Genomic DNA, 67,988 nt, shown 5'->3' with positions numbered 1-67,988 from the left:
CCATTGGAGTCTGGGCGGCAGGGATGATGGGGTGTGGGTCTTTGACCTGGGCACCTCTGAGTTCTTGTTGTTGTCATTGTTTCTATAGAAAACTGTGTGCCCGAGAACGACTAGGGTGAGTGACACTCTGTGGGTGGATTTTGAAGATGCCCAGAGCCCTGAATCCTGAGCTTCTCCAATTCCAGCATCCATCTCTTTCAGCCCCACTCCTTCCCTGACCAGGACAGAGAGACCCCACCGGGCCAGGCAGGATCAGTCACCTCAGGACTTGGCCTTGGGTATCCTCGAGCCACTTGGGGAGTCCCCTTTACCAACATCACCTGAGCCCCACGTTCTCCCCACTCCCTGGTCTCCACTTGGTCTGGTCCCACCCCTCACACCCACCAAGGATTCTCAGAGGCCAGGCCATTCATGGAGGGGACAGGATCACTCCTGGGGCCATAACCGCCCAGCATGGTGGTCTGGGAGAAGGTCTTTGATCTGGCACAGCCCCAGCGCCTCCTGCCTCGCTTCTGTTCCTGTGGGAGTGGGCCCCAACCTCTGTTCCCCTTTCTGTCACTGTAGCCAGCTGGGTCTGCGCCTCCTGAGTCCACCATCCTGCCTGCTGCCCCAGCCTCCTGAGCAACCCCTCCCTCCACCACCTCCTGCAACACCCTGACCCCGCCTGGTTCGAAATAAACAACTTCAGCAGCCTTTCTGGGTTTGGCCTGTGTGTGAAGGGACCTTGGGTCAGCTCACTAAGAGCTCTGCTAGGAGGGGGAACCACCGGGGTTGTTGGGGAGACCTTAGACCCAGCAGGGTTAAATGAAAAAGGCAAAGAAGAAGGAAGTCACCTTTGGATGCATGTTCAGTTCCTTCAGGCTTGCAGCGTAGACGGGAAATACCAACAACATTCTTCACAGAACTAGAAAAAAAAAATCCTGGATTATATTTGAAATTAGAAAAGACCTAGAATAGCCAAAGCAATCCTGAGCTTAAAAAGTAACATGGAGGCGCCACTACACTGGACTTCAAACTATAAAGCCATAGCAACGAAAACAGCATGGTATAGACTTCTAGACCATTGCCGTAAAATAGAAGACATAGAACCAGATTCAAACATCTACACCCATGTGAGTTTTGACAAAGTGGACAAAACCATATGCTGAAGAAGAGACTGTATCCTTCAGAAACAGTGGGGGCACTGGACAGCCATATGCAGAAAACTGAAACTAGAGCCCCATCTCTCACCCTGTGCTAAAGCCAAATCTAAACGGATCAAAGGCCTAGATATAAAACCAGAAACATGGACACTGCTGGAGATAACATGGGAGAAAAACTTGAAGCCACAGACAGACTAAGACTTCCCGAACAGGACTTCAAAAGACAGGAAATAATATCAAGAATCAGCAATTAAGACCACAGCAAATGAAAAACCTTGTGCATGGGAAAGGAGACAAAGTAGCAAAGAGACAGGACAGTGAATGGGGGTCTTTGCTAACTACTCTTCTGACAGAAGACTAATATCTAGGGTGTATAAATAGCTTTAAAAATGAACCTCTGGAAAACAATGAATCTAATTTTTTTAAATGGGCAAGTGAATTGAATAGCTATTCCTCAAAATACAAATGGCCAGAGGTACATAAAAACTGTTCAACATCTCTAGCCATTAGAAAAATGCAAATTAAAAGTTTATTGAGTTGGGGCCGGGGATTTAGCTCAGTGGTTTCACCACCTGCCCCACAACCACAAGGTCCTGAGTTCTATCTCTGGTACCAAAAAGAAAGAAACAAACAAACAAAAAAAGTTTCTTGAGTTGCCACCCATTATTATCAGTCAGAGTGGCTATTATCAAGAACATGAAAAACAGGAATGCTGACAGGAGGAGTCTTCCTACATTTTTGGTAAGCATGTAAACTAGTACAACTATAGAAATAAATATGGAGATCCCTCAGAGGACTAAACATAAAAATCCCACTTGACCCAGCTATACCACTATCGGGCATATTTACAAAAGAATTAAGGACTGAAGCCTACAGTGATACACGTATACTGTGCTGGTCCTACAGCTAGGCTGTGGAAACAGTCTAGACTGTGAACAGGTAAATGGATACAGAAAATGTGGTATAGACACACGAAGGAATATTACTCTGCCATAAAGAAAAATGAAATTGTGCCACTCTCTGGAAAATGGGTGAAATTAAGTTAAGTGAAATTAGCCAGTACCAGAGAGTTAAATATTGCATTTTCTCATATATTAGAAACCTAAAGAATACATAAATAGTGATGAAAATGAGGGAGAAAGAAGGAGGTAGACTTCTGGAGATTGCAAAGAGGACTGCAATGGAGCATTCTGGGATCAAAATTGATTAAAATAGATTAAAAGTGGGCCAGGGATGTGGCTCAGCGGCACCACACCTGCCAGGCAAGCACGAGTTCCTGAGTTCAATTCCTGTACCGAAAACATAAATAGATTAAAAGCACGTGCCAACTTCCCAAATAAACCCCAGCAGTAATATTAGCATGCACTACCAAAGTATGATTTTAAAATGCATGCAATTATTTTTTGCTCATGATATTGTTGCAATTACATATACAACATCACTACCACTAGAAAAATGTTTGCTTATTTGTTATTTTTTATTCCAGCATGGATTCAATGTTGCCCCAAAAGAAAACAGAACCCCCAAAAGAAAAACCATGGGTGCAGGACGTATAATCAGTGAAAATGGGCAGATGATTACTTTTTGGGGATTGATCAAAAAGCCCTGTGTTTAATTTACAAGGAAATCATGTGAGTTTTCAAAGATTACAATTTGGAGAGACAATATACGAAAAATATGCTGCCAAATTCAGTGTACACAAAGAACTATTTCACAAAAACTAAAAGCACAACGGAAAGAAATTCTGTCATCTCAACAACAAAAAAAATTCAAGCTGCACCTCAAATACACTGTAATATAAAAGCTAGTTATGCGGTAGGAAATTTAACTGCAAAAAAATCAACACCATTTACTGATGTCGCGATAACTAAGCAATGTGTGGAAAGCATAGCAGATATAATTTGTCCCAATAAAAAGCGGATTCTTTTAGAATCAACTTGCCTTATCAGATAACACCCAGGTGACGTGCACAAACAGAAAAATATATCAAAAGAGATCTGAAGAGTAGAGCTGCTGGTTTCTAACTGCATGCTTTGGTGATGGATGAAAGTAGATACTACAGGTAGAGTCGGACTTGCCATTTTTCTTTGAGATACTGGTGATGACTATAAATGTCTATGAAGACACGGCGCTTCTTTGCTGCCACTAAGTGTCCTGATGTCCATGGCGCAGTATAAATTACATGAAAGCACCTTCCTTTAAACGTTGTCAATATATCTGGAGTAGTTACTGATGGCGCCCTGGTGGTAAAAAATAAAGAGGGACTTAACAACAGGAGGAGAAGACGGCGCACTTGCTCCAGAAACCCATGTTTGGTGGAACATCACTGCTTTGTACAGTAAGAAAGTTCAAACGTATCAGTTTTAAAAATGGACAGTGTCAAGCCAATCATTATCAAACTGTGAATTTCATAAAGCCCAGGGAACTAAATCACTGCCAATGCCAGGAGTCCCTTAGAAATATGAATGATGATTATGGGGACACTGTTTACTTTTGTAAAAGGAGGTAGCTAAGTTGGAGGAAAATGTTGAAAGATCTTCTGATCTGAAAAATGAAAAAAAAATCATGTATAGGATCAAAAGGAAAGCTTGTGCCTACATCTGAAGATGAAAAATGACTCACAGATTTAGCGATTTCGGTGGATTTGACTGCTCATTAAAACAAGCGAAGTATGTGTCTTCTAGGTGAAAACCAGCTTATCTGTGAAATGTTCCAAACCACAACAGTGTTTGCAATGAAATTTAATTATGGCAAGTTCAGGTTACAGCAAATAACTTTATGCACTGCTACATTGCTAAATGCAGTTCTGTGTGCGGTGGACGTATGCAGCCTGCTTTCCACTTTGACACAGGAACCTGAGAATAGAGTTCAACGTTTCCAAAAATATCATCAGTCTTTTGTGGACTTGTGACTCCTCATCCCCTGACCCTGACCGTCTTCCGTTCACAGGGACCCAAGGGCAGTGACAGGAGGGACAGCAGCTGAGCAGTGAGTCCTGGTGACCACACTGTGCTCTGTCCAGCGGCAGCGTCTGGAACTCACACTCACTGACGCAGTCTTCCACTTCAGCCAAGAGCTTTCACATCCACGGTCCTCTGTTATTTTCTCAAGGTCCTGCAGGAAATATGACCTGCATATTATGGGTGGGAAAATGGAAGTTTGGAGGAGGGAATGGAATTTGGTAACAGCCTCACAATTACAGAGGACCCTCAAGTTACGATTGGCCTGACACGTGAACAACTTGGGCTACAACCAGAATTAGTTTTCATTTACAAAGTCTTGAGTTACGACCCGAAAGCCAGCTGCTTGTGCTTCCAAATGATCTCATGTACAGATCTAACCCTTAAAGAGTTCTGGAAAGAACATGACAACATCCTTTCCTGTGTGGGGTTAACTGAGACATCCTGGCCAGTGTCTCTCTAAGGACACTGAGATCTGCCTGTATACAGGAAGAGACTTTGATGGCTGTGCAGAGGAGCCTGAGCCTTCAGTCGATCACCTTGAGTTACAACCAACCCTCGAGAACGAACTGAGTTTGCAAGTCAAGGGTCCAGTGTAGTAAGCAAAAAGCATGGACTAGACTCAGAGCATCTAAGTTTTACCTCTGGGCTTGGGAGCGTCAGGCAAGGAGTCACTGAGGAAAGGACAGCATGGGACTGGGCCTGTGGACATGAAGAGGACCAGGGTCTGGATGGCTCTTTGGTGGCAGCAGTAGGGCAAAGACCAGAGGAGCCCCACACAGCCCACCTTGCTGCCAGGACTCAGGGCCCCCACATCCCCCAAACACCAAAAAGGTTCTTGCTTTATCCACAGAAGAGAGGCCCTACATACACACCAACACAGACACTGGATCTACACACACCAGAGAACACCCCATCCTGATCTGTAGGTCCTTCTGCTCCCCAACCTACCTCAATGCTGAGCCCCAGCAGAGAACCACAAGCTAAAGATAGCCTGTCAGAGTAGCCCAAGGGGAGCTGCCTTCTGGAAGGGCCGTAGTCAGGCCAGCCTTCTGGGAGGTTGTGTCCCCTGCTTGGAAACCTAGTTCCAGTCCAGCTCACTATAGTTGAGGCTCTCAATTCACTAGCAGAGGGATGAGCTGGAAAGCAGGGCAACCCTCCCTCACTGAGGCCTGTGGGTGACCCCCGGGAACCACTTCAGATTCAGACTCCTTCCTGAAGCTGGCTGCTCCCCTGGATTTGGGGCACAATGTCTCTGGAGTTGGTGGCTGTTCAAGCTCTCTGTATCTCAAGTGTGGAGGCGTTGCCAGGTGATTGGTTCCTATGGTCTAAAAGAAAGGGAACGACCCAAAGACCCTCAGTGCTAACAGTGAGGTCCAGACTTCCCACCAGGAGACACTGTACAACAGTCAGCTGCTAGGTAAGAAGTTACAGGTTCAGTCCCTGTTGCTTATTGCTGGAGGGGTAGAGACCTGCTGACTACCAACACACCTTCAAGCTGCTTCACTGTTTCACATAAGGCTGTCCGAGAAGTTCCGATCACCCAGAGTCACCTAATCCTCTTTTAGATGAGGCCCTGTAGAGTCAGCACTGCTTGGCACAAGCTCCTCATATTGCTAAATTCTCCGCCCCAGAGGCAGCCACCTGCCACGTGTAAACCTGGACTGTCTGAAGAAGCTTCCAGATGCACTCGAGACTGCCTGTGAGGCCGAGCCTCCCCAGTTCGATCCCCTCACCGCTTGTGTTTTACACCTCTGTGTACTTGCTGCAGATAACATAACTTCCCCTGGTTGTGCTTTCCGTCTTTGCACTCACCAAAGAGCGACCCCACTCTGTTCCCTCACAAAGTTTCTCCACAAAGTCAGAAAACTAACAAAGGGCTCCAGAGGCCAGGTGAGCTAAGGAGGTTTGATGGGGTTGTCCAGCCCCTGCCATCACTGATACTCTTGAACAGGTGCAGAAAGTGAGCTTGGAGCAGGGCTCCTGGACCTGAGCCAGAGGTGGCTCGGCTTCTGGCTTACTCAGCTGTCAACCGGGCTGGCTGAGCTGCCTGCCTGCCCCACCCATCAGGCCTTGTCGGTGTCTGTCCACAGTGGAGGGGTCCCCTTTAACATCCACCTGGGCAAACTTCTCTGCCCCACCAGGGAAACCAGCAGTGCCGGACAGAGAGGCACACGGCCTCTCCCCGCAGGTGCTCCATGGGTCACCCATCAACTGTGATTTTCTGTGTGGACAGAAATCCCAAACTGGCAAAGCACAGCTTGCTTAGTGGTGGCGGCTCCAGGGTTTGAGCGCAGCAGCTCTGAGCCCTCGGTGTTAGAGTTCTGAGCTCTGAACATCAGGGCCTCTTCACGTTTAGTGTTAACAGCGTTTGGTGCTTCAGGTTTGGGGGTCAAAAGAGGGCGCGTTGCCCTTGGGTGACGGGCGGGGTTATGAGTCAGGGCTTGAGTGCGGTCTGGGTGTGCACACGTCCTTGGTGACATGAGAGGGCGCAGGACCAAGAGGCCTAGGTAGTCTCTCGGGAGTGACAGGCAGGCCCCTTCGCACATGCCTGGCCCTGGGGGCGCCCTGACCCTCCGCCAGGCATCTGATGTTGTTGAAAAGCTACTGGGGTGATTCTCGCTGGTGGCCAGGGGCCCAGAGCCCTGGTCTGCCCTTCCAGAGCCCTCCAGTGTGAAGTCCCCTCTGTCCCCTCCCCACTTCCCCCTCAGCGCCCGTGGGGGGAACCAGCCAGTCCTCCCCTGCGGGCTGGAGCCCCTCCAGTCCTGACCTGTCTTCCTCACAACCCTCTCCACTCACAGCCTCCACCCAGACCCAGGCTCGGAGGTCGCGCACCTGCAAAGCACCACAGGACCCAGGCAGAGCTGCCAGCCACCACCCCAGCGCTGGGCCCCGTTCGCCCTGGCCAGCAGCACCCGCAGGAGACCGGGACGCGCTGGACCCTCGGGTCCTTTCCGCCCACTTCCCCGTCCGCTCCCCTCTCAGAAGTCCCCCTGGGGCGCCCCGGACCCCACAGACAGGAAGGAAGAGTCCGGGAGCGGCTGAAGCTGTTTATTCCGGAACGGGAGAGGGGCGCGGGGAGGCAGGCGGCGGGGCTGGCCGGTGTGTGTCGCGGGGGGGCTCCGGTGGGGCCGCCACGGCCGCTTCAGAGCCCGGCTCTCCGGCCTGGAAAGGAGGGGAGGTCAGCGAGGCCAGGAGGGAGGCCAGGGAGCTGCGGGGGTGACGCCGGGAGGCCAGGGCCGCCCCGGCCTGTCCCGGGGAGCGGGGCAGAGGGAAGAGGGGGCTCGGCCCGCAGAGCTCCACACTCGCGGGGAAGAGGGGAAGGTGACTTCCGCCAGTCACCTGGGGACAAGGGAAGGACCGGGCGCCTTGGCGTCTGCTCTGCCGCGCCTGCGCAGTGAGCGTGGGCAGGCTCGGAGCCTCCACTCTCCCAGCACCAGGCGGCTTGAGGGCCCCGGAGCTCCAAGGCCGCAGCCGTGGCTGCCGCGTGACTTTAAGGCAACTCGGGGTCAACAGAGTCACGGGGACCACTGAGGACCAGGGGTCTGAGGAGGAACTTTCCACCTGGCCACCGGAGGGCATAAGGATGCTGGGGACAAGGGCCAGGGACTGTCAGCAGCCCGGCCACCGGAGCGGCATCCCGGGAGGAAGCGGAAGCCATGCCGAGGGCCGCGGGCCAGGAGCAGGTCCGCCCTTCCGGCCAGGAGGGGCCTCTCCTGCCAGACAGGACCTGGAGGTGAGGTGGCCCACGAGGGACGTCGCAGCCACGCCGGAGGGACTCGGGAGTGTCCCTGAGACTCACCCTAGGCGCTTCCTGGAGAGCAGGCTTCTGCTGAAGAGAGAAAACCAGGGTTGGGGCCCCGGGAATTCCACAGGACCCCGGGAGCCTCTGTCAGCCAGCATCTCCCGGGCCCCAGCGAGGAGACCCAGAGCCAGCTGCGCCTGGCCCTTCCTCAGTGACCCCGGGGCGGGCAGCGCGGTGCCCTTCCTACCCCTCTGCTTGGGGATGGAGATGCTGTCTGTCTTGAGGCCTCTGGCCTCCACCACCTTCTCAAACTCCTCCAGGGCTTCCTGGTTGACTTCCGGGTCTCTGCCTGCGGGTGAGGCCAGGGCAAGACAGCACTGTGAGCCGCAGAGTGGGGCCTGCGGGCACCTCCGCCCCAGCCTGGAGGATGGCAGCTCTGGCTGGGGAGGGACCTGGTCAACCCCTGGGGGCTTGAGCTGGAGGCTGGGGCGGAGAGCCTGGGTAGGATGGGAACACGAGGCGCTGCAGGGCCTGCCAGGCACGGACCAGGACCAGTGCGCCCTGGAGGGGACCCAGGCCCCCTGCTGCTCCACACTCACACACCTGCTGGGGAGGAGCTCAAGACTCAAGCCTTGCCTTTGGGTAGGAACCACACTGAGCCCGGTGTCTGCTCGGGTCACTTTCAGCACAGGCTCTTCTTCCCAAACCTGTCCCACCCGCTGCTGGAACGGAGCTCCTGGATGACACTGCAGTTTCCACCCATTGGTCCTTGGCTCATCCTGTGACATCTGTGACATCTGTCTCCCTGTGCCCATAGCAGCTTGTCTTTCCTGCCTTCCTATAGCAGAGACCCAGACGGGACCCCAAATCCTTGGCTGTGGGTGGGAGTAGAGCCTATCCTAGGGACACTGCATGTGGGCCCTGGACCCCAGTGGCTTCTAGGGGAGAGGAGGGAGGAGGAAAGGGAGGAAGGGGAGAGCTGCAGCTGGAGGCTGCCAGGTGCCAGGTGACAGGTGAGGTGACTCACCCAGGAGTTTGGCCATTCGGATCTGATGCCTGACCCAGTTGTTCTCACTGTAGAGGACGTAGTGGTCCTGCACAGACAAAGGAATGACGTACACCACATGCCTGCCCTCATCTGTGGAAACAGTGGCAAGTCCTGGGTAAACTTTTTGATCCTTCAGCAGGGATCTGAGATGGCCTGGCACACAGCCTGGCAAAACCCTTGACTGCCCACCCACCCCACTACCCAAGAATCCCTGATCCAGGCCCCCCCAGATCTAACCCCAGGCCATGGAGTCCCCAACACCACCCTGGAGAGATGGTCATATCCCAAATCAGTGAGCAACAGGGAGGCTTGCAGAGGATGGTGCTGGGCACCTCAGTCCACTCCAGCCAAGGACAGCTGTGCGCCTGCCTCAGCCATAGCCAGTGGGGAAAACTGGACAGTTCAGTCCCTTCTGGGGACAAACTCACCACACAAGGTATAGTATATGGGCCCAGGTGTTTGGACTTTAAGGCAAACTGGCCAGTGAGAGGGGAGGTTGGGCGCATAATAGGATCAGAGGAGAGAAAAGATCTGAGCCCAAAGGCCACCCGGGAGGTGCCAGCTGCCCCACTGCTCCTGTGCATGGTTGACACAGCTGTAGGAGGCCCTGGGACTCACAGGCTGTGTATTTGCCCGGCTCGTCTGTTTTCTCCAGGATGACACTGATCTCATGACACTGACCTCCGACCCTGGAAAACAGAAGTTGTATGGGCCACACAGGTGCCAGGTGCTACCCCCGCTCACAGCAGCCCTGTCTGTGCCCTCCAGGTGCCCTGGGTCCAGGACAAGTCCAAGGAGGAGTGGCCTTGCTGCCTCTCGAGTCCAGGCTCCAGCCGGGTCCTCCGTGTCCCCCATGGCAGCCCCTGTGTCATGCGGTGTCCACACTTCCTGCTCGCTGCCAGAAGGAACCTGGCTGTGTGGTCTGCAGATGTCATCTGTGGCCACCGGCCAGTGCCCTAACCTCCCCCTGCCCGGTCCTGTCATCTGGCCTCTGTCTCTGGAGACATTCAGGGACCGGCCTCACATCCACTGTCACCTGGACCATTGAGGGAAGCTTCATGTGGGGGATTTCGGGGACAAAGGAAGTGCAAACTCCAAGGTCATTGGCTATCTCATGGAAGGTTCCCAGGACGGGAGCACAGACAGACGTCATCCAGGTGGGAGCCTCAGAGATGTGCGACAAGACGTAAACACGTGAGCTGGGCAGATCTGAGCTGCACGGGAGGGAGCCAGAGAGAAGTGGGGGCAGCACACAGCTGTGAGATGCAGAGGCACGAGCCATGCAGATGGGAGCCATGCGGGTGGGAATAAACCGTGGGAGCCGCATGGGTGGAATTCACGCAGGTGGGAGATGCACAGGGATTTTAAGGCCTCTCTGCAGGACCTGGCCATGCAAACCCTTCCCTGCTGGTCTGCACAGCAGGAATTTCCTAGGAGGGGTTCAGGCTGGAGTCTGAGGGAGCCCCCTCACCCAGCTGTGACCCGGGGCTGGGAGTGAAACACCTGACCAGAAAGAGTCTGTGCAGCACACAGCAGCCTCTCTCAGGGGACAGATGGGCACTGCCCGTGCGGCCCACAAGGTCTGCTCCGGGTTTCCTCCTCTCCCTGGGGCTCCCCCCAGAGGCACAGTGACCCCCAAAGCCCCAGGGGCTGAGAAGGGCCCCCCACCCCGGGCAGTGCGGCCGTGTGACCTTCTGACACTCACAGCACAGTGAACTTCAACTCCACGCTACCCCCCTCCAGGCTCTTGACCATGATGGGGGTCACAGACAGAGACTCATTCTTCCCGGGAATCTTCTTGTCAGAAGCCACAGCCTTCAGATACCACGTCCCTGTCCCTGACACCTGGAGAAGGCGCCTCTGTCAGCCTCAGCTGACCCCCGGGGCCCCTGCTCCCCTCATCTGCAGCCCCCAGACCCCACCTAGCCCCCCAAGGGCAGGGGACCTGGAGCAGCCCCACCACTCCCATCAGGCCCTCGGGGTGCTGGCTCCCAGGCCCTCGCTCCCACTCTGGGGGAAGTGAAGTTGGGCCCCACCTCCCACCAGCCGTCTGCACCCCATGCCCATCCGCCCACACGCCTTCTGGCCCGTCTGACGCTCCCTCGGGCAGGGTTCAGGCCGAACCCTAAGTGAGGGGCTCCTTGGATGGGGGCGGATGGGGTCCCACCAGGCAGTCTCGCCTCTCCCTGCCCCACAGCCCCTGCCCCTCAGAGCCTCACTTCCTGGTTCTCCTCCTCCACCCCCGGGAGGTCCTGGGCCCGCAGGGCAGCGAGGAGGCCGAGGCCGAAGGTCAGGATCAAGGTCTTCATCTTCAAGGTCTGCACTCCGGGTATCCAAGAGCTCACGGAGGCCGGAGAAGCTCTGCTGGGTCCTCACTCGGCTGGTCGCCCTTTATACAGCTCCGAGGGGTCCCAGGAACTCGGCAAGCAGGACCAACAGGTCCCTTCCTGGCTGCACACTCACACACCTACACCGGGGCCAGCTCTGCAGTGGAGCAGGAAAGTGTCACACTTGCTGGAGCTGCTGAATCCAGCCAGTTACTCCCCAGAGGATGACAGGCCAGGGCCAGCGTCCAGAGGGGCAGCTTGCAGAGCCTGGCAGGAAGGGGCGCATGGGGTGCAGCCCCAGAGTGTGGAGCCCCGAGGGCATGTGTGGGGAAGCTGGCCCTGAGGCCCACTGCACAGGCCCTCGATGGCTGACTGATGTGTGCACTGCCACAGAGGGCTTGGGGGGAGTCAGAGCCCTGGGCTCTGGTCTCCGTGACCTTCCTGCGTCCCTTAAGCGCAGGTTCTCCTGGAGAAGACAGACCTGCTGTGTGGACAGGGGACGTGGGTTCACTGAGGCAGGGAGTGCCTGGGACACTTGCGCAGCAGCGGCAGCTCAGACAAAGGGAAAGCAAGATGGGGTGGGCTCACACAGACACCATGCATAGCTGAGCACACATGTGAGCACACACACGAACAAGAGATCGCAGTGGGCCAGGAGCACAGACTGGTGAAGGGGCTGCAGCCTACTCAGCCCACTGGGCTCTAGCTCAAATACAGACAAAAAAGTGGAGCTTAGGAAAATGATGAAAATCGTGAATGCCCAACATAGGAAAGAAATAGAATCTATGAAACAGATTCAAACAGATATCCAGGAGATTAAAAACTCCATTGAAAGTATATGCATTAGGATGAACCAATGTGAGGACAGAACATCAGATACAGAAGACAGGATTTTGGTTAGTGACCATCAAATGAAAGATTTCTTAAAAATAGTGAGGGACTATGAAAAATCAATCCAACAGCTGCTAGATGATGCAAAGAAGAATAACATAAAAGTGACTGGAGTCCATGAAAAAGCAGGAAATAGCACAAATGACAGAAAAACCCTGTTTACAGAAGTAACAGCAGAAAACTTCCCAAGCAGGGAAAAAGAATATGATATCCAGAAAAGTGAGGCATATAGAACTCCAAGTATCCATGATCAAAAACAATTACACCAAGACACATAATAGTCAAGATTCCAGAAATTCAACACAAGAATAGATTATTAACAGTTGTTAGAGAAAAGAAATGAAACATAAACTCTACAATGACCCTACCCCAACACCTGAAGAGCCCATTCATTTTAAGTACAGGTGGAATGGTTATGGAGACATCACCTGCCAGGGACACAAGAATACCCCACAGCCAACCTCACACAGCCTGCTCCTTCTGGTTTCAAGGAGCACAGTGTTGCCTAAAGTTGAATACGAACCCTAAGAATGCACTCTGGGGTAACTCAGGGGTTAGAGAGGAAACTGATAAAATCCTTAAAATATTTAGCACCGAGAAGCCACAAGCATGTTAGTAAAGTATCAAAATTAAAAGACAGAGCTAAGATGTAACTAAAAAACCATGGGGAGAGGTCAGTAGCCTTAGATGCATTTATTAAATAAGAAAAAAATGAAAAATTTAGCTCAGTGGTGCCGCCACCTGCCTCACAAGTGCAAGGGCCTGAGTTCGATCCCTGGTACCAAAAAAACCCAAAAAACAAAAAAAAGCAAAAACAAACAAAAAACAGTGGTAGAGTGCCCATGGGTTGATCCCTAGAACTGCAAAAAAAAAAAAAAGTACATATATCAAAAGTTTAAGGACCTGTAAAAGATGGGATAACCCCTTTGTGACCCAAAGGTAGATTCTAAAGTTGTGTAAACTTTCAGAGACAAAACGTAAGCCAGACAGGAGGGAAGGAGTGGAAGAGCTGTCCTCCCCCTGCTCTTGACCATGCACCAGTGTCCATGCACCGCACCATCTCGGGCTTCTGCATGGTGCGAGCCCAACAAGAACTGACCGGGCTTCTTCCGCGCGGGGCAAAACCTACACGAATCCTCGCGAGGACATCGAGGTGGGAGGCTGCCCGGTTAACATGCCCCCTTGATTGGCATAAAACCGGATTTCCAATCCCGCAGAGGGGAAAGCCTGCATCATCTTTCTATTCTACTTACAGGACATCCTGTAAATTCAGCTTCCTAGGAAGCCAAGACCAGGGGTAGCAGCCAAAAGGTACACGAAGTTTTAACAGGTATGCCAGGCAGTAAGTAACCAAATTCCATGCCCCTCAAGGGGGGGATGCTGAGTAGTTCCTTTAAACATGGCTCTGCACTTGGAGGTATCCAGGTCCTTCTTGCCTTGAACAACAAATTGGATGAGACGAGCCAAGAAAGGTACCAAAGTTTATTTGAAAAATGTGAATGGGGTATGGGAAGAACTAGCTCTGCAGAGCTAACTGGGCCGAACAAATGAAAGGATAAAAGGAAAAATAAAAGCGCACCCTGGCAGGAGACGCAGGACAGGCTCCGTGACGACTCACAGGAGCTTGCAGCATATGCTCCCCCGCGACTGGGCTCTTTTATGCTGCCCACTTCTCACATTTTGTGCGAGCCCACGAGAAGTTCCACACCCGGGGACCTGGGAATTATTTGGCGCTATCCTGGGATCTCGTAACTGACAAATTCCACTCATTTCCCGTGCCAGCTTCACCAGCCCTATCTCCTGTATCAGTGATGGTTATTGTAATAGCCAGCTCTTTCTCATGTGAATTTTGGGAATTTTTCTGTATACAAAATATTTTCATATCAAATTTAGATTCCTGATTATTATTATTTTTTTCTAAAGAGTCCTCCAGATTTTACAGAAATTCATAGCCCCACCACATCGATCTAGCCCTGGTTACGTCAGTAGGTTTAGCACTCATCTGAAATAATCCAAAGCAAGTACCTGAAACCGTGTGGATTTTCTAAGGTCGGAGTGGGCGCCTGGTTCTGCTCATTCTCACGTCTGTTCCCAGAGCTGGTGTCATGATTAGGAAATGGGTGTCACAGAGACAGTGTCCTGGACTGCTGGCCCTGTGTCTGCATTTACACGGGACAGGGAGGCCAGGGACACCGCATATTCCTCTTTCCCCAGTTCCGTGTGTCACTTTCATGTTTTCTAAGGCACTGAAAACCCAGTGCCCCAAAGCAACAGAAGGTGGTGGGGGACAGGGGACCCTCAGGCGGGGCTGTGGGCAGAGCCTACCCCCCATCATCTGGGGCCCAGCTCCTGGGTGCCCAGATCTCGCTGGGCTCAAGGAGCATGCCAGCCTTTGGGCTGTGACTGACCACCCGAGACAAGGGTGCATGTGTCTCTGCTGCAGGGGCATGAGCCACCTTTTGGGTCTAAGGAGAAATCCTAAATTGCCAAGGATGAGTCCTGAGTGTGCTTAGGGGAAAGGCCCTTTCTCCTGCTTGGACACAGTGCCCTCTTCCAGTTGCTTCTTTTCTTTTTTTGTTGGTACCGGGGATCAAACTTGGGTCCTTGTGCTTGCGCAGCAGGTGGTGAAACCACTGAGCTAAATCCCCGGCCCTCCAGTTGCTTCTTGACATCACCTTTAAGCAACAGGCATTATGAGATTTTAGACCCTGGGGTGACGGTCACCCACTGTCCCACCACCCCACGTGATCATAGCCTGGACTGCTCTCCCCCTCTTGGTAGCAGAGCCTTGCATGGTGCAGTGACATGAAACACTACATCAGCGCATGTAACTGAGGGAGGACTCAGAAGGGACTCCAGTGACCTTGCCGAAGTCGGTCCTGCCCCTCTGCAGTTGACAGGTGAGCCAGACAAGGGCCTCATTCCTGGACTCCGGAGTCCACTCTGTGTCATTGTCCCCACCGTGTGTCCTGATTCCTGAGGGCTCCAGGAACTGGCCCTGCATCCCCGCTGCCTGGGTCTGTGTCTATTCAGCCTGTGAGGTCCTGCGTGTCTCTCTGTTTCTCCATTCCAGAGCCCAAAGCCCAGCACAGTCTCTTCCCTGGCAGGAAGATCCCTGACTGCCTGGCCTAGAGAGACCTCTTGGGCTGGGGCCTGTCACAGCTGACCCCGCACATCCCTGTCACAGGTCCTGGTGCCTGTCCCATGAGTGACAGCTTTGGGACTGCTCAGGTGCACATCTCCCACACTACCAGGCTCCTTGTCCCTCCAGGCCCAGCATGGCGAAGGCCTCTGGATGTGGCCGAGTGCATCACAGGTGGCTGAGGGCAGCGGATCTGCACTTGACCCGGAGCCTGGGTGCGGCAGGAGGCCTGAGAGTGCTTGTTTGCTGAGCGGATGAGTCCCAGGAAAGTTTGTGTTTGCCTTCTGGCTCTTGTTTCTCCTCCAGTTCCTCCAAGGCCCCAGCTTCTCTGAACACAGAACACTTTGTGTCACAACTTGCACCAGGTCACAGTGAACATCACACAAACAGGAACGGGCCTGGGGGCTGCTGGACCCAAGTCATTCCGGTCCTGCTGCCCACTCGATGCCATGGACATGGCCTTGAGGAGCTTCGCCAGCCTCCCCCGGACACCTGTGCTGGAAGCTCCTCGTGGGCTCCTCTGCAGCCAGATCCAGAAGGCTGGTGCAGGAGGGGCCACTGCAGGTTTCCCTGAGGGGTCAGCAAGGGAGGAAGTGGCCACACCTGAAGGGGTCACGCTCAGCTCCCAGCCCAACTCTCCTTCCTGGGGAGCCCGACGTCCTCACTGTGCAGCTGAGGAGAGGTGAGCAGGAACAGGAGTTCCAGCCAGGAATCGTCCCCACAACGATCACCAGAGAGACCCTTTCCAGCAAGACCCCATCAGTAAGGACGGAGGGAGGCGGAGACCAAGGGAGAGCCCTAGTGCGGTGCCACTGAGCCCAGGCTGGGTGAACCTCTCCCGAACTCCTAGGAAACTGAGGCCCAGCCAGGATAGAACATCTGCTGGCCTCCAGCCCACAAATTCTGCACATGGCAGCTACTCTGTGGGGCTGGAGACACCCAAGGTGGGCTGCAGACCAGGAGCCTCCCTCATCCTTCCAACCCAGCCCTGCTCTGGAAGCCCTCTCTGGGCTGGGATCATTGGCATCATCTGGGCAGCCTTTGACTCCAGCTCCCTGGTGAAGCTCGGAGAGGGAGGAGGACCTGGGAGTGGAGCTCTTCCTGCCAGCCTGGTCATCCACCAGGGGCTGCTGCTCTTGCCCCCCTCTCCCAGGAGAGGAAGGGGCGGCTGAGAACAATGAGCGAGGGGCAGTCCACTCAGAGGCCCGCTGAGACCCACACTCACTCCAGTGGGGGCGATGCTGCACTATTAAGAGGCCTCTGGGAGCTGAGAACGGCCCAGCCCCCACCCTGCGCTCTCAGCCGCCTTGGGCTTTGGGGCGGGGCCTGCATTGCCCACCTCGTAAAATGCGGCCTCTCTGCTTCTTTCCTGGTTTCTCCAGCCCTGAGCTGTGATCGCCCCTCCATCAAAGGACCCGCTGCTCCTACAGCGTGCACAGAAGGCCTCCCCCAACGTGTGTGTGTGGGGGGGGGTTAACTCCTACTCTTGAATTTTCATCTTTTTCTCATTTTTCTGACTAATCAAAACCTGAAAAGGCAACTGGTCCCAAGTAGAACACGATATATTTGCACTGTAGATAATCTTACATTTTAAAGAAGAGATTAAAATTGTCAGTAACTCCCTGGGCGTCTTGGCTGCCCTGGAGCATGTGGTCTATTTGGGGATGATTCTGATGGTTGCTGCTTCTCCACCCTAGGCTTTGTATTCAGTCTGCGGTCTCACAGACTCCCTTGGTCCCATGGTCTGTGTCTCAAATGCACCTTCCACTTTCTGGAGTTTTCCTGGGCACCTCAGGGACCCACATGTGAGGCTGGCACACAGAAGCATGTGGGCAGATGTGCCTCTTGGGGCAATGTTCATGCAGGCAGGTGGGAGCCCGTGGGGCTGTTAGTGGCTTCCCAGTGTCCACTCCCCGCCATTCCCTTGCAGACCAGGGTCCTCCGGTACAATGGCCTCCCTCCCAGCTGCAGGGAGTGTCCGGCTGCTCTACAGTGTCCATCCTCTGTCCCTGCCTGGTCGGAGTGGACAGGGCACCAGAAGAAACACTCAGAGAGCATCTGAGAGCCACAGCAAGAAAACCAGGGGGACAAACCCACCCTGGGGATCCTCAAGCAGAGCCCGGAAGCGCCCAGCTCCTGTGTGACATCACGGAAGCCTGCCCAGCCTGGACCCCAGCCATGGAGCCAACGCCAGGCCAGGTGGACTCAGCGGGGGAGGCAAGCACTGTGCCCGGTGTGGGTGCCGGGGCAGCTGTGCTGTGGACAGCAGACAGGTGGGCTGATGTGGGTGTTGGGGAGGCAGGTGCTGGGCAGTGAGAAGTCAGGGCAGGTGTTGGGGCTCAGAACGGCCACCAGCCACCATCAGAGACACTGCTATGGCTGAGGTCCAGCCACAAGGAACCAGGCGCCTTGACAGCAGCAGGATGTGTCTTGAAAACTGACCTTTCCAACAGGAGACGAAACATACGCGTCTCACAGTGCGTGGGCTCTCAGGCCCAAGCAATTGTGTCCTCCACAGCAGCCATGGAAGCCAATGCTAATATCAGGGTCACGCTGGCTGCACCCAGCTGGGTGCTTCACGGGGAAGTGGGTGCCAGACAATGGGCGCTTCTCTGTTCATCCGTATCAGTGTCACGCTGGCTGCACCTGGCGTGGCCCCGCTGTGACGAAGCTGGGAGCTGGCTCAGAGCCCCAGCCCTGCCTGCCAGCTAGGGTCCAGGCAAACCCCAACACTTCCAGGCCAGGCGCACACCCAGGAGCCTCGGGGCTGGAGGATCCAGAGCTTCCTCAGTCACCCAGGCCCAACAGCACTCAGTGCCCGGCCCCCTGCAGCAGGCAACACGAGTTCTGAGCTTCAAGGAAAGCTTTTCTTAAAAATCATAACAAATCCAATTTATTATAATGCATTGGTTATTTTTGGAGTGTTTGAGATGGGAGCCAAGGCCATTCTCATGCTAGGCAAGTGCTCACCCCTGAGCCACACCCGGCCCCGAATAAAATATTGTAATTCAGTGGAACTCAGTGATGCCAGGAGACGGAGAATCACAGAGACAGAACTGGAAGCAGAGGCCCTTTACAGGGTGACACCAACTCATGAATACAGAGGGGAAGACAGAATCACAACCTCATGAAATGAAGTGTGATTAGACAAAGATTAGCCAGAGACGATGGATGATTCACTGTCTGCTGCTGAGGAACAGATCACGGAAAACCAGGGCTTAACGGCCCCAATAATATGTGCACAGGGCTTGAGGGCATCTGCTCCCCTGCTGCAAGCTTTGCCTGAGGTGACTGACCTGGGCTGGAGAAGCCATGATGGCCTCCTTCACAGCAAAACACTGCCCAGTGATAACCCACAGGACCGGCCACACGCACCACCAATGGACACCACCAATGGGCACCACCAACAACAGCATACACAACCAATGGCAACCTAACTACCAACTGACACACAGCACCAAGCAACACAACACCAAATGACACAAAACAACAATACACGCAACCAACTGAAACCCAACACATACCATAATCATACATCCAACACTGACCAACACACATCACAGATACCTAACACCAACCAACATACACCACAACACCCAACACCAACAAATATGACCACCAACTAACGCCCAATACCAATAAGCATACACATTGACACCCAACATCAACCAACATACATTACTAACAGACACACAATACAAACATGCTCTACCAACTGACACATACCAAGAAGGGACCTAAATTACCAGCAGACACTCAACACCAGCCAACATACACCAATAGAAGCCAAACACCAACCAGTGTACCCTACAAACTGACACAAAACACCAACAAACACACACCACCACATGACACTGAACACAAACGAACATACACTACCAAAAGACACCCTCACCAAACAACATACATCACTGACAAACACCCAACACCAACCAGACACATCGCTGACACCCACCAGCAACCAATATACATCACCAATGGACACTAAACACCAGTAAGCACATTTCTCCAACTAATACCCAATGACTAGCTACATATATCAACAACAGAAAACACCAACTAGTAAACTCCACCAATTGGCACCCAACACCAAGCAACATACACCACCAACCTACAGTCAACACCAACCACCACACAAAACCAAATGACATCCAACACCAACCGACATACACCACCAACAGATATACAACACCAACAAACACACATCATCGGGCCAGGGATTTAACTCAGTGGTTCTGCCGCCTGCTTTGCAAGCATAAGGTCCCAAGTTCGATCCCTGGTACCAAAAAAAACAAAAACCAAAACCAAACAAAACAAAAAACCCACACACCATCGATGGTCACCCAAATCAACCAATACATATCACCAAGGGACACACAATATTAACCACACACAATCCACTGACACCCAACGGCAGCCAACATAAACAACACCCAACACCTAACACCAACAATATGTTAGTAGATGGAGAGTCTTTAAGGAATTTTTTGCAGGCCTTGGTATCTTGAACAAAGACTTGAGCGTAACACTCAGAAGTAGTAACAAGAGTAAGATTTTCGTAAAAGAAAATAAGTGAAAGTGTCTCCTTGAAGTGGGAGTGGGCCAATGAGAAGACCTCACAGCCAGTTACTGGTAAACACTGGGCTCCTTAGGTCCTGGGATTATGGGACAATCCATAGCTAGAGACTAACAGGAGTCACTGCCCAGTGGGATACCTGACTAGGCCCATGCTTTGGGAAGGGGAATTTTTGACCATACAAAGCTTTTAGAGGGCTGGGGATTTAGCTCAGTGGCACCGTGCCTGCCTTGCAAGCAGAGGGTCCTGAGTTTGATCCCTGGTACAAAAAAAAAAAAAAAAAAAAAAGCTTTTAGAGACAGTGTCATGGTGTCTAACGCCCATGGGAGGGAGGGTGCAAATGCAAATGAGGTTGGGTGCAGACCAAGGTCCTGCACTTTTGGTTTTGCCTGTGCTTTGGGGTCTTTTGGGTTCAAGATGACCTTCATCTATTGCTTTTCAGATATTTTGACACAGCTGTCCTTACTCTGGTTTCTCAGTTCTTGCCCCACAGCTTCTTATTGCTTTCTTGTCCTGCTCTACTTCAATTTTCCCTAGAGACTTAATTCCCATAATTCATAATGGGCTGTTGAAGCTGACAATGTCAATGTTCCAGAACTGCTTCCTCCTGATGACGGCCATCGTCCCTGCCAGCATGGCAATCATGGGACTCTCGTCCGAACTAATCTGAAGGGGAAGTGAGGATTGTGGAGTCCACTGGGAGCTGTTGGTAGCCAGCGGGTCAGAGGCTTGTGGTAGAACCTTGCTTGAAATCTGGAAGAGAAGATTTGTAGGAGTTTGCTAAACAGGCAAGGTCCACAAGCACGAACAAGAATAATTAATAGAAGAACTGGTATAAACTCTCCTATTTGTGACTGTATCCAACGCTGGAGTGCTTTCCGAAAGCACTCAAACCATGACTCCTCAAAAAGCCCTTTGTTTAGGTGTCTATGCAATTGTGTTAATTCTTTGATTTTTATGAGTTTCCCCCCCTTTTTTGAGTTAGTTAACCAAAAGCTTCATGTTTCATTTAGCAGATTCCCCCATGTGTAGAGTGAGGAGATGTCATTTCCCTTTATTTTGTGTGACCATTTCACTGAGAGTTTAGTCCTTTTTAGCCTGTACAGCCTCTACAGTCGCTTCCATTGCCTGCTGTGGTGCCAAAGATGGTTATTTATTTATATATTTATTTAATTGAGAGACAGTGTCTCAGTACATAGTTCAGGCTGGCCTTGAACTCACTAAGTAGCCCAGGTTGACCTTGAACTTGCAGCGAACCTCCTGCCCCAACCTTCCAAGTGCTGGGATTACAGCCATGCACCACCACGCCTGACCCAAAGATGGATGTAACAGAAACAGGTAGTAGTAAGGCAGTGGTATACAGATCCAGTAAGGCACAGTGAGAAAAGGATCATCTACAACAAAAAGCCTAATGCAAGTAGTAGCATTATACCTAGAGGTGGAGCCCATTTGTGCTGGAGTGATTCATTGATCATGGTCCAATTAAGAAAAAGATTAATTTTATCCCAAGTAAAGTCTAACAGATCTCCCTGAAGCAGTAGTCAAATCTGGGAAGGAATTCAAGTCTGAAAGTATATCTAAGCCAGAGTGAGCTAGAGTTTCCAAGACAGTGTCATGGAATTAAAAGGTATAACCATTATTTGTATTCATTAGAAGGTGATTTATCTGTGGCTGTTTTCTCACTTGAGTTACTTAAAAGAAGACTCCATCTCAGTTCTTGGGTTCCCCTCATCATCTCTGTAACCAGAATGCAAAATCCTGTGATAGGTCCAGGGCTGCAGAAGGCTGTTTTTAGGGGCAGGAAGTGGACTCTCCCCGGGGGCTTCTAGTTATTTTCCTTTTTATTAAGTTGTGTAGACAGCAGCCAACCCGAGCAAGGCGAGGTGTGCAAACGAGGCAGAAACCTGAGAGTCCTGGGAACATCTATAACTGCTCTGTGTTCACTGATGCAGGCTGCTGTAGAATTTTCACAATGACCTTTTCAGGCATCATGCATGTCGTACTCAACTCTAAGACTCCCAAACATTGTGACCGTGTCAGGATCTTGCACTTTGTGGGGGTTGATGTTTCATCTTCTCTCTTTGCAGTGTCCTTGTGTATCCCCCAGATGTTTTCCTACATCTGTGGGACACTCAGAGGCGAGCATGATGTCCTCTCTATGTTGAAACATTTCCATAGTAGGTGGGCAAGATTTCAGGTCAAGGTCTTGGGCCACCAACCCATGGCAAATGGAGGAGTTGTGCAAGGAGCCCTGGGAGAAGACTTGAAAGATCCACTGCTGTCCATCCTGGGTGGGTGAACTGGTCCTGGGACTCAGCAGGAAGGGAGCACTGAAGATGGGGGATGGGGGCACCACCTCATGCATCTCTTCAATCCACAGTTCTTCTCCATGAGCCACCTGGCTTTCTCACTGGCCATACCAGGCTGATAATGGGACTGAGAACTAGGCAGATAATCTCTTCCTACGCCTCTGCGAGACTCTACCGTTGGATTTTAAGCAGCCTACATGGGGCAGGCAGCTTCACTGGCTCCCACTTTGCTCAGCTGCACACCACGGCCTTTACAGTTTACACTCAGGTGGATTCCTGACTGGTGTGCAGGGTGCCCCAGAAGCACCTCCACCCCTAGGATAAGCTTGGTTTTCTTCACCTGTGAATGCCTCAAGATCTGGATTTTCCTGTGACAGGTCTGATAGATTAGGTTTAATTGACTCAGAACTAATTTCTGATTCTGGCAGAGTCCTTTGTGAATTTATGTATAAGAACCCTTCCTTTATGACCTCGCAGCTCTATTTACCTTTTGGCTGGGCTGACACAGGTGACTCCACCATGATACTCATGACTCTCTTGCTGATGTTCCCCTCTTGCCCTTGTGAGAGTTTCTCTGAAGGATTGCCGATCAATCATTGCTTCCACTGTCCCTTGTCACTGGAAAGCTTGTCCAGTTATTGGTCTTATCTGGTCCCATGTTGGAGGGGAGCGATTGATGACTGAAATCCATGTCATAGCCCCTTTAGCCACATTTTAGCAAAAAAGAGGTTTAGAAGGAATCGTTCCTAGGCCTAGCAAAACTAGCAAGAGTATAAACCTACAACAGCCAAACATACAAATTTCCTTCCATAAGCCTCATCTTCCACGAAATTTTTTGGCTTATTTGGAATTTTATGCAACTTACTTCAACTTTCCAGTTTTTCCCCCATCTTTTCTTTTCCTTCTCCATACAAATTTCCTTTCATAAATCCCATTCTCTACAAACTTTTTTTAACTTAACCAGGCTTCTTGGTTCTCTCTCTGTCTCTCTCTGTCTCTCTCTGTCTGTCTCTCTCTCTCTCTCTCTCTCTCTGTTTCTCTCTTTCTTTCTCTGTCTCTCTCTCTCTTTCTTTTTTTCTTTCTTTCTCATCCTGGTAGAAAAGAATCTTATCATACAAAACTTTTCCTTACTGAAAATACATCTTCACACCTAAAACCTTCTTTAGTGCTCTTTCTCTGTCCTGCTTACAGGTTCCCTTCCATAACCACACAGCTATTTGGATTTTAAAATGTTCCTAGTACATTTTTTTTTCTCTGATCTCAGAGTTACCTCACAGATGTTTACATTCCAATTAGGACAGGCTGAATAACAGACTTCCAAGGAAAGTTTGAATAACAAAATTATCCTAGAACAAGCAGAAAACAGAAGAGTAAGTTAGTCTCATATTTATAGTTTAAGAATTATCCCAATGCTGTTTCTCAAGAAATGTTATAAGCATGCCAAACAAACAAAACTATCAGCTCACATTGGAATCCAAAGTAAATTTACCAATCAGCTAAGACATCTCCCCATGGGCTCTTGTTAATTCCTTGCAGGTTGCCAGGAACTTCGGTTCCCTCACTGGAAATCCCTGGAAAGGTGTCCTTCCCAACTCTGTTACCCAGTCGGACCCAGTATAGGCTGTACAGCCTGCTGCCCAAGAGCCGATCTCTCACCTGACATCTGGCTTCCTTAAGATTTTGTTTTTCACCGGGTATGTGACATGTGGGTAAAACAAATTGTAAGGCACGCTAGGAAAGGTCAAGAGCTAGGGACAAGGTGTGGATCCCCTCTGCAAACTTTGAGGGATCCTCGGAAAATCAGCCTAAGCACTCCTTCCATTGTTGACTATCAGCAACTCAAAAGGGTCTTGGACTCAGGGACAAAGGAGACTGGAAGAGACCTCACCTCCTAACACCAATTCAGCCATGAACTCATCAGTGGACTGATCCATTGATGACTATAGTGCCCCATGATCTAGTCACCATTCAACACCTTCACTTCTGAATACATGAGACTTTGGAGGAATGCTTTAGATCTAAACCATAGTAGACACACAGCATCACCAATCAGTGTACACCACCAGTTAACTCCCACCACCAACTGACATACATCAACATTGAATATCACCCGCAGCCAGCCAACAGACACTAACTAACCACCAATTACACAGCACACGCTCACCACCAGCCACACACTCATGGACACCCACCACCGATCAACACACCCCACCAACTCACACACACCCCTGTCTGAACGTCTTCAAGGTGCAGTGACAAAATGCCATACCCCGGGATATTTATCAGCAACGGAAATTTATTCCTCACACTGCTGGAGGCTGGAAGCCCAAGGTATCATTCTGGCCAACACTGTAACAAGTGAGAGCCTGTTTCATGCTTCTTAGAAACGGCACCTTCTCCCAGGGTCCTCACGGGGTGGAAGGCACAGGAAGCCTTCTGGGGCCTCTTGTCCAAGTGCAGAAATCCTGCTCCCGAGGGCTCTACCTTCACGAACCAATCATCTCTGAAAGGCCCCACTCCGAACGCCATCATCACCTTGGGGGTTAGAATTCCAACCTATGAATCCTGGGGGACATCAACACTTAGACCACTGTAGCCACCAAAGAACGTGCACTGCCGACCAGCATCACCCCACCTGAACATGCAAGGCCAGGACTGAACCTCAGGGGTGCTCTGCAGGAGGAGGGGAAAGAGCAAGCACACAGGGGCCCCGTGTCCACAGCAGCTCTGAAGGGCAGCCCAGCCTAGCAATCCCTCTGCTCCCCAAGCCTAGTCTGCACCCACTCACCTCCTCACCTTCTGCCTTCACCCTCTGAGCTCTGGACTTTTCTCTAAACTGAGGCTGCTGCTATGAATGCTTTGCAGTGGTTCTATGTATCAACTCATATACAATTAGAATAAGGTCCCTTCCACACACCTCTTCTGAGGTTTGCCCTGTGATCCCTCACCAGTCCGCTCCGTGCCACAAGGGAGGGCCACGGTGTGTGGGGCCATGTTGTCAGGCCTTGGAAGTCCTCGTGTCCAAGCCAGAGGGTGGGTAACACTCCCTGAAATAACCTCAGATCTTACTTAACTTTTCTCCAGTGAGCCTTGGTAGTTTACGTCCCTGCTTATTTTGTCTAAATGGTCAGATGTATTGATGTAAAGTTATTAATAATGTCACCTTTTGGTCCTTTTAAGTAGAAGCTGTAATAAGACCAATGTCATTTCTCTCTTTTATGATATTGGTAATATGTGTCCTCTCCCTCTCCCTCTTAAAGGACCACATATTGTGTGATTCCATTCATCTGAAATGTCTAGAACAGGTAGCAGAGCTGCACTTTGCTGTTATGTGATTTCCATCTGAATGGAGCAAAAGAACCCTCAACTGATTGGAGAAGAAACTGGAAAAAATGCTCCACCAGGACAGGAGCCTCTCCCCACACTGTGCAACCCTGTCCCTGTGGGCCGTGTAGGTGCAGCCCCTGCCCCTGGGAAAACCACGGGAGGGGCAGGGAGCGAGGTCCTGGGGAGGCTGCGGCCTGGCTCTGTCTGGGTGAGGGCCACGATGGAGCCCTGGTGCCCCTACCCCTGCATGGCCGGCTGCACAGAGGGGGCCTAGCAGGAGCCCTAAGGCCCTCCTGGGACAGGAGCCCTGCCGGGATGGCGCACTGTCCGCAGCCCTGATGCAGATGCCCCCTCCCGCCTGCCCCGTGGCTTCCCAAACGCTCCTGCCCGGGAGGGGGAGGCAACACCAGTGGCCCTGAGGGGCTGTCGCTGCTGGGCCCCTGGGGTCCCCCTCCTGGCAGAGCTCCTGGGAGCCCCCTCGAGGCCCCGTCACAGACAGGCTGAGCCACAGCTGCTGCTGAAGTTCTTTATTTGGAGCCCGGTGGGGTCGGCAGCAGGGTGGAGGCTGCAGGAGGAGGGGCAGTCGGTTCCGAGTCCGGTCGGCGGGGAGGGAGAGCCGGGGGACGCAGATCCAGGTGGCTGCTGCGTGGGAAGAGGAGCCCGGGTCAGGCCCTGCTGTTGGAGCAATGGTGGCCCCTCCATGACCAGTCTGTCACCGAGTGTCCTTGCGGGGGGGTGGGGCGGCACTGGACTGAGGATAGCAGGGCTGGGCCATGTTGGTAAGAAAGCACTTCCTAAGCTCCCTGGATCATACGCGAAGTGACTCCTCAGGTGTCCACTGCTGCCTGGCCCAGGCGGGGTCTCTGCTGCCTGAGTAGATGGGAGGGGCCAGAGAGATGGAGCCTAGAATTCCTCAGTCCAGCATTCATCCTCCCCGGGGGCCACTTACCATGGTCACCCTTGGGGACACAGCTTTCTGTAGGAACCAAGAGAATCCAGGAGCCAAAAGGCAGCCTGGTGGAGCACCCAGACCCCGTTACAACCAGAACTTAGAGCCTTCGTGACCAAGGCTTGAAGCAGAGCCCTGGTGTTCCTGTGAGGGGACAGAGGGACATGGAGGGACACAAAGATACTCGAGGACACAGATACAAGGGACATGGAGAAGACTGGGACACAGAGGAACATGGACAGAGATGGACACAGAGACACAAATGGACATAGGGACACAGAGGGACACGGGGACACAAATGGACATGGGGACACAGAGGGACATGGATGGGGACACAGAGGGACACGGGAGATGCAGAGGGGACATGAGAGAGACGTGGTCAGAGCCACCACTCACCCCTCTGCTCAGGGATGACGATTTTCTCCTGCGGGAGTCGCTTGCGCTGCACGAATTTCCTAAACTCCTCCAGGGCCTCAGGGTTTTCCTCGGGGGTCCTCCCTGTGGGACAGGGGCCAGGTGAGGGGAAGCAGGACCTGGGAGGGGACCAGGGGCTCTGAGGGGGACAGGGAGGGAGGAGGTGGCAGCCACCGCCCAGCTGACCAGGTCCCTGGGGCCCTGGCACCGTGCGACCCTGGGGCAGAGGGGCTCCTGAGCAGTCCTGCAGGGTCACACGCTGGCCAGAAAGGGCCCCGTGTCCTGGAGGGGCCCTGTCCCCCAGGGAGGACCCGAAGGCCACTCCCTTCCAGCTAGCCTGTCCAGCGTCTGAGTGCCCAGGAAGCAGCACTTGCCAGCGTCCGTGGCTGCAGCGCCCTCCCGAGAGGTCAGGCCCCCGAGGGCCGGGTCTGCCCCGTCCCTGGCATCCCTGCCCTGCCACCCCTTCCCAGTCGGAGTTCGCACTCCACCCGCAGACACTGTGCCCAGACCCTGGAGGGCGGCCCAGGGGGTGTCTGAGTCCCCAGGGCCAGGACTCAGCTTCTCCAGAGTGAGACAGCGGGCCCTGGGCTGGGGTCGCCAGGGTCCTCACCCATGAGGTATCCCACGTGCATGGTCTCCCCAAGGGGGAGCTGGTGCTCAGCGTAGCAGGCGGAGTGGTCCTTCACAGCCAGCTCCTCTGTGTGTATGTGGGTGTGGTTCCAAACTAGAGCAGAGAGGGAAGCGCCCTTTAGCGTCATCCTCCCCTGAGGAAGCGCTGGAGACCACATCAGGGGAAGTCGGGACGTGTCAGTGTCACCCAGGCCCCTGCCAGCTGGAGGCCAGGTCCTGCTGTGTCCCCAGGAAGGAGCCAACCCAGCTGTGGGTTCCAGACGTGGAGGCCGGGACCTGGAGGCTGGAGCTTGGCCCGGCCCGCTTCCTGGGTCCTGAGCTCTCAGTTTCCTCCTTGGGTCAACAGGGCCGCCCAGAGGGAGCTGTGGCCCGGTCACTCCCAGCTCTGGACAAGGCTGTGACACCTGGAGTCTGGTGTCAGGGCCACAAGACCCCTGGAAGGGGAGGCTGCCGCTCCCGAGGGACACTTGGGGCTCAGGCACAGCGGGCAGCACTCACGTGTGTACTTGCCGGGCTCCGTGGTTTTCTGGAGGTGCAGTCTGTCCTTGTAGCAGCCGCCCCTCCACCTGGACATCAGGAGATGCAGGGGCAGCTGGTCTCAGGCCTCACCTGAGCAGCTCCGGCCAGGTGACCCTGAAAACCCCTTTCCACCCTGCCCCAGCTGTGGGACGAGGCTGGGACCGTGTCCCTTCAATGTCAGGGGACTTTTGTCACCAACATCCAAACTGTGGATGGGACAGCAGGAGAGCACGCGGCCGAGGGTCCTCAGGGCCACCCACATGAAGGTGATCCTGGTTTCGAAGTTCACACCTTCCCAGGCCATCACCGTCACGGGGAAGGCCTGCCTGGGCCCGTGGGTCAGGTTCCCGTTGGTCACGATGGCCTTCATGTACCGGGTCCCTGTGATCTGGAGCAGGAGCAGCCGAGCCCTGAGCCCAGTGTGGCCCAGGCCAGATGCCCCACCCCAAGGCTGGGCACCCAGCCTGCAGCCCCGACCTCTGCTGGAGCCCTGGCTGCACCCCAGAGCCCGGCTGGCCTCCCATCTGCCCCACCCCTGTACTTAGCAGAGCACACTCAGAGCTGCCTGTCCCACATGGGTCCACTGTTCTCAGGGACGAGGGCCCAGGCCCAGGTGAGTCCTCATCCCGGGGGCTCCTGCCCTGTTGGGTCTGCCGGTTCCAGGTGTCATTTCCACTGGACCCCTGACCCAAACCTGCTCCCTGCTCCAGGACTGGCCCAGGAGGGGCCGTGTCTGCCGAATCCCCCAATCTCTGACCCTCCGGACCGGGAGTGCGGGGTCAGAACCCGGCCTTAGACAGCCCCCCCAAAACAGCCCCAGTTCTGTCTGCCACCCTGGCCTCACATCCGGCTCCTCTGGCTGGAGGGACAGGGCGTCCTTGGCCCGCAGGGCAGCCACCAGGGCGAGCAGCACGGGGGTCAGGAGCAGGGTCTTCATCTCCAGCGCTGCGTCCGCGGCCGAGCAGGTCCTGGAGCCTGGATGAGGCTGCACCGGCTCCGCTCCGGGTGCCCTTTATGTCCCCTGTGGCCAGGGCCGCCTGCACTGGGCACTGACCACACCCCTCCCGCCCGTCCCTCCCGGCCAAGTCCCCATCCGTCACGAGCACGGTGCTGTTATTGTTGGGATCCGATGAATCACAACTTGATGCCACCGGAGATGAAGGCCACAGTGCCGCCCCACGCCTGCCCGCACCCAGCCCACCAGAGGGGCCACAGCCGTCACCTGCGTCACTGGTCGGAGGCGGTGCTCTCTCTAGAGCGCTTCCCACGAGGGCACCTGGTTCCATTTTCCCTCTCCGCGCCCCTAGCCACCTCCTCAGCACCATCCGGGCTCCTAGTGCAGGGCACCGACTCTGAGGTGCAGCTCTTCCTGGCTGCAGGAAGCACGCCGGCCGTGTGTCAGTTGGGAGTGTTTGTCCTGGGAAGGCGCAGCCAGACCTGGCCTCTGGGCACGGCCGGCTGTCTCCCACGGCGAGCAGCTCTGCTGCTGGTCATCGGGCTGCTGGGGACACGTGGAGCCCCGCACCCTGCACCGCTGGGCTCCCGGACGCTGGTCCCTTCTGCCCAACCCAGGCTGGGACTCAGGGCCAGGGGCCAATGCAGCTGCCACAAATGCCCCGGCCGCTCCCTTAACGTCATCCTATGGCCCTGACACCCAAAGCCTTCCCCTCCCTGTCAGCTTTGACCCCAGGCACTGTAGACGCCTGGTGTCCTGAGGGTGCTCAACCCAGCGCTCTCCCCAGGGTGGAAGGCGCTCTGAGAAAGAAGCTGCCGACCTGAAGGTAGGTTTGATTTTAAAGTCAATCACATAAACAAGAGCCAAGGATTTAGCTCAGTGGTTCTGCTGCCTGCCTTGAAAACACAAGGTCCAGAGTTCCATCCCCAGTACCCGAAACAACATCAGCAATCATATAAACAAGTTAAGAAGAAAATTGCATGTTCACATCACTCAATGCAGAAAAGCCATTCAACAAAACTCAACACTATTCTGGATAACAACTCTAAGAAAAGAGAATAGAGAGGAATTCTCTTATGTTGGTAAAGAAGGTCTACAAAAACCCTACAGCTAACCTTATCATTATTAACGGTGGGAGATTGAATGTTCCCCTTTCTAATACCCCAAATAAGGCAAGGATGTCCACTCGCAAGGCTTGTATTTAAGGTACTGCAGAAAGGTCCAGTCAGTGCCTTCATGGTTAAAAAAGAAAGAAATGAAAGATACAGATCAGGGAAGAGGAAATAAAACTTTGTTTGCAGATGACATGATTATCTGTATGTAAAATCCCAAGGAATCTAGCAGCAAAACAAAAAAGAAAAAAAAGAAACAACTGATACATGAGCTCAGCAAGAGAGTAGGATGCAAGATAAATATACAAAGATCAGTTGTGTGTCCACATTCTAAAAATGAACTTTCAAATTATAAATGCAACACCAAACACACACCCTCCATTGCCTGCTCAGTGATAACGGAGCTGGATCCAGCGGGCATTTACTCTTCTGCACCTGGCATGATGCTAAGCCTCATGGATAGAGGCTCCGGAGGATGAGCCCCCTTCCCTCCTTCCAGAAAGCTTCCATTCCCCACCCCCAGCTGGACCAGGGGAAGTGGCACCAGAGGGGGCATCTGGGGCTCTCACTTACAGACCTCAGTAGGCCCCAGGGAGGGCTTCCTGTGGAGGCCCAGGGCATCCCACAAATGGATTCCGAAGAATCACGAGTGCTCCCCAGCCCCAGTTCACCTGCCCATGGGAGAGCAGAGAGACTTCCTGCTTGCCTGGCTGGCCGGCCTTTCGCTAGCTGCTGCCCCTGCCCTGGCCATGACCAGCACTGGCCCTGGAAAAGGTCCCCCAACCTGGGCTACAACCACACCTTCTCCCATGAGGTCCGAGCCAGCCTTGTTCAAGGGACCCTCCCTCCCCAATTATTTCTTCCTTATTAGCTCTCCTGTGACCCTGAATCGTTCTTTACAGTTCTCCTTACACTTGCATTGTTCATTGTTCACCAGACAAACTCCCCCTGTTCAAGGTATTGTGTGGTTCTCGCTCCTGATTGATCGCTGATTCATATAATTATATATCATTTTTATTAAAGGTCATAAGGGCTATGGGGGAAAAGCAAATGGAACAGGTCGGACAGTGGCTGGGGGGACAAGGGGTGTTTGTGTTTTAGATGGAAGGGTGCGGTCAGCCTCACCAAGGCGGCATTTGCTCAGAGAACTGAAGATAGTGGGGGAAGTGAGGCACGAACGGCCGGCGGGAGAGGCGCCCGGGGGAGGGACGTCGAGTGCCGGGAAGGTATGGGGAGGACGGGCAGAGACTCGGGCCCGGGAGGGCAGGGCCCGCTGTGGGGCTGAGGGTGTTACAAGGACCCCAGGCTCTCCTCTGAGGGGCATGGGGCCCTGGAGGCCTTGACAGAGTGAGGGTGAGGCACTCTTAAAGGGTCGGCCCCGTGCTCACCGAGGACAGGTCGTGAGGAGCACAGAAGCAGAGGAGCAGCTGGGACGATACTGCAATGGTCCGGCCCAGAGTGCCGGTGCCGTGCCGTCTGCCTGGGGGCCGGGAGTGACAGGTGTGGGCGGTCGTCCCGCCATGGACGAAGGGAAAGCGGGTCAGAACCCGTGACGGGCTGTGTAGACGCCGACCCCAGTGGGGCTCGGCTTCGATCCCTGAGTGGGGCAGACGAGGTCAGCCGTCCTCAGGGCAGCTCGAAGCCGGAGGGCAGAGAGGGACCCAGGGCGGGGCAGCCTTGCTGGGGTGGAGACCAGGGAGGGACACAGGGCAGCAGCACTGACCAGCAGGGGAGACAGAGGCCCGCAAGGGACAGGAAGAGCCCGGAGGTGCACAGAGGTCCCGTGTCGGCCCAGACGCCAGATCCCGGGGAGGTGGGACCACAGCCTGGCCAGAGCAACCCAGAAGCCACAAGGAGCCGCAGCCAGTGCAGAGAGGAGCCAGTGTGTGGTTGTGGGGAGTCCAGGACCCATCCCAGGCCCACCCCGGGCAGCTGGACCCTGGGTCTGATACACTGGTGTCAGCGTCAGTGTCATGGGAACGACCCCTTTCTGTCCCCAAGTGAGTGGGTTTAAAGCCTCTGGGCTGGGTGGCCCCCGGGCCAGCTGTGCCCCTCTGGGCTCCTCATGCCCTGTTCCTCTGTGGCCATTTGATCAGGGCCCCTGTGGGTTCACAGCCCACCCGCCCAGCTCCCCAGATCCCAGCAGGATCTCAGGATCCCCAAGTCACTCCCGGTCTGGCCCATCATCCCACACCAGCCAAGACCTGGCTGGACACAGGCAGAGCCCGCCGCACCCCGGGGCCAGTGCCTGTCCAGCACTGGGGAGCAAATCCACCCACACCCCTGACCCCAGCATGCTCGGCTCAGGCTCATGGGGCTGGCGAGAGCCAGGAGGAGGAGACCACGGACTGGGACCGGGGCCCCAGTGCCAGGATCGGAGCTGCCCCGACCTGGACAGGGGGCTCCTTGTGACGTCACTCTGCCTGTCGTGAGAGCCCCCCAGTGCTGGCAGGGGGACCCGGTGTCCCCAGCAGGGGGAAGGGGCGCACTGCAGCCGCTGCCAATGGCAAGTCTTGCTGAGGTCCCCGAGAAGTCAGGTTTGCAGAAACACAAGGAGCCCCGGGCAGGCGCCAGCCAGGGTCCGGAGTCCAGGGAGCTGGAGCGGATGAGGAAGCCCTGGACGGCGCCGTGGGAATGTGCTTACTGCCCTGAGCCGGGCACTAGACATGGTGATGGTGACAAGTGTCATGATCTGCAGAGTCACACAAGTAAGAGCCAAGGAAATTCGCGCCCCCTTTCCCAGGGTGTGAGCTGCTGAGGACACTGGGGACGGCGACGCAGAGCTGCAGAGCTGCACTTCTCAGCCCCAGGCTGAAGCCCAAGACCCAGGCGGCTCTTCGAGGTCCTTCTTGCTGTGTCCTCTCGTGGCGAAGGGCGTGGGGGACAGTGCGGCCTCCTGAGCTGCTTTGGGAAGGGCCTTCCTCCCCTCCACCAGGAGGGTCCCCGAGGCCGGCCAGCTCGACACGGCGATGCCTGGTTTCCTGGGGGCCACCTCCAGAGCACAGAGGCCACTGTGCAGAAAGAGGCCGGCAGAGTGACCGGCAGACAGCTGCACCCCGAGCGCCTGCTCTGTCCGACTTTATGGACGCCCCCGAGTCACCTTCTTGGCTGAAACGCGGGTGACCCGGGGACATGGAGGAGGGAGGCCCTGTCCTTGCCTCATGCTGCTCCGGATGCAGCTTCCCAAGCCGCTTCCAGGGCTCTGCGCCCTGTCCCACCCAGCACAGGCCCCGGGGGCTGCCTCAAGGTGAGGCCCGGGGCCCAAAGTTCAGGAGCCACTCCGGTCCCGGGGAGCAGGTCTAGGAGGCCTTGGGGTGGCAGATCCACGCGTGTGCAAGTCCCCGACATAAAATGACACAGCGTGTACAACCACATAACCTGAGCGTGACCTCCCTGTGCTTCAGTCACCTCTAGGTTACCCAGGACACGGGACACCACAAAGCGTTCTGCGGCATTGTTGGGAAGTAAGACAAGAGAACAGTCTGCTCAGCTCTGCACAGACAGCTTTGTCTGGAAGCTTCCGGTCCACGGTTGGTTGGAACCTCGGATGCAGAACCCAGGGATGCGGAGGTTGATGGGACCATGCAGGTGGCATCGCGTAGGTGGCACTGACGGAGGCAGAACCATGGCCCAGTGGGAGGCAGAGGAGCCAGTGGCTTCCGGTCAAGGCTGGGCGCTTGTGGCCTCAGCTAGAAGACTTTCTGGATGGGGGCCCAAGGCCATCTCAGCCTGTGTGGGCATCCGACGCCATGGCTTCCCGGGGCAGGGCCGGAAGTGAGCAGTGGGCAGAGTGTGGGGTCACAGCTGCCGCTCAGGTTGCAGGGGTCGGAAGGGCAGGGCGGGAATGAAGCACACACAGAGTCCCTCAGGACCTCGGCCTCTGGGCCGTGAGCAGAGGTGTCTGGGCAGGGGCAGAGGTGGGGCCGGGAGGCCTCCGCAGGTGGAGCTGGGGTGCAGGGTCGAATAGGGTCCCCCCAGATTCCATGCCCCAACCTGTGGACGTGACCTTGTGTGGAAACTGTTCCCAGAGGTGGACGAGCTAAGAGGGCTCCCACGCTGGCCCCAGACCCAGCGACGGGTGTCTCTGGGAAGGGGGAACTCTGGACCCGGAGACAATGGGGGCAGAGGCTGGGGCCGGGGCGGAGCACAGGTGCCGGCAGCACCAGGGTGGGCAGAGGCTCTTTCGTTCCGGGCCGCCCAGTTTGGGGCCTTGTGGGGGCCCAGCACCCTCCCACCGCTGGCTGAGCTGGGGCTGTGAGGCTCTGACCTCACTGACCAGCTGGACACTGCTCTGGTCCCCACCTGTGGCTGGCAGCCCACTGGCTCCTCCCTGCTGCCAGGCTTTCTGTCTGGCTGAAGGAAGACACTCCCCAGCCTGCGACTCCAGGCCCCCAGCCCCGAACAGCGCCCTGGGCCTTTGAGCACTTTCCCTGTGCCTGCCCACGCGGGAAACTCCAGGACGCCACTCTGACCACATTGTGGCTCTCCCATCATGCCCTCGGGCCACCTGGGCCACTGGAGAGTATCTGGCCCCTGTCTGCGCCCCCCAACCTGAACGTCCAGGCCAACCGAGCGACCACACGGAAGACGGACGTCCAGCAGCCGCCCTCGAGGCCCAGGACCCCGGGAGCTGCTACTCCACCTGCAGCGAGCATGGCGGCTCTGCTCTGGGAGGGGGCACAGATGTGCATGTGCCTGTGAGTATGCATGTGTGTGAGTGGGCGTACAGCTGTGCGTGCATGTGTTTGTCATGTATGCACTGTGCAGTGCACACTGTACTTGTGGGTGGTGACTGTGTGCACTCGTGTGCATGTAATAAGATGAGTGTGTGCATGAGTGTGTGCATGTGTTTGAATGCGTGCAGGGTCTGAGCTTGCACGTGTGTCCCTCCTCCTTCCTGTCCTCCTCCCCTGTGCCCTGTCCCTGGCAGGGTTAGGATGGAGATGGCAGCTGCCCTGGGCACTGCCAGCCCTGAAGGGGACACAGAGCCTGAGGCCCCCGGGGCCAGGTGGCTGCTCCCAACCTGAAGAGCTGGGCCGCGTGGGGGCTGGAACTGGAGGCCGCCGATCTGGACGCAGGCAGTGAGCTCTGTCTGTGTCAGTCCTTGGCTCTGTGACCCTCGGCCGCCAGGTGTGAAGGAGCCCACAGAGGGAGGGACAGGCCCAGGGCCCCTCCCCACAGCCCACCCTAGACAGGAGCTGGGAAGGAGTGGTCAGGGCTCTCCTCCTGCGTCCGGGATCCCTCCCTGGAGGGCCAGGGGCGTCCATGGCATCCTCCGCCCTGCTCCAGCCCGCCCCGGGCTTCCGGTTCTGCTCATCAGCCCAGGAGCATCGGGCATCTCACCTGCCAGCCCGGCTGCTCAGCACAGGGGGCTGGAGAGCAGGACATTCACACCAACGCTGCTCGCGCAGGGCAATTAACAACTGCTGGGGGCAGCTCGAGAGTAAGGGCGAAACCTGCAGCCACCCACAGCAGGCCAAGTGCCCCGCGCCCCCTGGCGGCCTGTGAGGACCGGCCAGCAGTGCTCCCGCCCGAGACTCCTCCAGTGGGTCAGAACCAGCAACACCATCTGGAGGAGCAGGTGGACGTCCTCGGGCTCAGCGCCCGGCAGCCCCTTCCGCACAACCCAGGGGCCAGACCGCCTCGCTGGGGGACGGGTTCAAAGCGGCCTGAGGACAGGGTTGTCCTGACCAGTGAGGCCCCAGGGAAGGTGCGAGGCCCGCACGGTTCCCACTGAGCTGCCTGTGTGGAGAACAGCCGCACCGTGTGCACGGCGATTCCACATGGGCCAGCCCCTGGGCGGGTGAGATGCGCTGACCGCAGGCTCGGCCCAGATGCCCCAAGGTCTCGGTTTTCCCGGTTCCGGGCGTTGGAATGCATCGTGTACCTCCCGACAGGACACGCTGTGGCTTTTTAACTTAGTGTGGCCACCAGAGGCCTGGGCAGCGCCCTGGGAAAGACCAGGGGGTCCTTGTCCAGGCTGTCACCTGCAGGTCTCGCCCGGCATCCCTCCTGGAGGCTCTCCCCAGCCCTCTTCTAGGTGGCGTGGGTGTAGGTGCGCAGCTGCTGCGTGCAGTGACTCCCGGGCAGCCTCAGGCCTGTGACTGATGGTCCAGCTGCTGTGACCGACCAGGCACCAGACTGAGGCTGCACCTGCCTGCTATGCTCAGGCTCCCAGCCCAGCCGCTTGCCTGATGCCTGGCGTGTGGCACACAGGTGCCTCTAAGGGTCTGGTGAGCAGCTTCCAGAGATGGTGCAGGACATCTGGGGCCGAAGGTGGCAGCATGGAGAGAACGCGGGGCCAGGCTTCTGCTGGGCATGCCAGGGCTGCTCCACAGCAGACAGGACCCTGCGCCAGGCCCGGCACGGCTCCTCCTGCCAGGGGCTGTGCCCGCTCCGCTCTGCACTCAGAGCTAGAGCCCCTGGGCTTCCTCCAAACACGGCCTGGGCTCACCAAGCTCCTCCACGAGCCGCGGAAGGGGCGACTTGTCATCTGCAGCAACGCCAGGGGCCTGGGGTCCTGAGTCCCAGGATGAGCAGGGGACAGGTGTCACGGCAGGAGGGTGTGTGCACAGGAGGCTGGGGGGACAGAGGCTGTGAGGGGGGTCCTCCTGGAGTCTACAGGGGACTCAGCCTGGGCAGGCGGAGCCTTTGTCCCCAGAGCCCCCTCGCTGTGCGCCCTGGGCAGGACCAGCCAGGCCTCGGGAGGCTGGGAGGCCTGGGGACACACACACAGTGCCTGGGGCTTGGGCTGCAGGGTTGGAGACGCACATGGACCCTCCCACATCTCTGGCCCTCCGGAGGACCCCTGTCCAGCGGGATGGGCAGGCCCAGGACCCCAGCGGGGCAGGCAATACCGTCTTTGGGGAGCACGGCCGCCTCCCTGCTGAGAGTCCTGGGTGGCCCGGTGTGGAAACAACCCCCGAGGGAAAAGCCAGATACCAACTGGGAGCTGCTGGCAGGGTACCCTGTCCACAGCTCACGGGACCTGCTGCCCGACTCCCCCAGGACAGCCAGTTCTGCATGGGATAAAAAGCCTGGGAACTACAGGGGCCTTGACAGCACCACAGTGCATCCCAGTCCCCCAGCTGTGTCACTGCAAGGGGGGACACAGGAGGCAGCAAGCACCTGTCTTTCTTCAGCGGCACAGCCACCCAGCTATACTTCAGGGGACGAAGGCTATGCCACTGCTGCCCAGCCTGGCCTGTGGGTTCCACATGGGGCTCAAGAGGTAGATAGGAGTTCAGGGGACAGCTGGTACTTCGGCCCACCCACTCATACATGCAGCCTGAGGGGACACACAACTAGACAGTGCCCCACTGACTATTACGAACACCACGCCAAAGAACTAAGAGCTCAAGGCACAGTGTACCCAGATTCATGTTTTATTTCTGCTGGAGTTCTGCTACCTGTCTCACCAGCCTGCCCCACTCCAGCAGGCAGCTGTCCCACAGTGTACCCAGATTCATGTTTTATTTCTGCTGGAGTTCTGCTACCTGTCTCACCAGCCTGCCCCACTCCAGCAGGCAGCTGTCCCATGGCTCCTGATGCACATTATACAACAGCCTCCACACCGGCTCAGGAACGTATCCAGGGCGTCTTGGTTGAGAAGAAAACAGCTGGCACCTGAACCTTCCAAACAAAGCTCCAATGTCAAGACAGAAGTGAGGACTTCTGAGGATGAGATATTTTTAAAGGACTCTGGGGCAGGGGCAGTGCTGGGGACTGAACCCAGGGCCCTGTGCATGCCAGAAAGCACTCTACCACTGAGCTCCACCCCAGCCCTAAAGTGAGGACTTCTCAGGTGCCAGGGTGAAACACATTTTACAGCAATTGAGGTGCTAGGCTCAAATCCCAACTGCAGCCAGAGTCCGCTTCTGTGTCTGTCCCCCACGGAGAAGAGGCAGATGAGCCCCAGGCTGCTCAGCCCCTGGATGGCTACACCGTGACAACATGCTGGGTGCTGTCCCTGGTAGCAAAGTCCCCCAGGCCTCTAAGGAGGGAGAATGCTGATGGGGCCCAGACTGGGCAAAGGACAAGGATGGGCAGGCCTGGCTCTCTTGCAGGGGAGCAGGAATAGCTCACAGCTGCTTGGGAAGGGGGTCTGGCTGCCCCACAGCCCTGTTTGGGTACTGCAGCTGAAGCAGGGCCTCCATCTGCCTGCGCTTCTCCTTGGCCCGGGTGATGGTGGTCTGGAAGAGCCTGCAGAAGAGTTGGACTGATGATGGAGAGTCGTCGTTACCGGGGATGGGGTAGGTGATGAGACACGGGTTGCAGTTGGTATCCACGACGCCAACCGTGGGGATGTTCATCTTGGCCGCATCTCTTATAGCCACGTGGGGCTCAAAGACATTGTTGAGCGTGTGCACAAAGATGATGAGGTCTGGCAGGCGGACTGTGGGGCCGAAGAGCAGCGGGGCATTGGTCAGCAGGCCGCCCTTGAAGTAGCGAGTGTGCGCATACTCGCCACAGTCCTGGGCCATGCTCTCAATCAGGTGTGAGAACTGCCGGTTTCGGCTCACGAACAGGATGATGCCATTTCGGTAGGCCGTGTGGGCAATGAAGTTCAAGGCCAGCTGGAGGTGCGAGGCGGTCTGCTCGAGGTCAATGATGTCCTGGCCCAGGCGGCACCCAAAGATGTACGGCTCCATAAACCTGCCAGGGACCCCACCATGGCAAATGCGGTTAGGGTCCGTGAGGTCCACTCCATTGGCCCCCTGACCTCCCAGCCTCCACCTTGACCAGTGGGGAGCTGAACAGGGCTGACCCTACGTGAAAATCTGGATGTCCACACATGATGCAAACAGCAGGCACTGGCTCTGCGTGACTTCCCCACTGGCTGGCCAAATCTCCCAACACTCACACCTGAGGTCCCTAGGTCTCTCCTCAATCTTATCGTGTCTGTAAATTGCACCAGCGCCTCCACCATGCTCTGTGTGGTTGCTGATGCCCACCCTGATCCCACTCACTCTGTCCCTGCTGTTCTGCCTCCTCTTCCGCCCCATCACCTCCCTGGTCCACAGCCACCTCCTTCACTGGTCTCCCATTACCCCTCTAACCCATTCTTCCTGCAGCAGTGACCACACGGAAACATCTGACCAGGCACTGCTGCTGCCCACAGCCTAGAAGGCACTGCAGGAAGCAGTACGGGGGAGCGCATAGCTCTTCACCCTCTCTGGCCTGCCTGAATCTGGGGAGCCTTCACCCGCTGGCAGATCTGATGCGCTGCTAGCCTCGTGCCCAGCCACTCAGGAGAATAAATGCTCCTTGCGACAACCGAAGACTAACAGGGTCTCAGATCAAGGCAGGACTCTCTCCTCTGGGAACTACCACTGGGACACATCAGGCTACCTGTGCCGACAGCCAGCTTTATGTCCCAGGTGCACATGGGCATTGAAGAGGCTTTTCACGGAAAACAGCTCCTTGACCTTGAAGAAGTCGGAGTGCCGCAGGGGCTCCTCTAGAAGTTTCACCCGGTAATCTAGGGCAGGGAAGAGAGGAAGGAGGCTGTGGTCCGCTACCACCTGCCCACGCCGAGGCCAAGTGTCTCCCATCACGGAACTGAGGAGGGCAGCAGTGCAGCAGCAGAGGCTGCCCACCGCCGAGGCAAGACATGGAAGCCACAGCAAACTGAGGGCTGCAGCTAGATTCTGATGGGGGCTTTGCTCCTGGGCAAACTGTGTCGGTCCCATGCCCCGGTGCCCTTCTGTCTGGCCCTCACGGCCAGCGGGCATGGCACCCCACTCAGGGGTCCGGCCGGAAATGCCCTGCCAGGGATCCAGCGCCAGGCCTGGGGTGATGCCCTGACGGCAGCTGTCCCCCACCCTAACCCAGAGGCGCTGGCTGGAGCTGCGTCCGGAAGCCCACGCGAACAGCCGCGGGTGTGGCTCCAGGGCAGGCCCCGGGGCGCCCCGCCTGCCGCCCCCTGGCCCCGTTACCGCCGCCGCTCTCTGGCTCGCCCACAGCGGGGACCGCGGCGCCTCCGAGAGCCCTGCTGCTGGGCCGCGCCCGGCCCGGGGCCGCCGTCCGCAGAAAGCCGGGCCGGAAACCTGCGGAGACAGAGCCTGGTGGGCCGCGCCCTCCCCGCTTCCCACCCTCCCCGACCTGCCCGGGGCCCAAGGCCGCTCACCAGCGTTCAGCAGCCGGGGTAGCGAGGACGCGGAGGGCGCCATTGCGGGCGCGTGGACGGACGCCGAGCGACGGCTCCTTTCCGCCGGCCCAGAGTCGCCGCCGCCGCGCGCGGGCCCACAACGCCGCCTGCAGGCCGGGAGGACCAGGCCCGCCCCGCCGAGGCCCCGCCCAGTCCCCGCCCCGCCCCAGGCCCCCGCCCACCCCCAAGAAGGCGGGGTCTAAGAGCGTCCCTGGCGGTGTGCACGGCCAGCGTGGGATCCTTGCTCGCCAGGCTGCGGCTGGCACTGCAGCCCCTCAGTTTCCTATTCTGGACCCAGGGCCTTGGCTTGCATTTGCCCGCGGTCGCTCCCTGCTGTCTTTTGGGACAATCCTGCAGCCAGCCCAGGGTCCCCGCAATGTGCTGAGGGCTCGGGTTCTTTCCGCAGGACAGTCCTCGTAGTAACTCCTCGTCGTCCGGACCTGCCCAACCCTCCTCATTCATTCGCCCCGAAGGTTCTAGGCCTTCCAGGGGAGGGGCTTCGTCCCTTGGAGCTGTGCCTTTAAGAACTGGGCACCAACCCCCCTCAGTCACGTGACTGTCGCCTAGCACCGAGACGCCGCGCCACAGCCTTGGTGCGCAGAGCTGGTTTCCTGCAGCGGCCAAATGTCAGAGGAAAACCCCCAGGAGTTCGCGGAGCCTGCGGCGGCCAAGGCCGAGGCCCCCCCGGAGAAGACAAGCGACTACTACCGCGTGAGCGAGCACCTGCCCGTCCGGTTCAACAACCCAGGGTGGTTTCGAGGCTACAGGTGAGCAAGATAGGGTGATCGGGCGTCCATGGAGAAGAGCCCCCCTCCCCCAAGTTCCTGGCTCCAGGTCAGCCCGGGACCTCAGTGTCCTTACCACCAGTGAGCCACGGAAGCCCTCCGGAGCTGCCTCGCGTGTGTGGGCTGTCATGGGCGGGGGTCAGGAGTGGGGAAACCCCAAGTCCCCGGCCCAGTTCTGCTCCCAGCTCCACTGCCTCGTGGCCAGGGTGAGCCCCCTCTTCCCACCCTGGCCTCCTGTATTGGTGCCCACAGCCCGCCTACCGGAACTGCCCTATGGCAGGCGATGGAGGTATCACAACTCGCAGCCACGGTTTCTTCTTCTTCGGCATTGGTACAAGTCTGGCCTCGCCATGCGGGCACTCAGATGTAGAGGGCCCTATTGGATAGCAGGGTCTGGAAGCCGGGCAGTGACTCCTGACAGTGTAACTTACCTCCCCAAGGAGTGGCAGCCTGTGCCAAGGCCCTGTGGTGGCTGAGGATTGCACATTCACCCCGGGCACTCGTTAGGGTATTGGCCTGCCTTGGACCGAGCAGAGCCACCCGGCAGCAGAGGAGGCTTGGAGGGCGGGCCTGCCAGCACAGGGCGGTCAGCCTGCATGGAATGGGAGCCTGCATGTGTGCTGCGCCACCAGCCTGGGCAGTCACTCTCCTGGGGGACAGCGCTAGCAGGGCTCCATGGGCCAAGTACTTAAGGGCTGTGGCTTGGTCAGACCTAGAATGAATGGGTGGGAGAGTGTGTGTATTTCTCCTCCCCAGAGTCAAGGAGGCCGCCTCAGTGTACAGGACCAGCAACCAGGTTTACGGGAGCAGAGCACCCAGCGTGCACGAGATGCCGGTACGTGGGAAGCGGGTGGCACAGGAAGAGGCCGAGCCCTGGAGCTGTGGAAAGGGCAGCATCGTGAAGGCAGGGGTTGGTGGTGTGAGGACCCCAATTCCCAAGTCACGAGGGGGAGGCATCTCCCATAGTGTTGAAACAGGGCAGAGCAGGAAGGGATGAACAAATGCATGTAGAAGTAGTGTTCTAAGGAATGAGGAAAGTGCATGTGGACTCGCTTCTCCACAAGTCTCACTTCCATGGACACAACCACACACACCCGTCACATGTGGACACTGCTTTCACATATTCACACAGTCCTCACACACAGGACCTTCACACTCGTGCACAACCATTTCTCTTACCCTAAGGTCACCAGCTTTGAGGCAAATGATTACCACCTTCTCTCTGAGTTAAACTTTCTTTAGGAGCTGCTCACTGAAAAAAAAAGTAAATAAAAGTGCTTTGCATCTTTTGAAACTGCAGGGACGATGGCTTCATGTCACTGTGCATTCCTTAAGATCCACAATGCCCAGCGCCTCTGGGGAGCCCCAAGGTGCGTCATGGGCTCTGGGTAGTAATTCAAGCGTCAGCGTCAGCTCAGTTTGACAGATGGCGACACACATTATAGAGGAGACTACTGTGGCGGGGACGTAGTTTGGGAATTCTGTCCTTTCTGCTTAATATTTCTGTAGATCTAAATTTTCTTCTGAAAAAAAATGCACTGAAGCCATTTCTCTTTGTTCTTGCTTCCTGCCAAGGAGACAAAACATCAGGTGATCTTGACACAAGGGTGGCATGAGCAGAGGTCACGTGCCTGGCGCAGAACACCTGGCAGAGGTCACCACTTGCGTCAGAAGTGTCAGGGTCACCTCGGATGCTGTTTGTGGGAATAATTCCTACCTTGGGCCCCACACACACGGTGGCCTCCCACACGCCACTTGGCGAGAGCTCAGCAAGACTCAGCCCCTGTAGGGCAGCTCCTTTCCAGACCCATGGACTGGTGGCCTTCAGGCATCAGAACTTTTTGTGATGCTTTCAAGTCACAGTTGATACTGAAACCCACTGCTATGGTTTACAGGAATCCCCACCCCCCATCCATGTCTCGGTTCTAGCACATCCTCCCCAGCAGGGCCACCCGGCACCCCCAACAGAGGCATAGAGCAGTGGGGCATGGAGCCTGCTCTTGGATGGGCATTCCAGACACGTGACCCAAAATAACCCTTTTCTCTTTATAAGTTAATTATCTCCAGTACTTTGTTAGATTATAGCACAGCTGACTAATATACCCGTGGGTGAAGACACTACTTTTATTCCACAGAAGATAACATTCAAGTTCAGAGAGGTTTAGTAATTTTCCAAGAAGGCACAGCTAGGAAAAGTAGACCCCAGGGTCACTCCAGGCCTGACCCCAGGTTAGTGCTCATCCTCACGCTCAGGTGTGGAAATGCCACGCCCAGCTGGCCCTGTAGCTTCCCTTCTGTCCTTGGAATGGGGAGAGAAGGCACTGTGAATAATCTCTCCTACAGAGGGCATCAGTTGGGATGCTTGGGGATGGCCATCTTGCCACCCTGGCTCCTTAGTGTCGTAAGAATGGAGACCATCTATTTTTCATTGAAAATTCTTTTTCCCAGTGTACCCAGCTGCTGTTCAAGAGTATTATCATGCATTGTTAGTCCTAGTGTTTCCTTTCTCTTCCAGAAAGTATTTTATACAAATTCAAGTAAGTTTTCCAGACAGCTCTCAGCTACTGGAATGTTCCAGGATAATACGCTCAATGTCTGCATGGAGAACAGCCTGGTGACAGGGCCCGACAACTACATCACCCCCTGTGACAGGCTCAACTTCCACCCCAGTTACAACGTCAGTAGACCATCCATCTGTGACTAAGGGGGAGCGAGAGCCCCTTCCCCGGAGTCCTCTCCTCCAGCTGCCACCCTGTGGCTTGATGCTTTGCCCAGTTGTAAAGGTACAAATTTCACTTCATTGTCTGAAAATATTTTTTCTCCCTGGAATAGAACAATATGCAAAAAAATGGGCTGTGATGTTATGCTTTTAAAAGTGTTGCAATGGCCTGAGTGTCCAGCTGTCCCGACATTTGCGTCCCAGGCCTGTGACTGAGGCCTAAAAGCAAGGGCTGCATGGTCACCCAGCCTGCGTCTTCTCTGGGAGCCACGACTGCATGTGATCAGTGGCCCCCGGGCTGGAATCTGCACTGAGCTGCAGGGCCCCCTCAGAGGCATGGGGTGCCCCACTGGGATGCCATGTCACTGCGGGACAGGGAGAGCAGGTACCGTGTCACAGAGCTCAAGGTGACTCTGCCTGTGATCCCTTCATGGTACAGAGGGATGTGACAGGTGACAAGTGACACGTCCCCCAGCCACTGATCTCGGGTGGGGACAGCGGCAGTGCAGGAGGCTGACTCATGCTGTTCTCCTGATGACGTGTATGTGGAGGGCGTCATCTGTGTTTATTTTACACTATCGATAAAAGGCTGAAGGAAAGCAGGCAAGGAGTAGCTAATAATTTTCGTAGGTGGGGTAATAACTCCATTAAGTTGAGTCCCGAGTCCCGAGTCCTGTAGTCCTGAGTCAATGTGGGCCAAGACCCACGAGGTCATCAATAAGAAAAAATCTTTCTGTAACAGGACACATCCTTTATATATATATTTTTAACTCCATAAGAGTAGGGTGTGCTCATTATAGGAAATTTGGAAAGAACTGAAACTAGAAAAAAAGAAATCATTCTTCTTTGCTGTCGATAACATTTTGTGTAGAGATTTTTCTCCAGGGATTCTACCCACTTATGAATTAGGGAAGAAATTAACCCTCATAACTGGTTATTTCTTCAGTATAAACCTACTGCTGCCATTAATACACACAAGTAAACATTTGGCAGCATTTTTAAATGTCCAATGGTTTCCAGAGAAAATCAATAGAGCTAATAAAAAAGATTCAGAGCTGAGCCTGAAGCCAGGATCTATCTAATGTCTTTCTTTTGAGCTGGAAAACCAGCAGTCCACACATCAAGCTGCAGAAAAAGTTCCTACAATCCCTAAAAATATCAAAATGCTGGTGGCCCTTCTGTGTTTAGCTTCCCTGAAATAAGAGGAAAAAAGGGCTCATCCACCCGGTGTCTGCCGTGCTGAAAAGAATGGTCTCCTCCTCCTACACTGGTTCTGAGAAGTAAGCTGGCAGCTGTAGGTCCAGCAGTGCCATCGGGCAGGTGTCTGTTTTTCCTCCAACTGGGAACAGCTGAGCACTTGTCCTGCATGAGGAGACAGAGTCACTGTCACTGCGGCAACGTGGTGGTCCCAGGGACCCACTGGACTGGGTGGAAAACCCAGTTCCAGGCTGAGGCACCAGCAGGGGCCGGCCCGGGAGGACCCATCTGCAAGTAAGATGCGTGGCCACCTGGATGCTGAGCTCGGCACAGACTTGCTGGGTGTTCGTGATGCTGGCACCGCAGTGGCGCGCTGAAACTCTTTCATTGGTCATGGCCAATAGAATGCTATTTCTGTACCCGCCACTGCCAAATGAATGCAAAGTTAGGCTCCATAGGAATCTAGAGTCTGGAAAGACAAAAACCCCAAATATTTCTGTGTTAATTCACAATACTCAGGTTGGGTAATTTATAAGAGGTTGATTTGGTTCATACTGCTGGAGGCTGGAGGTCCCTGAGGCTGGTGCTGGCCTCCACTCAGCACCTGCCAAGCCTTCCTGCTGCATCCTGGCATGGTGGACGGCACTGCAGGTGGGGCTGGGCAAACATGCTAGACTGGGGCTTCCTGCCCCTCCTTATGAAACCACTGTGCTATCCTGGGACCATACCTTCAACAATCTCAGGCCCTCAGGCTCCACCTCCAGACCCTCTAACAGATGAATTGCGGACCACATTTCCAGCACTGGAACTCGGGGTTGCATTCAAAGCATAACAATGTCCATCTTCCCCCAAATGCAGTAGCCGCTCAGGTCCTGCGTGTCCGTGTCCTCCCTCTCCCCTCCATTTCTCTGCATCTTACAGTTTTCAGGGGGCTTTGACTTCATCTCACCTGATCTTTACACCTGGGGAAAACCTTAAATGGTGCAGCTTCATTTAACATTTGGGGAAACCAGGCTCCAGAGGAAGTGCGCTGCAGCAGGCCTGGTGGAACCCTCCTTGGGGATGTGCTGCGGGGAAGCTCAAGGCTTCCAGCCCTTGGCCCTAGAGATGGAGCCCTAAATTTCTTCAGTCAAGGAGGAACTGCAGTGATCAAATTTCATCTTTTTAACATATTTCCAACCTGAAATCTTTGAGAAAAAAAATACAAAAGAGTTTACATAAACCAATCTAATTGAGGGCCCCAAGAGTGTGCTTTGCTTGTGTCAATCGTCTACAAAACAGATGGCTAAGAAAAGAAAAAGGGAATCTGTGATCATTCCTCTTACCCCTCTCTTATGTTTTCATAATCTTAAATCCCTCCCAAAAATGGTGGGGGACACGTTTAGAGTGACGAATCAGTTTTCACAGACATCTCAGCAAAGCAAAGATGTGGCAATTTCTGCACACTGCTCCACTCTGAGTGTGAATGGGCCTTTGTTTGGCCTTTTTCTTTCACTTGGATTTTGCAAATAATGGAATAGCCACCCCTCAACACAGACACACACACACAACACACACCCAGCCACATTGGGTATAAACCTAGTTGTGATTCGCATCCCGGTGGTGCCTGGTGGGTTTTGTGCTGGCTTTTTTTTCCCTTGAAACACTGCTTTCCATTAATAGGAGGTAAGGGATGGAGATCAGGGGCATAGTACCTTTTGTTTTCCTATGAGCAGATAAGATACTTTTGTTTTGGTACTGGAGATTGAACTCAGGACCTTGTGCTTTCGAGGCAGGCACGGCACCACTGAGCTAAATCCCTGGCCCCATGATACTTAAATTGTTGTCTTATTTTCCAATGCAAATAAATCTCACATGGGAAAACCTGCTGTCTGAGTGAGCAGGTGAGGTCCCCAAAGGAAGACCTCCTTGCCCCAGGAAGACCCAGCCCAGAGGACCAGAAACCTTAGAATCAGGCTGCCTCCTCCCTATTCTTGGCATTAAATGAAATGGAGCTCCAGCTGCCCTTCCTGGAAGTGAGGCCTCCTGACTCACTCTAGGTCATAGCAGTGAAAACCTTGCAAAGAGCTTGACTTGATAGCACAGGCAGAGAGGACTAGTTCTACAGAGTGGGCGCACATCTATTCGGGTGCTGCGCTACGGTTACACTAACCTCCCCATCAGACTGGCAGAGGTGCCAGGAGAGGGCTGCAAACACAGATGTCGTCAAACCCCCCTCACAGCTGGACACAGCTGACCTTGGCTTTGGCCTTAACCCACACCAGAGGTGTCAGCACTGGCCAAGCTGACCTAGTGTTAGGGTGCAGAAACAAACACTCTCAGGCCACGTGGCAGCTGGGCGGTGCCACGGATGAGCATGCCAGTGCAGCTGGGTTTACATCCAGTTCGTGAAAACAATGATCGCACACAATCCTGTCCACTGACCCTGAAGGAGATATAGATATATTATATAAAATATTATATTAAAATATAATATAATTACAAAATAAAATATAACAAAATATATATATATATTTTATAATGGAAGTGGCCATTTTATGTGAGTTAAAATTATTTACAAAAACCCAAAGACATACTTCATGAAACTGGTACAAACTATTTTTTTCCTGCCGATGGCTTTTGCCCCAAAGATCACAGCTGAGAAATACTGTATAAAATTAAAAAAAATAGGATCGGATTCAGAAAAGTACTCTAATGTTCTAATTTCCGATTGGTAGTATTTACAGAAATATTTACAGTGGAAAAAAGGTTACTTTAAAACTTCAGTTAATTTGCAAGTCAGCCTCAAGTACCCTAAAATGCAGAGTTCTCTGAGGGTTAAAACACACAAATGCACTCCAATTGGTGAGGTGGGGTCTCCCTCACCCCTCCCCACACCCCCAAATCTGCATCTCTATCAGTGCTTGACAATCAGTTATTATTTAAAAACAAAACAAAAAAACTGTTAAACACTGAGGTAAATCAATTTTCAAATGATTACCAGTGTAACAGAAAAATGTAGTTCGCCCTGAATGATCTCACCCAAATGTTGTCAGAGTCCTTAGCACCTGCCGCAAGTCAGTTTTACCAAAAATTTGTTCTCTTTCCTAAATGCAATGATTAATAAATATCAATGCATTTAAAAATAACTAAAATATATCTAACTAATTTAATCTTACAGATATCATTTACCAATATGCTCTGTAAAGTTCGCTAAGTTAGCTTTTCTACTCAGGGCAAATAACAATCCCAGTCTCCCACGTTACACTGGCATACTGTGTTCTCAAAGGTGATGGGTAGGGGTCAGGAGGGTAGAGGGAAGAAGAAAACTGTTTGCCTGGGATCAGTTACTTCCTTATAGAGTTCCCAACAATCTGCATTATCAAAAATAGGAAGACAATAGAAGGCAGCCACTGTGTTAAAAAACATTACAGCGGAGAAAGCCAATTATGTGACAACCTTTGTGTAATAAAAATCTGTTTAAAGTTAAAAAAAAAAATAAAAATTACAGCTGGCACTGATACAAGAGCCCCAGTTTGTCACTTTATACAAGGAAATATAACAGAGTCTAAATGGGTAAAAATTAGACTTTTAGCTATTTTCTCCAATACATACCAAAGTAATATTTTATGGCTTCAAGTTTTACAAATCCAGTGGAGAAACATGTCACTACTGAAAGGTAATTAAAAATATCAATGAAAGAGATCTCTGGAAAGCCTGTCCTCAGGCCCAATCAATTAAAAAAAAGGAAAGTGTAACCAGTGGTCTGAACAATACAAGAAAAATTTGCAATGCTTTGAAATTAAATTCACAAAAAGTGGTTCTGTGTTTTCCACAACTGTTTTCCAAAAACAACTGTTGTATAAAAAAATGATCTGTAAATCAGCAATTTTAAGGCTTTGCGTTTATTCAATTGATCTTGTCACTACAGAAGAATATACATGTTATCTGGAAACGTGAATTCCACATTGGAGTTTTAGCTTCCTTACATTTATTGTACGGAACATCAGAAGATATATCTAGAAATCCTCCCTCAAAACCTCACACTGTCTCAAGAGCCTCCCTAGCATTAAGTGTAAACTACCCTGGGTTTGTCTATTTTGCTAATCCATTAAAACAGTGCACATCATCTTACAGAATAGTCCCTCCAACTGCTATTTGTTTTCTTGCATCTAAGCTATGACACATTGCAGTATGATATTGAATATGGTCATGGTCTCAAAGAGAAAAATAGTTCACCCAAACCTAATCAAGAATAAAAAAATATACTATTAATTCCTTATGTCTTTGGATTCCATCTAATTTTAAATATAGACAGTAGTTCAGGGAACAACAACCAAAAATTCACAAAATTATTAAAAGCTTTATTTACGATTGGAATCATTCAGCAAAAAAGCAAAAGCCAATGAGCCTGAAAAAGGAACTAAGCTGCTATCTAAATGAGCTCAGAACCTCTGACACTCATCGCTGAGCTGCCCTGCCTTGGCCAGCGCGACAACAGTGACTCCACACACAGCAGTTGCACTAACAGCAGCACGAAGTCACCCCTCAGACCTGCCTGGAGTGAAGCAAGGACACGGGGGAAGGGGTAGACTCTGCCAGGAAGTGTATTTCAATACCGCATGGGTTGTGAGCAGCCTGAAGCTTTTCCCTCATTTTTGATAGTTGTGGATTGACGTAGTAACTGTCACTGAGCAAATGCAGGCTGCACGACAAAGAAATCAGGTGGTCGTAAAATCCTGATGAATGCTCTTGATTTCTCTTCAAGGACCTCATGATTTTTCTTTGTCTAAGGGTAGCTCCAGCACTCCCGAGCACCTGAAGCAAAGGTCAAGCAGCTAGCACTGTTCCAGATACTCAATCACTCTGGAGATGGACTTCTGGCCCGTCGTCCCAACAGCACAAGTAAGGTTCATGAAGCTTAGGAACTTCTTGAGTGTCCCCGTCATTATGGAGAAGTCTCCTTCTGGCAGGTATGCCCGCACTGTGCTGACATTGATTGGGCTTTCCTGGCAGAGACAGTTGAGAAGCAGCGCTGTGTAGGAGGCCACCATGCAGTCCTCCATGTGCTTGCCAGGGTGCTGCAGGGCTTTACTGAGGTCAAGCTCTTCATCGTCCTCCTCCTCCTCCTCGTGTCTCTCTTCTGCTCTGTCTTCTCAGTTGACACCCACTGTATCTCCCCACTGGTCTCCTGTCACTCTCCACTCTTATCATGCTGAGTGGTGGGTGCATCTTTGATCAACTCATCTGTTTTACTTTCTGCCAACTGGGCTGCTCGCTCTCGCTCCAGGAATAGCTGCACTAAAGCCTGCACGGCATGAACTTGCCCAGCTACCCATAAGCTATGATCTCCCTCTCCGCTGCAGAAGGAAGAATCAAAGCACCAGGACGTTTCCATGCTGACGAGGCAGTGCCGGTTCCGAGCGCTGTACTCCACTTGATTTATCAGTAGACCCAAGCCCAGCACCCGAAGGTCGAATCTCTGCCCCTGAGGTAGGTACTTCGGGACCTGCAGCACACAGTTCACGGCAGTGCCAATGAGGCCATCCTGTTCCCCTGTTTTGGTGCTGCCTCACTCACTGTCGTTGGTGAGGTTGAGCAGCACCCCAGTGACAGCCCGCATGCAGTCCTCCACCGCCTTGCCCACATGGCTGGTCACGTTCTGGGGAGGCAGAGGCTTGCTGGTGGCCACCCAGATGCTGTTCTCAGCGCGATTATACTGCTGGATCAGTTCCTCACAGTGCTGCAATGCTGTAGCTGATGAAATAATGAGTTGTGAATCTTTATATGCTATCAAGTAGCTTTGATTCTCTGGATTATGCAGTTACACTTTCTAAAACTCGTAAACATCTCTCTGCTCCCCATAATGAGGCTACCCGTTTTTCTTCATCCTCACCTCTACTTAAATGATCCACACACTCTTACTTTATCTACAATATGATCCAGACCTCCCAAAAGCCAGAGTTCTTCTTTAAACCAGTCTCCTACTCATTTAGAAGTAAGGGACAGCAATGTCTCCATCGCTCAGTGCCCAGTCATTATGTTTTCTAGATCAAGATGCTTATTGTGTACAGTTTCACAGAGTCTCCGGATTTTCTCTTTAATTGTGTTCATGTCTTTCTCATTCAGCCGCTTAGTTGATGATGCATCCCGTTCCAGCTCCAGAAGTCAGATCATGAGATCTAAGCTAGCTCTGTCGAGATCCATGTTCAAGCGGTCCTGACTCAGGATATATATGAGGGCAGCTGTACAGAGGGACAGGTTCTGGTGGTGCTGGGAATCATCCAAGGTTTTAAAGACCTTTGCAAACATTCCACGTGCTCTCAGGTACATTAGGCAGCTGGGCGTGGCACATTTAGTAGCCAAGCTAGGAACACTAAGGCAATGTGTGTTCAGAGGCTGAGTGCTCTTTAAGCCACTTAACAAGTACTCAGTGTCATCAGTGAACTCTTGATTCTCACCAGATTCCACCACATCGTTGAAGTGCTTCACGTGCTGAACAACGGTATCTAATTCTTTGTCTTCTTTTCTGCATTTCAGTGCAGTAACTACATCGTGGTAGGGCTGAGTAGCTATTGTCACTGTTTTTATCACTTTGAGTGGTGGTGTGGGAGCCTGAAAAACCCCATCATCTTTTTGATTTGGTTCCTTTGAAGACAGCCTCATTGTGACATTCTGAGGTTTTACAACTGGTGGCCCAGGTAGTTCTGCCGAGTCTGGATGGTTCCATTGTCTAGATTATACATGGCTTTTGTAGGTGACCATTTAGGGCCACTAAAAATCTTTCTGGTACTTTCCTTTAACTCCTTGTTTACTTATGGGCTTCTTCACACTTTCAGACATACCAGGCAAGTCCTCTGCAAAATCCAAGTTTTCTGTGTTACTAGCACTAGACTGACTGTCCTGGGAATTATCACTGCTTTCTGGAGGAGGCTGCAAAGAAGGTGATGGAGCTGTTTTAGTTCGCTTTTTGTTGGCCTTTCTTTCCACTTGACAGTCATCATTGTCATCATCTTCACTTTCACTGAGATCATCAAAACCAAAATACTTAATTTTGTAATTAGAACTTCCAGAGCCTCCTTCATCGCCTCCTGTCTCATCATGATCTTCAAAACCAAAAAATTTCAAGTTTAACATCCTTTTTGGATTTAACATTACTAGGCTGGAATCTAGCAGTGGTCTTAGAAGTTGTGATATCGGCTTTTTTTCTGAGGCAGCCAACTTCTCCCAGGTCTGCAGGAGTGGATGCAGTGAACTCGTCCATGCTTTGCTCCATAGTGTCCTGGATGGTGACTTTACAGACCGACAAGCAAGATGGATGTAACACAGTATAATCTCTGGTCCGGCCAACAGTCCCTCTAAGACAGTCCTGCAGCCGACACTGCCCTTCTTTGCCTGATTCAGGCCATCTTTACTCGACTCACTGGTTGCTTTGGCTAAGGCCTGATTGGTGCTGTCCATTAGCTTATCAAAACTGGATGCTCCTTCGGAGGGTTTTGCCTTGTTGGCCCTATAGTAGGTCCTACAGTTGCTCGGCCTAAGAACACTTTGAACCATGTCATCCTCCATGGCTTCATCTAGATTTTCCAATCGAGTTTTTTAAATCCTCATCCTTCATCTCCAAAACAGGATTGTTACCCAAACCTAAAATATCTTCTGACCTGCTATCTTCAATCATTATCCCACTCCTACAAACCAGTTCTCACAGATCCCCTGACTGGAGATATTTCAGATGGGGACTCTGACCATTTCCCAAACTAGGAGTTCCAGGTATCGTTTGTTTCCTTGATTTCATCAGCTTTGTATCCAGAAGGCACTGTGGTTTCTGCACTGGGGTCTTTAGTACTGTCATCAGCATTTTTGTGAAAATGGTAACTATTGTTTTCATGTTCTTCACCAAAGTTCTCCACTTTATCCGTAGCCATTAATTTAGCACAGCCACTTCTGCTCGCCTCATCTTCCAGGAGTCTGTGGCCCTCTCTTTCCCAGGCAGAGCAGACTCCAAAGGCGAGCTCCAAGCAGACACGACGCCATCTTCCCCCACCATGGCCCGGTTCTGCCGTTAGCTTCAAGTACTGACGTGGCTTCCTGCAGTGGCACTGCTTCACTTGACTCTGAGTAGGAGCCCTCACCCTGGGCTAAATTCTTTGAAGAAACTGGGAGAGACTCATCATCACTATCAAATCCAAAAGGGTCGCCAGTATTTTCCTCTTCTACTTTAGATTTCTTCAGAATTTCTTGGATGTCTGGTTTGAAATTGGGCCTCTTCCGCCCTAATTTAGCCCTAAATGTGGTCTCTCCCCATTTTGTGCTAAGGGTGGTCGGTGTGTTGGAACCACCATTGCCTCCTTTCCTGTTTTCCCCAATCTGGATGTCATTTTGACACCTGTCTCACATTCGCTCCTTCCTCCAACAGCCACTTGCTGTCACTCGGCTTCCCACCCCGAGGGAGACTGAGTCACTGCTGAACAGAAAAAAAGAGGTTCGGGGTCCCACAGGTCACCTACTGAGCCACTATCAGGAGTGCCATCAATCAGGTCAGCATTTAAACAAGCCGCTCCTCCCGGTGACAGGAAAGACTGACCTGAGGCACCCGCAAGGGCATTGCAGGTAGCTGCACAGTGACCACCAGGAGGTCCCATCAATGCAGCTGCTGCAGTCTGCACTGCTCCGGGGACCTTGGTGCAGAGCACCAGCAACTTGGGAGGACCAGGTAACTGGTCCCTGGGGGAGACTGGAGGAGTGGCCTCCCACTGGCAGGGAGGGGCTCTGGGCGCATGCCCCGCTTGCTGTGTTTCTGGTTTTGGCTCCCCCTTTGCCAGTGGTCACCAGGGGGCCACATGACCTGCGGTATTAGCACCTGGCAGAAGCCAGCCTGCTGGTATAGACACGGTGGACAGACCACATAGGCTGATTTGTGGGGAGTGCTGGATTTATTCATTTTTTAAAAAAACAGTTCTTATATACAAAACAAGCTTTTTTTTTGGCAAGGGTTAAAAGCACTCTTTAAAAAATTAAAGTTACAGCATGGATTACATGGAACTATCTTTTTTCCCCCAGAAGCACTTAAGTGAACAAATATGCCACAACGAAGCTGTCACAAGTACATCGAGACGGCTCAGGACAGAAAGGAACAGCAGGTCCTGCTCCGCACACCTCCAACCCAGCAGGTGCGCACTTGGACAGCAGGGGGTGTGGGTCCATGTTTGGACAGAGAAATGAATCCCCCGGGGTGCACAGGGCTAGAAAACCCACTCCCGTCTGAGACCACTGACCAAATTCAGTTACAAAGTAGACAGCACCTCAGCTAAACTCCCAACAAGGAATGCAACAAGGGTGAGTGACAATCACAAAGTAGAGGTTGTGACCATCAGTGGCCAGAATGGAAGGCCAGGAAGTCAGAGACCTTAACACCAAAGACAAGGGCCAGCACTCCAACCTCTCCTGGGGGCTGCAAGGGCCCTTCTGGGCCTGCCCCAAGGAGGCAGCCACAGAAAGCCTGGCCCCCAGCTAGGCCGGGGTCCTGGGGAGGCTCGTCCTCAGTACTGGGCTTTCCGTCAGCAGTGGCCAAGTGGGGACCGAGCGCCCAGCAGCTGTGCTTACTCACTCATGGGCACAAAATGAGGACAGGACCGTTACGATGCACGTGTGCTGTTACCTTTCAGAACCTCAACTGAAAAGACAAACGGGGGTCTCGGGGAGAGAGGTTTATTGGGATGCTGAAGTCATCCAGTGACTGGATGAGCCGGACACTGAAGACCAGCTCGGGCTGTGGGCCCAGCTACAGAGCGAGTGCCACTGGGATCTCCGCCGATTCCCACACGGTAGAGACACAGGCAGTGGGCTCACTGGCCATTGTGCTTTCCAAGGTTGTGACTGCAGTTTTCAGGGGAAGGGCGCTGGCTGCAGGCCCTTGGGTGTCCTTCAGTGCCGTCTTAGGAGCTTCCCGATGGGCACCTCGGGCATCCACCTCCCTGCTTCTGGACAGGGCACCTGCCACCTTCCAGGGTAGGTTCCACGAGCAATCTGCCCACAAGGACCAGGTTGTCTCTGGCCCTCGCGGTGACATAACCACCAAAAGTTTGCTCATCTAGAACTTGTATGCCCAACACAGAAAACCGCAGTTACGATAACGAACGACAGTATTTTTCAAAAAATATTTTTACAGCACTTTAAATAACTTACAAAAAGCCGCAAAAACCATATATACTGGGACACATCTGTTAAATAAAAACATCCATTTCATGATAGTGTACATATGTATAGGGCTATCTATATATAAAGGACTCCAGTTTTCCCTCCGTGACTTCGAATAGCACACACGCACGCATGCACGCACACTGCTGCCCCAATGTGACTGGAACCAGGACACCCATCACAACGTGAGGCCTCTGCCCTTCACCACGGAGGTGCCACCGCCGTCCTCCACAGAAGTATCACTGCCCAAGGCCTCCTGGTCCTCGTTGTCCCTGTCGATGACCCTGCGTTGATACCTCAGGTCCAAAATGTTCTCCTCCGAGCCTGAGTTCTTCCTGTTCTGCAAACCAAGCCTGGCCTGGGCCTTCCTACTGGGCCAGTGGCTGCCACCCTTCTTCGTGAGCAGGTGCGGGCTTCCAAACACGGGGCTGTGGCCAGCGGGGGTCTCCCTGAAGGCGGAGAAGGAGGGTCCCTGCAGAGGCAGGCCCAGCGGGGCACTGAAGAGCCCAGGCTGTGTGCCGCCCCAGGGAACGCTCTTCCCGAAGTGAAAAAGCTGGGTGGACAGCAGGGAAGAGAAGCCCGGAAAGGCCGGGCCCTTCCTGGGGTCGGAGGAGAGGCCTGGTGGGCCCCTGGCCTGCGGCTCAGCTGCCCTTTCTCTCTCAGCCCCGAGGGGCCCCGTCCATGCTGAGCCTCGAGTGTCTGAGTTCAGTGCCCATGGGCTGGGCAGCCTGCTCTGGTGGGCGAGGTCACTCCAGGGGAGAGAGAGGTCAACCTGGGGTCCTGGGCTGGGGGTCAGCAAGCTCTGGCTGCCACGGTTCACGTGAAAACTTCCCCTGGCACTTCCAGCATCAGCCGATGCTCTGGCACAGCTGGGCAGCTGACTGAACACACTTTCTGCAGCCGCAGGCTCCGCCCCTCGAGGGCTCTGGTCTTTGTGAGCATAAAGATTTCTCCGACTTGTGGGGGAAGCTTTGGTGGAGACAGTCCTGCTGGTGCTCTTGGGCAGCGCGGGCTCACATCTGCCCAGGGCAGCAGGGCCTCCGGGGGCGTGCTCGTCACGGGGGGCACCCTTCCGTCCTGGAACGAAGAGGCTGGCTGTGCCCTGCACCCCCGCTCCTTCCGCAGGCTGGGGGGCCTCCCTGGCCCTCTGGCTGCGTGTGCACATCCCGTGATGCAGGGCTGGGAGCACCTCTTTCCTGCACAGCACCTCCGGCCTGGCTGGGGCCCCTGTTCTGAGCTCAGTGGGGGCCACTCCTTGAATTTCAGAAATGCTCACTGACTCCTTGGCCTTTTCTGCCAAAAACTTCCGAATCTCCAGTTCGATGCTGTCGTCACTGTCCACTGAACTGTCCTCAGACAGGGAGCTGGGGCTGCGGGCCGGGCAGGCAGAGTCGCGGGCTCCCATCTCCCTGGAGGACAGAGTCCCCTCTGGGGCCCTCCTCTGCAGAAAGGCCAGGGCCGCATCCTCGTCCCCCAGGCTGGCTGGCTTTATAATCTCCGCTGAGCTGCCCAGGACGCCCGGTGGTCTCCTCCCCGGGCCGGCCCTGCTGTTCCAGCTGGACTTGGACAGGCAGCTCCGCAGCACCCGTGGGCCTCTGTCTTTCCAGTGTCCGGGGAGGCCCCCCAGTCGATCCAGGAACCGAGTCTCGGTGGTGCTGAACCGGACTTTCTTCTTGCAGGCGGCCCGGGGATCCCTGCTCTTCTTCTTGAGCTTCCGCTTGGATCGTAGCAGGTCCCTGATGGCTGTGTCGAGGTCCTCGTCGCTGTCCAGTGAGCTGCTCTTGTCCTCTGAACTCCCCTTCTCATCCACACTCTGCCCCTCTTCTGCCTTCCCAGTGGCCCTGGGGCCTTGAGACAGGACCGCATCGCTGAGCCCGACCGTCCTGGGGGACACGGGTTGGGCTCTGGCCTCACCCTTTCCTGGCACCTCGCCAGCTTCCCTCTGGCTGGGTGGGTCCCGCACGTTCTGGCCAGGCTGAGCCCTGCCCTGGCTGCGGTCACCATCCTGGGTGCTTTCTCTCACCTCCCTCGTTTTCTTGGGTATGGATGGCCTTGTGGGGTTGCTGCCACCTCTCCGTTTCCTTTTACAGCTCAGCGACGGTTCCGGTGTTTTATTAGACGGAGGGGCCTTGGGATCACTGGCCTGGCTGCTGGGGCCAGGCAGCAGCAGCAGGCCCTGCGTGGGCTGCGGGCAGCTTTCGGCACTGGCCAGCACACTCTCAGACTGGGCCTTGAGGGCCAGAAACGTGCGGATTTCCTGCTCGATGCTGTCATCGCTGTCCACGGAGCTGCTGTCACCGTCGGAGCGGGAAGGCACATCTGGGGAGCACAAGTGTGGACTGGCAGAGGGAGGCCCGTTGCTGTCCTCCACAGGGGCCGGCAGGATGGTTTTGGAAATGTCTAGGATTGCTTCGGCGCACATCAGCTCGGTGGATGAATCTGCCCGGCACGACACCCGTTCTGCACTCTCAGCCCTGGTGCTGGTGTTTACTGGAGGTGCGGAGGCCTTGGCGTCCTTCACGAGCTTGAAGGAGGGGTCCGGGTCCAGGACCCCCGGGCCAGGGTCTGCAGCTTTCAGGGCCACTGGCTTCTTCCTGCTTGGTGCCCTCCGGTGGGCCTCGGACAAGGCACTTTTCATAGCACTGCTTGTGCCGCTGGCGGGAGGCCCGGGCAACACCTCCTCTCTGAGCTGGGTTCTCGGCAGTGCATCCCCACTGGTCTCTTTCCGGGTCTTTTCCAGCTGGTACAGCTGAATGGCCTCCTCAATGCCATCATCACTGCTGGAGTCTGATGCCTCATGTACCAGGGCTGGGCTCCTCACCTGCCAGCCCCTCCGCCCAGCACCTGTGCTCCTCTGCACCCCACCTTTACTCTGTGCTGCCTCTGGCTTGGGGACAGCCAGCCTCATGCTGCCCACGGTCTCTGGCTCTGGGCTGACCTTAGGCCTGAGGCTCCTGGGCTGCAAGCTCATCTTCGCTACTCGGGGAGGCTTGCGGAAAACAAACTCCTTCAAGGTTCCCCTCAGATCCTGACGAGGGGCCGCCTTGATGGGGGGCTCTTTGTTGGATTTCAGTGTTGCTCTGGCTATGTCTTCATTTGGGTCTGGCCTTTTATCCATGAATGCGTCACATTTGGGGTTTTCATGTTGTCTTTTCTCATGCAGAAACTGTTCAATCTCCACCCGGATGCTCTGTTCAAAGGAGTCCTCACTGCTCACGCTGACAGGGGAGGCGGAGCCCTGGTCCTCCCCAGCCCCCACAGAGCTGCCAGAGACACTGCCTGAGACAGGGGCAAGTTTGGGGGGACCCAGGGCAGGTGGGGTGCTGCTGTGGGGAAGCTCCAGTTTGCACCTGCCGCCCCCAGCTGAGACCCTGTCGGGCGGGGCACCCCCCGATCCAGGCTGCGTGCCTCCGCTCCTGGCCTTCAGGTACTCCTGGATGGCCTCCTCGATGTCCCGGTCCACGGAATCATCGCTGTCCGAGTCCAGCACCAGGGGGCCAAAGCCTGCAGCCTCTCCCTCCCCTGGGGGGTCAGAGCGGGCAGCAAGGCCACAGGCAGCAAAGGCAGGGGGCTGCTCTCTGCACGTGGAAGGGCTGGTGGCCGGCCTGGTGTTGAGGCACCTCTCTGCCTTCTGGCTTCTCTGTGCAGGGCGCTCAGCGCTCATGCCCAGGGGCACCTCGTTGTGCTGCTGCAGGGTGCTGATGATCATCTGCACCTTGGCACTCACCGAGGCTCTGGCAACGTCCTCTTTGGACTCCGAGAAGCACCCAGGAAACCTAAAGCTCCCCGGCGGGCTGAAGGCCTCCCATCTGGACTGCAGCGTGACCACTGGAGGGGCATTCATGAGAAACATCCTAGCGGACGGGGCAGGCGCACAGGGAAGCACTGCTTTATCTTCCAGCCGCCTTTATACCCTGGGAAGAAAGAAAGCACTGTACATGACACGTCTAAGAAACCAGGGACATCAACAAGCACCACACATGGCCATGGAGAAGCAGCCTCCCTGGGCTACACCACATCCAGGGGCCCTGGTGCCCTTGCACAAGCTACCCATGCTTCCTGGGCCTCAGTTTCCTCCGCCATGAGTGTTCCAACCTCGGGTGCTGTGCCATACTGAGCACACACTGCCCCTGCCCCAGCCCTTTGCGCCCCCTCTGCACTTGCATCTTCTCTGTGAGAGGAGAATAGAGGCTTTCTTTACCTCCAAGGGCTATCGGGAGGAGCCAACTGGATAGAGTCTGCAGACGCTTCTCTGCACGTGAAAAAGAACAGCTCTTAGCAAATCCAGGGTAAGTGCGACTTCATGGGCAGCTTCATTCCTGACGAGACCAGTGCTCCTGGAACAAAAAGTTGCACAATGGAGGCAGCTCAAAACTTATTTCCCCAAGCATCTTCCACAGCCACTCTAACAAAGCCTTTGCATGGGAAAGTGTTAAACCAGCGAGCGTAGAAGTTGCCCCAGACAGTCACATGCTCTTTGTATCCCATGTGGTTATTCCCTGGTTTCCGCCTGGGAACTGTACTAGGAAGATGGACACACAACTGGCCTTTACAGGAAAGGCTTGAGATCCCCCATGTCGAGAGGGCGCACAATGTAGTGGCACACAGTCATAATGCCAGTTGTACCGCACACCCGTTAATTCTCCATAGAATGCTCCAAACCTCCTGCTGCTACCCCCAAAATTGGAGTGCAGTGCCATTCAGATGTAAGAGAGTACCCCAAGGCTGATGAACCAGAGAAAGAGAGCACCCCTTCAGTCATGGTGCCAGTGAGGTTGTGCCACCCTAAACCTCAGGGGTGAGTGGGCCCTTGCTGAGCTCCCAAGCAGGAGATCTTGACCTCAAGCCTGGGGCTTCCATCCTGACAAGCACAGGACGTGGTATTTATACGGCACGCTCTGTCTGGAAAAGGTGGGACTGATCACCTAGAAGCAGACATATTCAAACGGTGGAACCAACAACTAACTGCAGGGTGCAACACATTCAGAAGCAACTCTGCTCAGAAAGTGAAATTGAAATGTAAGACTATGGAAATTACTTGCTATTCTCTTCCAGGCCAGGCTCACATTCCAACAGGCTTTAGGGGTGAGGGCTTGGCTGCTCCGCTCCTCGCTTCCAAAGCATCCTCTGCCAGCTTTTAAACAGGTTTTCGACTACTGGAATCAGAGATCATCAGAGACACCCACATCAAGAGACTGAAGCTCCAGTTCATGAATATTTTTCAGGAAAGACCTATCATTAGTGTAATGTCTCAAAATTAAATTCTACAAGGACTTACCCTGAGATGGAGCAATGTACTTTAGTCACAGCGCATTCACAACTCTTCTGGGTCTGCAGCTGAGGTGCTGGGGGAGGGAGTCAGTCAGCTACCATTTCTCAGATTTGGTATGTCTTACAGCCCCATTTTCCCCATAACGTCACCTTTCTTGTAGGAACCACCCTAGGAGCCTGAACCTGACCAAGAGGTGACGAAGAGGGAAACTAAAGAGGCACAGAAAGAAGTTAAAACCCGGGAGGCCAGGGAGCTCATCTCTCCCTTCAACATCAAGCCCCAAATGACTGGCGCCCCTTGGCTTTATTCACTGACAAGGGCACAAGCAATCAGGAGTTCCACAGGATTCATCTCCCACCTTCCACGGTACTTCTCCGGGTAAAGAACTTAACCTCAGGTGTTTTTACTTTTCCTGCAGTGTGTGAGCATGCTTCCATGCCCTCTTTCTTCTCCGAGGGCAATCAGGCCTCAATCTTCCCATCTGATCTCCACACTGCCTCAAAGATGCCCATGGGGACCAACAGGATGGGGTGGGCTCTTTCACAGGCGAGGGAACCCTGTGTCCACCGTGCTGTGGGCATTACTCAAACTGCCAGGGCAAAATTACAGAAATTACAAAACATTCCCTTGAGCCTCAGGCTGTGATGGGTCTAAACCAAGAAGTAAATTCCTTAAACAGCAATATTCCCTTCAACAGTGGGCTCAAGGAGGAGTAGAATCCTGCACCAAGGTGTCTTTTATGCCACATGCAAAGCTTTCTAGGGGAGATCATCCTGTCCCCAGGAACCTCCTGTACACCTTCTAAGTGGACTTCTAGTGAGCAGATTTCTGAGTTGTTCGACCATGTAGTTCAAGAATGAGGTTGAAAAAAATAATAATCAAGACACTCCAGAGATAGCCTGTGGGTTAAAACAATCAAAGAGGAGAGGAGTCACCCTGGAAACTCCCCAGAACTGTACTGAGACAGAAGTGTGTCTGAAGCCAGCAGACCAGGGTTCTCAAAGTTTCTCCCTGCACTTGTGGTCCCCAAGATCTGATCGCCAGGGTGCACCTCAAGACTGGGAAGAGGAGGAGGGAACCGGAGCATCCTCACTCTAGACACCCAGGCCGGCAGAGAACACTGTCAAGCTCAAACCCTCTTCTAACACTCAAACTTCCAGAAACGCCCCATTCACTTATCCCCCAAATGGGTTCAGCTTGTGTTCTTACCTCCCAGGGTCGGGGGAGGCCAGGGTCTGCATGCCAGGAAGAGCCCGGTCCGAAGGGGCAGGCACCAGAAGGCCCCTCTCCAGCCAACCTTTAGTGGGCGTGGGCTGGATTCGGTCCCTAGCCAGCCAGAAGTGGAGATTTAACAAGCCTGCAACCCCCAACTGCCCACCCTGAAAAACTGCGGTGCTGTCCTCTTTTGCGCCTGTAAGTCGAGGGCAGGCCTGGGCTGCCCCTGCCCTTGCGCCCCGAGCGCTAGCTGATGCTTGGGGGACCGGGAGCTGCAGGCTGGTCCTCAGCCAGGTAATCGCCAACACCTCCCCAGACAGCGGGCCGGGCCTCCTTGCAGGTCTGCGCCCTGGAACGATTTTCTGGGATTCCCAGGCCCGAGAGCTCAGCCACCCTTCCGGAAGCTCCGCCTGGCGCTGGGCGCGCACGCAGCCCCGAGGCCGGCCAGGCCCTCGGCCCTTTCCCAGAGGGCAGCGGCCTCCAGGGCCAGGATCGCCGTTCCGCCCGGGCCTCACCTGCGCCTCACCTGGGGCCCGGCCGCCGGCTCTCGGGGCGCGGGGAGGCAGGGAGGGCGGGCGCGGGAGACGCCCCCGGGGCCGCGATCCCCACCAGGCAGGCGTCCGCCCAGCCCCGCAGCCCACCGTCCCCGCCCGCCGCGGCCTGCAGCGCCCCGCCCGCGTCCCGGGTCGGAGTCCCGGTCGGCCGCTGGAAGGCGCGCTCCGCCCTGGCGGCACCCGAGGGCCGGGGCGTGCGGCCGCCCGCGCCTCCCCGCCCCGCGCCCGGCGCCTCCCCGCCCCGCGCCAGGCGCCCGGCGCCTTGGGAAGCGCGGGGGGCGGGGCCTTGCGGGGGCGGGGCGCCCCCCGGCGCCCCCTCCTCCACCTACCCGCGGCGGCGGCGGCGGCAGCAGCTCTCCGGAAGCCGTGCCCAGTGGCTGGGCATCATGGGAATGGCACGGCCGAGTTCCGGGGGAGGCGCGCGGCCCGGCCGGACCCCCGCCCACGAGAGCGCGCCCACCTGCCGCAGCCCGCTCTGGCCCGCCCTCGGGACGCAGGGCCGGGATCAGCGCCGCCTGGCCTGGCCGCGTCCCCTCCCGGTAGGGGCCCTGGCGGGCCCGGTGCGCGCTCAGGGCTCGGGCCGGTGCGGCGAGGCTGAGGCGTGGGAAAGCGCGCGGGGCCGCTGGAGACCGATGCTGTCCTCAGCGCCCCCGATGGGGTGGCCTCCGCGTCCTGCAGCTGGCGGAGGCGCCTTCCTCGCCCAGGTTTGCTCAGAGTCCGTGGTGAGCAGGGGGTGCGTGTGCTGGAAGCAGCCCCCCCAACCCCCAGCTTGGGGCTGGCTGGCTGCTTCACACACCTTAGTTCTCTTGGGCTGCACCCCACACTTAAAGATGAGGACCTCGAGGCTGAGAAAGATCGGGCAGCGGCCCAGGGGCACGCGGGGGCGCAGTGGAGTGGAGGCTGGAGAACCCCCAGGGAGCACCCGGGGACACCGGCTTCTAGGAACACGCCCCGCGGTGAAGTTGGTTCGGTTTGCTCTGCTGTTCACTGACCATGTGACTTTCTTGCTGGTTTGTGCCTGGCTTGCGGTGTTCCAAGGGCTGCTGCTGCCGGCAGGGAAGGAGCCCGGCCCACCCTGGGGGCTCGCTGGTGCCCACGCTCGGCTCGGAAGGGGCAGATGAAAGGGGTTTCTGTCCTGTAAAGAGCTAGGATCTGACAGGATCCAAAGCAGACTCCTTCATAGAAAAGGACGCAGTATCTAGGCTTACCAGCCGGGGGAACTCGGGGAAGCATCTCAGGGTCACGAAACCCATTAAAACGTTTTAATGCCTCAGTGAATTTTTTTCAAAAAGTAGGGTTTTTTTCCTTATAATAATATTCATCAGCAAGACTCGGGTGCTTGATCTAGTAATGAATAGCGTCGCCACCCAGCAGTGTGAGCTGTTAACATCCGGCGTGTTCCCGAGCAGTCTTCAAGCCAGTGCTGTGACACACTATGATGTGTCCTTGGAACTGCTCCGAGCATTTTGCCAGAGTGGATTCCTCGAAGACAGCCTGCCCAGAGCCTCTTGACAAATGCCCTCCGGAAACGCAGATCCAGCTTGGGCCGGTTCAACCTGCAGCAAGCGGCTGTGTTTTCCTGCCTTGCCAGCCCTGAATCCTGCCACCCCACTCCGTCTTTGCGAGCTAATCGGTAAAACAAGCCTTTTTGTCGCTTTGTTTTTAATTTTTGTAACTGATGCTGATGTGGAACATCTCTTCATTTTCTTATAAACCATTTGGAAAATGGCCTGTGTCCCTGGCTCGTTTTTAATTTTCCTGTTGGGTCGTGTGTCTGTTGCTGATCGATTCTGAGCGCTTTGGGTGGTAAGGATTTCAACCCATCGCTGCCCTATGTCCGTGTGGGTTGCACTGATGATTCCCAACTTGCTGGTTCCTTTGACTTTGGGTTTAGTGGTTTTGGTCGTTCCGCACAAGTTTTGCATGTTTCTGTAGTTGAATCAGATTCCTTGGATAGTTTCTGGCTTTGGGGAAGGCCTAGGATAGACCTTCCTACGTCAAGATTTCATAAATCAGTGGATAAATTTCAAATTAAGAGGACAGTTGGAGATGTGGGTGTAGGCCTTCTGTGGGATTCTGTAGGATGCCCGTGTATGGGGTGAAAAGCAGTTTCTTAGGAAAAGAGCACTTTTGTTTTTGAGACAGCCTCACGCAGGCTGACCTTGAACTGGCTCATGCTGTCCTTGCACCTCTGCCTCAGTGCTGCGAGCACAGGGCTGCCCCTCCCCACTGGGAGAGCGCTCCACTCCTGCTTGTACTTCTTGACCTGTAGATACTAGTTTTTGTTTTTGTTTTGTTTTCTTGTTCAGAGGCCTCATCTCTGCCTTGTGAGGGACATCTGACATGTCCAGGCTCCCTTGTCATGAGAAGCACAGGCTGTGGGGTTGGCCCCCCCTCCCCGCATCCCGTTCAGATCCCGGCTGAGCAGAGTTGGAGTCTCCTAGGACCTGCCCAAAGGTCACCCTCCCACGGTTCTTGTTATGCTTATTTCCCACCCGGGAAGTGGGGGACCCCACCATCTCCCCTGTTAACTGACCCCCCAGAGCAACAGTCTGCCTCTGCTGTCCCCGTGGGCAGGGTGAGCACACAGAGGCACCTGGGCAGGCTTCTGGCCCAGTGTGAACCCTAGTGCCCCTTGGGGAACCTTCCTGCGACCTTTGCCTAGGAAGTGGGGTGGCCTCCAGGAGAGAAGGACTGGTGGGCCCCTGATGAGAAAAGCCAGAGGTTCCTGTTCAAATCGACTTGCCTCTGCAGAGTAAAGAACTCCCATGAAGGGAACTTCCTTGTATCTGAGCAATCTGCACAGAAGGGGCTGGGGGCACTCAGCCCTCGCAGGCGTGGAGCCCCATGCAACAGGCGAGCTCTGCAGAGTCTGTTAAATGTCACAAGCACATGACATTTGAATAGCAACTGTGCTGTGAGGACCCCGACCTGAAGTCCTGCTCATGTGGCTTGTCCAGGTCCTAAGAGGATGCCGATGGAGGGAAAGGGCAATAAATCCGGGCACATCCTGGCTGCTGCCTCTGCTCCAAAGAGAAGGAAGCTACAGGTGTCTGGTGTGGGGAGAGGCCCAGGGATCAGGATAACCTGGAAGGAAGCCCCTGGAGGCAGAAAATGGAAAGCGCCATCTGGGTGCACTTTTAAAAAGCAGGGTGGGGTGGGTAGCAGATCCACCTGCATTTCTGAGTGACCATGAGTGTGACGATGTCTGGAATGTGACGCTGGGAGGAAGGAGACAGACAAACTTTTTAAAACCACGCACATTGCCCTCATGTACATAAATCGACTCTGGAAATGTTCAATGGCAGCACATGAACATCCATGCATGCCAGTGCAGCCATCTGCACACTTACCTGTCCTGGGGGTCACAGACCTGCCACACATGGGGGGAACTGCCCCCCACCCCCCTCCCCAAGCCCACAGCAAGGGGAGACAGCCCATTCCACTGAGGTCAAAGAAACTCCGACCAGCCGAATTCAATCTTTGGAAATTCTATTTCTGTGAAACGGTGTTTAAAACCTTTTTCTTCCGAAATGACTTTCAATGGCTTCGTTCAGTTTTGTTCAGGGTCAGGTCCTTAGAATTTTCCTGGCAAGGGCCGGGTCAGTGGTTCCAGTGCCTGCCTGGAAAGCACAAGGTCCTGAGTTCTATCTCCGGTACCAAAACAAAAAAAGAATTTTCCTGGCAAGGTTTTTACCTAATTTATTACTCACGACTTCAAGCGACAACTTGACTTTCAGATGATCTACTTAGAAGGAGCATTTTAAGCTAACTCAGAAAATAAGCTTCCAGAGATAGAATTATTCAGATAAAATTATCCAGGGAGGATGAGGACATCGCACTTTGGATTTATGAAAGATGGGGATACTTTCCAGGTTGGGGTTTGAGAGGGAAATTATTCTCTCATTGAGTCTGCAGAAAAGAAATTGTGTGAAGAGTCTTCTGCTTAGGAGATGACTGTAAAGCTTGCACCTATGGAAACTGGGCATGAGGTTCTAGGGGGATGGGGCAGGGTGACCCCTTGCCAAAGGTGGAAACCTACTGGGCAAAGGCAAATGTGACAAAGGCCAGACCAAGACAGGAGCCCTGTGCAGGTGAGGCCCCACCCAGGTGGCCAGGGGAGGTGTGCGGCGGCTTGGCCTGGGGTCCCTTGGGAAGGACTGGGCAGCGGGGGCAGGTGGGCTGTTTGGGGGCACCGTAAAGGCTACAGCTGGCCCCCAAGGGCTCTGGAGCCAAGGCAGCCCTCAGAGGACCCCCCCACCGAGGCAAGTGGTCAGCCCTTTGCAGCGCTGGCAGAGGCCGCTGGACATGGTGCCCCTGCCCAGGAGCATGTGTCAGGGCCCATGGCCGTCCTAGTTGTGTGCTGTTAGCAGGCTGTGCTCCTGGCCACCAGGGACTCTCCATTGAGGGGGCCCTGGCCAGCTGTCCTGTGTCCACCATGCCCCTTCTAGATGTCCTTTCTGAAGCCACCACTGCACCTTTTACTTCAGAAACTGCCAGGAGCGGGCTCCTTCCCTATTTAGGTGAAGAGTTTGTTAGCTGGTTCATCTTTCTCAGACGTTTCATCCAGGTTGCATTCAGTGGGAGAGGCTGCAGAAAATGTGCTAGGAATTCTAAGAGTATAGGAAACTTGAAATAGAAATGTATATGAAAGCCTGAAATAGAAATTTAACAGACGGGTTGGACACGGTGGCAGATGTGATGAAGGAAACAAACGCTGGCCAAACTCTGCACATGGAAGTTTGTACACTCACCGTACATGTGTGCGATACAGAGCCAAAAAATGAGGAAGTGCACTTCTCTCAAATCTCAAGGTTTTCCTTAGATCTGTGGAAATTACTCTATTTCAGTTATCCTTTGACAGAAAGAAGAAAGACTAGTGCACAGTCTGTGAATGCTGGAAAGGCTAAGTGGAACATTTTATATTGTGTATAAAAATCTACCTCTTCTGTCCTGAGATATGGACGGGATGGGAAGGTGTATCTCTGAAGCTACTCAAGGTTTAGTTTCTTGTACAGTTGGGGCCATTGAAGGAGATAAGGGGTGTGTGTAGGGGGGCACTGTCCACTTCCTTTGGATGCCAGAAAGCCCCGAATCAGAAAGTGCTGAGCTGCCTCAGGTGGAGGGGGTTGTGTGTGCGAAGCTGGCCCTAGGGTAGCCCCTCCTCTCGGCAGGCTCATCAACACCTGGGGTCTCCTTGCTGACTGGGGGATCTGGTGTGGAGGGAGACCCCTTCCTCAGGAAGCATGCAGGCCAAGTGCAGAGAGGGCAGGAAATGGAGCCTGAGGGTCACCTTTTACTCTTATGGGAGCCTAGGCTTCCGCCTTTAGTTTTGAGGGACACTTTTGTTTCTTCCCTGAGCATGGCCAAGGAGCACAGTTGTGGGAGCAATTCTACATGATTTTGGGGAAAAATCATTTCATAATTAAATCGTGATTAGGGCCTAGTTTTCCTGTCTACAGGCCAGCTACAGCCTGTTGAGACATAACTCTGTTTTCACCTCCTGTCACATCTAAGACCTCAATGATCCGGTGATGCTATGATGCTCCAGGGCAGGACCACACCAGCAGGAGACATCCTGGGAGGAACCAAATCTTCATCTGCATAGCTCCCCATTGTTCTAGGATCAACACAGCACCCTCTGAGTCCTCTACTACTTTTGTTTCTGCTGATGTTCTGAATAAAGGTGTGGCAGGCTTGGGGTCTGGGGTCTTTGCTGCCCCAAGCACCACTGATCGGGCCAAAGCTCAGCTTCTTTAGTCTCATTTCTGTCTCTATATTAACTCACCTTGTGCTGTCCTGGCTCGCAGGAGACTAGGACCTGATGCAGAGGTTCTGGGAATGTCCCCTGTCCCTGTTCCCTATACACAGTCA

The 67,988-nt window shown here is 54.5% G+C and overlaps 5 protein-coding genes and 1 pseudogene across 10 annotated transcripts in view; 2 read left to right on the top strand and 4 right to left on the bottom strand.

Moving 5' to 3' along the window:
- LOC110350127 (odorant-binding protein 2b-like) overlaps positions 1-693 on the top strand; it is a 6,270-nt gene extending 5,577 nt beyond the window's left edge. The window contains exons 6-7 of the mRNA XM_021261563.2: positions 89-115; positions 565-693. Of these exons, the coding sequence (XP_021117222.2) occupies positions 89-114 (26 nt within the window). The 3' untranslated portion in view covers position 115; positions 565-693. The remainder of the gene's footprint in view (positions 1-88; positions 116-564) is intronic.
- Positions 694-7,138: 6,445 nt separating this feature from the next.
- On the bottom strand, positions 7,139-11,204 carry LOC101725405 (von Ebner gland protein 1). 2 transcript variants are annotated; one of them, XM_087182974.1, is made up of 6 exons: positions 11,115-11,204; positions 10,601-10,740; positions 9,514-9,584; positions 8,875-8,985; positions 8,095-8,196; positions 7,139-7,934 (listed from the first exon to the last, which is right to left on the bottom strand). In XM_087182974.1, the coding sequence occupies exons 1-6, from the start codon at positions 11,202-11,204 to the stop codon at positions 7,906-7,908; spliced, it is 543 nt and encodes a 180-aa protein (XP_087039100.1). In that variant the 3' UTR covers positions 7,139-7,905. The 2 variants fall into 2 exon arrangements, 1 of the variants encoding a protein (XP_087039100.1); XR_015439801.1 differs by lacking the exons at positions 8,875-8,985; positions 9,514-9,584; positions 10,601-10,740; positions 11,115-11,204 and having other exon boundaries at positions 7,139-7,931; positions 8,095-8,253.
- A 26,211-nt stretch (positions 11,205-37,415) lies between these two features.
- On the bottom strand, positions 37,416-40,284 carry Mrps2 (mitochondrial ribosomal protein S2). 3 transcript variants are annotated; one of them, XM_087182973.1, is made up of 4 exons: positions 40,176-40,284; positions 39,877-40,095; positions 39,398-39,527; positions 37,416-38,701 (listed from the first exon to the last, which is right to left on the bottom strand). In XM_087182973.1, exons 1-4 carry the CDS (start codon positions 40,216-40,218, stop codon positions 38,128-38,130), a joined length of 966 nt encoding a protein of 321 aa, XP_087039099.1. In that variant the 5' UTR covers positions 40,219-40,284; the 3' UTR covers positions 37,416-38,127. The 3 variants fall into 3 exon arrangements, with proteins under 3 accessions (XP_087039099.1, XP_004849068.1, XP_021117448.1); XM_004849011.4 differs by having other exon boundaries at positions 39,985-40,095; XM_021261789.2 differs by lacking the exon at positions 39,877-40,095 and having other exon boundaries at positions 40,176-40,233.
- A 107-nt stretch (positions 40,285-40,391) lies between these two features.
- Pierce1 (piercer of microtubule wall 1) lies at positions 40,392-50,313 on the top strand. 3 transcript variants are annotated; one of them, XR_001183782.3, is made up of 5 exons: positions 40,392-40,963; positions 41,738-41,816; positions 43,497-43,764; positions 49,676-49,781; positions 50,243-50,313. XR_001183782.3 is itself a non-coding variant. In XM_004849005.3 (3 exons), exons 1-3 carry the CDS (start codon positions 40,821-40,823, stop codon positions 43,683-43,685), a joined length of 411 nt encoding a protein of 136 aa, XP_004849062.1. In that variant the 5' UTR covers positions 40,392-40,820; the 3' UTR covers positions 43,686-47,433. The 3 variants fall into 3 exon arrangements, 1 of the variants encoding a protein (XP_004849062.1); XR_002396512.2 differs by lacking the exon at positions 50,243-50,313 and having other exon boundaries at positions 49,671-49,781; XM_004849005.3 differs by lacking the exons at positions 49,676-49,781; positions 50,243-50,313 and having other exon boundaries at positions 43,497-47,433.
- LOC147826031 (wings apart-like protein homolog pseudogene) lies at positions 49,715-53,267 on the bottom strand (annotated as a pseudogene).
- Positions 53,268-53,787: 520 nt separating this feature from the next.
- Positions 53,788-58,926, bottom strand: Ppp1r26 (protein phosphatase 1 regulatory subunit 26). Its single transcript, XM_013073762.3, has one exon. The coding sequence runs from the start codon at positions 58,924-58,926 to the stop codon at positions 55,252-55,254; it is 3,675 nt and encodes a 1,224-aa protein (XP_012929216.2). The 3' UTR covers positions 53,788-55,251.
- Between the last annotated feature and the right edge of the window lie 9,062 nt (positions 58,927-67,988).

This window comes from Heterocephalus glaber, unplaced genomic scaffold, assembly GCF_053883595.1.
Source record: "Heterocephalus glaber isolate CG9 unplaced genomic scaffold, H.glaber_assembly_v1.0 deba00001479, whole genome shotgun sequence".
Taxonomy (NCBI): domain Eukaryota; kingdom Metazoa; phylum Chordata; class Mammalia; order Rodentia; family Bathyergidae; genus Heterocephalus; species Heterocephalus glaber.
Note: the sequence above shows the minus strand (reverse complement) of the source record. Positions and strands in the feature narration are given on the sequence as shown.

Excerpts from the sequence above, each read along its gene's own strand:
- Pierce1 (XM_004849005.3), top strand. The coding sequence starts at position 40,821 with ATGTCAGAGGAAAACCCCCAGGAGTTCGCGGAGCCTGCGGCGGCCAAG. Across the intron at positions 40,964-41,737 it reads GGGTGGTTTCGAGGCTACAG|AGTCAAGGAGGCCGCCTCAG; the intron begins GTGAGCAAGATA and ends TCTCCTCCCCAG. Across the intron at positions 41,817-43,496 it reads CCAGCGTGCACGAGATGCCG|AAAGTATTTTATACAAATTC; the intron begins GTACGTGGGAAG and ends TTTCTCTTCCAG.
- Mrps2 (XM_087182973.1), bottom strand. The coding sequence starts at position 40,218 with ATGGCGCCCTCCGCGTCCTCGCTACCCCGGCTGCTGAACGCTG. Across the intron at positions 39,528-39,876 it reads GCTCCAGCCAGCGCCTCTGG|ATTACCGGGTGAAACTTCTA; the intron begins GTTAGGGTGGGG and ends TCCCTGCCCTAG. Across the intron at positions 38,702-39,397 it reads AAAGCTGGCTGTCGGCACAG|GTTTATGGAGCCGTACATCT; the intron begins GTAGCCTGATGT and ends GGTCCCTGGCAG.
- Ppp1r26 (XM_013073762.3), bottom strand. The coding sequence starts at position 58,926 with ATGTTTCTCATGAATGCCCCTCCAGTGGTCACGCTGCAGTCCAGATGG.
- LOC101725405 (XM_087182974.1), bottom strand. The coding sequence starts at position 11,204 with ATGAAGACCTTGATCCTGACCTTCGGCCTCGGCCTCCTCGCTGCCCTG. Across the intron at positions 8,986-9,513 it reads GCCGGGCAAATACACAGCCT|ATGAGGGCAGGCATGTGGTG; the intron begins GTGAGTCCCAGG and ends CTGTTTCCACAG. Across the intron at positions 7,935-8,094 it reads CTCCATCCCCAAGCAGAGGG|CAGAAGCCTGCTCTCCAGGA; the intron begins GTAGGAAGGGCA and ends TTCTCTCTTCAG.